Raw genomic sequence first — 72,089 nt, forward strand, 5'->3', positions numbered from 1 at the left:
TTCAGTTGCTTGGGGACAAGCAACAATTTAAGATTGGTGTTGTGATGAGCGGATAATTTATACGCTTTTTGGCATTGTTTTTACATAGTTTTTAGTATGTTTTAATTAGTTTTTAGTATATTTTTATTAGTTTTTAAGCAAAATTCACATTTCTGGACTTTACTATGAGTTTGTGTGTTTTTTTGTGATTTCAGGTATTTTCTAGCTGAAATAGAAGGACCTGAGCAAAAATCTGATTCAGAGGCTGACAAAGGACTGCTGATGTTATTAGATTCTGACCTCCCTGTACTCGAAATGGAATTTTTGGAGCTACATGAGTCCCAATGGCGCGCTCTCAATTGCGTTGGAAAGTAGACATCCAGGGCTTTTCAGCAATATATAATAGTCCATACTTTGTCCGAGTTTAGACGATGCAAACTGGCGTTTAACGCCAGCTTTCTGCCCTATTCTGGCGTTAAACGCCAGAAACAAGTTACAAACTGGCGTTCAACTCCAAGAAAGATTTCTACACGTGAAAGCTTCAATGCTCAGCCCAAGCACACACCAAGTCGGCCCGAAAGTGGATTTCTGCATCATTTACTTAATTCTGTAACCCTAGTAACTAGTTTAGTATAAATAGAACTTTTTACTATTGTACTAGGGGTCTTTTTCCCTATTTTCGAATTCATATGTCATTTGGGGAGGCTGGCCATTCGGCCATGCCTAGACCTTGTTCTTATGTATTTTCAACGGTGGAATTTCTACACACCATAGATTAAGGGTGTGGAGCTCTGCTGTTCCTCGAGTATTAATGCAATTACTACTGTTTTCTATTCAATTCATGCTTATTCTTATTCTAAGATATCCATTTGCACTTCAACCTTATGAATGTGATGATCCATGACACTCATCACCATTCTCACTTATGAACGTGTGCCTGACAAACACTTCCGTTCTACCTGCGAAAGCTAGAGTGTGTATCTCATGGATTCCTGGTCCACGACGCATGGTTGCCTCGCCTGACAACCGAGCCTTCCATTCCGTGAGATCAGAGTCTTCGTGGTATAAGCTAGAATCCATTGGCAGCATTCTTGAGATCCGAAAAGTCTAAACCTTGTCTGTGGTATTCCGAGTAGGATCCAGGATGGGATGACTGTGACGAGCTTCAAACTCGCGACTGTAAGGCGTGGTAACAGACGCAAAAGGATAGTAAATCCTATTCCCACACGATCGAGAACCAACAGCTGATTAGCCATGCAGGAAACCGTAGAGGACCTTTTTCACTGAGAGGATGGGAAGTAGTCATTGACAACGGTGACACTCTACATACAACTTGCCATAGAAAGGAGTATGAAGGATTGGATGAAGGCAGTAGAAAAGCAGAGATTCAAAAGGAATGAGGCATCTCCATACACTTATCTGAAATTCCCACCAATGAATTACATAAGTATCTCTATCTTTATTTTATGTTTCATTTATCTTTTAATTATCAAAACTCCATAACCCATTTGAATCTAACTGACTGAGATTTACAAGGTGACCATAGCTTGCTTCAAGCCGACAATCTCTGTGGGATCGACCATTACTCACGTAAGGTTTATTACTTGGACGACCCAGTGCACTTGCTGGTTAGTTGTGCGAAGTTGTGAAGAAGAGTGATATTACAATTGTGTGTACGAAGCTGTTGGCGCCATTGAGATCACAATTTTGTGCACCAAACTGCCAACCCGATACATCACCATGGAGATGTCGCCCTTCGGAATCATAATGGAAACCCCCGAGATATGGTGCTCAAAACACCGTCTAGGATTTTGTGCCTGCACACTCTAGTGATCTGAAGGGATGCGAGCAGGATACTCTTGCCACGGACCTCACATCTCAATGCAAGCAGGACGAACCACCGCCCTTATGCCGCCACCGCAGGCGGGATCCAACCACCGTCCCTGTCAGACCCATAGCGTCTCAACAATCTCAATTTAAAAATGTTACAGCAGTGGTTATTTCAAAAATTCATTATTTCAATATATCAATGATTCGTCATTGCAACTCTGGGTCCTCGACTAATCTCAACCACTGTCAATTCATAATTTCCATTCCGAACTCATTAGTTTGTCAGTTTCTTAATTAATATACTATTCTTCTTTTTCACTCCACCAAACCCATCTTCAGTACACCAGAAACTTAAGCCTCTATTCTCTAACTTTTCAAGGTAATACCAAATAATTCCACCTAAGACATTCTCTATGTTTTAACATCCAAAAACAAGCCAAAAAGTCTTAAATAGGTGTCACAGAAGTTTACAAGCTTGCTAGGAAGGCGAAATAGTTAAAAACAAGATTTTAGTTGAAAAACAGGGCATGTGTGTACGCACAGGGGTGTGCGTGCGCACGCCCAGGAGGATTTTAAAAATGATTGCGTACGCATAGAGGTGTGTGTATGCACAAGTGTAAAATTTTTCAATTCTGTTCGCTCGCACAAGGCGTGCAAACGCCCTCAACAAAATGCACCTTCTAACGTGTGCGCACAGCTTGCAAAACTTTGTTGGTTGTGTGTGCGCATAGGTCGTGCTAGTGCTCTCAACAGCAATTCTTCCCCTGTATATACGAGCGCACAGGTTCAAAAACTCACAGGGTTGTGCGTGCACACAAGGCTGTGTGTGCGCACACAAACCAGAAATCACAAATTCTGCAGCATGCACAGAATTCAGATTTTGATACTAAACTTTGAATGATCATAACTTTCTCTACAAAAATCCATTTCCTACAAACTTTATATCTATTTAAAGATTTTCAGTGAACTTTAATTTAAAGCAAATTTCAACAAATTTTGAAATCTGAGACTCAAGTTATGATCCGTCAAAGTTCACCAAAAATCCATTTTTACCAAAATTTCACAAGTTTCTCAATTTCCTAATTTGACAACCAAAACCATATCAACTCCATCCCACATCAGATTTTTACCATTTGTATCATAATCCACTACTCATATCATATAATTATCAACTCCCAATTATCCATAATTTCACACTAAACCCCTTCTCATCCAATAAACTCATCAACAACACTATATCACTATCAATCTTCAACATCAACCTCGTTCATTCTCAATATCAATAATCAACATTATTTGACAACATCAATAATATTATTCATCCAAATTCATCATACATCATACATCAACAATATTATTTAACAACATCAACCACATCAATTCATAATACATCATCAACCAACCAAATTTAACAACTATATCAATCCAAACCTATCCTATGGGTCACTAGTCTAAGTGTCCAGAAATATTATATATTACATAGAAAAAACCAAAACCATACCTTGACCGATTTTTAATATGCCAAAAACCCAAAATTGAACTTCAACAAGCTTCAATTCACCAACAAGCTACCAACTCAATTCCAAAGGCTCCCAAATGTCCAAAGCAATTCCAACAAACTCCAATATTCAAACTAACATCATACATTTCATATAAATCAAGACCTAACACTCATAATTAATCAATTTACAAGGATTCTTAAGAAACCTTACCTTATTCACTGAAATTTGGGATAGAACCCAACATTTTCTTACTAATGATTAGCACCTAAATAACCAAAACACAAATTTTTCTCAAGGCCAACACCCACCAAACTTGAAATTCTTAGGGCAGCAGGAAGAAAGGAAAAATTCAAAATCTTACCTACACAAGTGGAATAGAATTAACAGGCTCGGTAAGAGCTTCGCGTAGCTGCTGACGGCACGTGAATTAGAGCACCGTAACTCGAGATATGGCGGATCGAAGTGAAATGTTAATAGTGTTTCTTCTCTCTTCTCCCGCTCTTCCTTTCAGCTGGTGTGTGTGAGAGTTTGGTGATGAATGAGCTAAATGAAGCTCATTTAAGTGTATTTATATGTTGGGCTTAGGCTCAATTTGGGCCCGGTCCAATTCGTTAGCGTTTTTAGTCCGTTTGGCCCAACTTTGGGCCAGACCTTTAAAATTAATGCCCGGTTTTCAATTTCTAATATTTTCCTGAGGTTTTCTACTGTTTTTAATTATTCTTGCATGGTACCGGACAGACTTAAACCGATTTGGCCGGTTTGGTTGCCGGTTCGCGATTTTACTCGGGTTTTTTGTAGAAAATACACTTTCCGACTCAAAAAAATCTACTGAGTCCAAAAATCATATTTATATTTTCTAATTCTCATCCTAAATTTTCGGAACCTAATTTGGGCAATATTAATTATTTAATTAAACGGTTAATTAGTCGCGGTTCTTACATTCTCCCCACCAAATAAAAAATTTTACCCTCAAAATTTAGTGATTACCTAAAAATAGTTCGAAATAATCCTTTTACATCTCGGATTCCAATTTTCAAGTATGTTCTTCCACTCCTGCTCGCTTCCATGCTATTTAGGTGATTTGCAGTAAACTAATATAAGTGCGAATATTTTGGAGTAGGTGCCGAAAGAAGGTTTAGTTTAAAATTTCATTCCTTTCTATACCTAGAGATTGCAAGATTTGTGCCAATGAGACTAAACTATTGTAGTTGGACCTCACTTGTGTTTCGTTTCTTTCTATACCTAAAAATCAGTTAAGTTTTGATTAACATGAAAATGAAAGTTAGAACCCTTTGATTGGACAATGGTATAGATTTTCTATGAAATCGAGATATTGGCATTCTAATCAAGTTGACTCATTGACCGTTCCCCAACTTAAACTATTACTGAACCAAATTCAAGGGGGCACTTGTCAGTTGTCATTTGTCAAATAGCAATTCCCAGTTAATGAATGCTCAATTATATGATGGATCAAGGCATTAATTTCTTTGATTATATTAATGGAGGATCCATATTTAAAGTTTGGGCGAATATATAATTAAACATTAGACTTTTTCAAATTTTCTTTACAGTAACACTATATGACTAAGTTATTTTGATAAACAATTCTAACTAAGTTAGTTCAGTAATTTAAAAATTAATAATAAAAAAATTTAATTGAAAAAAAAAAAGAAAGAGACCTAAGAAGGAAAAACTTTAAATAAACTTAATTATAAAAATAACTTACTTATTTAGTATTTTTGTTTTTAAGTGGGGTTGAATGCAATAATAATCCCAAAATAAAAAAAAAACTTAAACCATTGGAAAAATTAGCAAATAAAGATTTATGGAAAATGCTATCTTGAACATTATTGTACTTGTTTTATAACCATTTTATACAATGATATATTCTTGTATAAAATAACTAATTTTGTTTTTTAAAAAACAAAAATTGCCAGTTTTTTAAAATTGTAAACAAAATAGCTTCAAAATAAAATCAGTTTTAAATTTATTTAACTATATAAAAAGATGAAATTATATTAGCACTTTTTTTAAAACAAAAAAAGGGCCGAGGTTTATTAATTGAAAGTATATTTTATATATAATACAAATATATGTATATTTAGTGAAAGAATATTCAAATTTTCTAAAGTTTTAACTAGTTAACATTTAATTGAAATATAATACAAATATATGTCTATTTAGTTTATTAATTGAAAGTATATTTTATATATGTAGTTGCACCACAAATACGGCTGAACATGAATCAAGACAGTTTGAACTTGTTAACCATTTGATAAATTGAATTCATGAACTTGTGAGTTGAATTTGAGTGCAAATTTAAACTCATCAGATGTGTTGGGGTTAAGTTCGGGTAAATTCAACTTATTTGTTTCTTTTTCTCAGTTTTCAATTATGATAAAATAATTATAATATCCATGTTTGTTAAATATACGATGATGCAACGTCGTTAAATTTTGCCATATCTAAATTATAATATTTTTATTTATTTTAGATTAAATTATTTTGTTAGTCCTATAGTTTTATAGTTTTTTCGAATTTGTGATTACACTTTAAAAGTTTATATTGGAGCCTTACACTGGTTAAATAAATTTCTCTGAACCAAATTTTTCATTTTTTGTTTCTCATTGGCAAAATATTTTTACAATTGTGCTTAGTTTGACTATCAGCAGCAAAGCATCATGATCACTTAACAAGATGGGGCTTCTTCTTCTCATTCGTAGACCCCCAGATAAATAAATATATATATATATATATATATATATATATATATATATATATATATATATATAATCAAGAAAAAAGAAATATATATATATATATAATTTGGAATTGTATTTGCGAGACTCCATTGTAGAATTCCAGACCTAATCATCAATCGAGAAGCGATGGGAACGACGAAAACCGTAAATACCTAAGATTCATTTGACGGGAGGGATGGCGGAACGAACTAAGAACCAATTCATTTTTTTGAAGAGTCGCAGGATAACCCTAGATTTTTAATCCTCCCTTTTTCTTTATTTCAATTTCTAATACATAATTTTATATAGGACTATCAAAAAATAGTTATTTTGTTAACCACTTGGATTTTCTGCCGAATTCTTAATTCAAATTTGTTTAAGGAAGGGTTAAGTTCATGATATTTACAAATTAATTAGGGATAACAAGTAAAAGCATTTATCTGTATAAGAGTGATGACAAAGAGAGAATAAAAGGGAAAAGAAAGTGCTATACTGTAATGTGAAAATGAATACCGTATTGAATGAATTACTGATACAACTATGTCTATATATATAGCACTGACTCAACTTATATCTACCAATAATAGGGACAGTTATAACTAACTTCCTAATAGAATATAACTACTCTTTGTTATCTTTACATTCTCCCATAAACTCAGGAAGTCATTAATGCCAATCTTTGTCCTTAAACTTCTCAAAGAGTATAGTTGACAGTGGTTTAGTCAATATGTTTACAATCTATTCTATTGTGGGGACATGACTTACAGCCACCAGGCCTTTTATCAACCGGTCATGAACAAAATATAGATTCAACTCAAAATGCTTAATGCCATTATGTAAAATTGGGTTATAAGCCAAGAGAGCTGCTGACATGTCACAAAAAACAGTTGGTGCAGTAAGACACGGCTAGTGGAGTTCAACTAGCAAACTTTGGGATTTGAATCCTCTAAATTTTGAATTTCACTTTTCTCACCATTTATTTCATAGGTAGGACCAAGAGAAAGTGTGAGAAAGAAATCATTCAAGGATGAGAGATCTCACTTTATCTTCTAAAGTGAAAATTCAAAATTTAGATGATCCAAATTTCAAACTTTGAATCCAAATGAGCTAGAAAATACTGCTACAAGTGCTCTAAGCTTTACCTCACTGCGACTAACTGTGGTTTGTTTGCTGCATTTCCATAAAACTAGATTGGGACCATAATAGACGCAATAACCTGAAATGGACTTCCTATCATCCAAGTCAACTGCACAATCAGAATCTAAAAATACAGTTAAGCGTAAATCGATAGATTTAAGAAATTGGGGAGTTAAATCAGCAGAAGCAACAAGATATCTTAAGACCCTTTTCACTGTCATACAGTGTTCTTAATATGGATTAGCCATATATTGGCTAATCTTGTCCACTGAAAACGAAATATCCAAGCGAGTAATTGTTGCATGTTGCAATTTCCCCAGAATAGAACGAAATAACGTAGAATCTTCAAAGGGAGTACATGCCTCTGCTGTTAGTCTAGATGAGCTTATCATAGGAGTGCTCATAGGTTTAGAGTCATTCATACCAGCTTTTACCAATGAATCTTTTATATATTTAGTTTGATTTAGAGATGTGAGACTTCAATACCAAGAATCCAATCCCCTAATTCCTTGAGTAAAAATGTAGAATGCAGCTGCTTAAGAACATATGTAATTTCTATTTCATTATTTCCAGTAACACATGTCATCAACATAAATCAATAAGTAATAGAATTTGTAGTAAACCTAGCAAATAGAGAAGAATCAGAATTGGTACAATTAAAACCAACATACCAAGCATGCGGAGCTTGTCTAAGCCCATATATAGCTTTATTCAATTTGCAAACTAGATGGGGGTTAGCATGAGTAAATCCTAGAGGTTGGGTCATATACAGTCTCACGCAGTATGTCATTTGAAAAAGCATTATGAAAATCATATTGTTTAATCATAACCCTTAGAAAATGCTAAGATGAGAATCAACCGGATGGTTACTAGCTTGATTACAAGGGAAAATACCTGATCAAAGTCAACTCCTGCAGTTAGAGTAAAACAAGTCTAGCCTTGTGTCTAATAACCTCCCCTTTAGAATTCTTTTGGCAGCAAAATTCCAATAAGAGTTTGAGGCTGAGTGCCAGAGGAAGGAGGAGAACAAGAGACAGTATTATCAGACTCAGGACTAGGAGAGGGAGTTTGAGAACCAGGATGAGATATAGAAGTAGCAGGATCAATAGATGAAGGAGCAAAGAGCAGAGATAGTAGATATAACATCAGAGAAAGCGGCAGAATTAGTAGACTCAGAATTCACATTCTTGTCAATGAGAATAGAAGGGAAAGGAAAGTGTTATACTGTAATGTGAATTCTGTATTGAATGAATTACTGATACAACTATGGAAATGGATCCTCTCCATTTTTTTGTCACTGGAGAGAATAAAGGGTAATCTCCCACCTTTAATTCTACAAGTGGGACCAGAAACAAATAAGAGAGAATGCAATGAAGGGTGAGATCTTCCACTGGATACCATCCAGTTTTTTTTTCCACTAGAGAGGATCCACTCCCTACAACTATGTCTATATATATCACTGACTCAATTACTTATGTCTACCGATAATAGGGACAGTTATAACTAACTTCCTAATAGAATATAACTACTCTTTATTATCTTTACAATCTGATTTAACTCAATCAGATATTGACCGAGTTTCTTTACCTAAATCTTCTTTCACAATTCATGAAACTTACTGCAACGAATTTAACATGCCAAAAAACAAGTGTATATAGGACAACAGCACTCACAAGATCTCATTGCCATCACGACATGGTGACAGAGGAAACCCCATTATCTGTGTCACGGAAAGATAGCTCAATTATAGATCCAAAGGAAAACATATCAACTCATACAGTAGATCACAAGAATATGATTAGAGCAAACAATCAGATGAATATTAAATTCCAAAAATTTCAAACGACAGATATATGGATCAAACTATTAAACTAATAGCAAATAATAAACTAGTTACTCAATTTTAACAAGCCAAACTTCATGTGGAACTTCTTCTGATTACAGTCCAGCATTTCACTCAAGCTACAATCTAGATTCTGCTGCTTTAAAAGTTTGTGCCGCAACTCTAACCTTCTCTTCAGGCCATGACGAAAGAAGCAGGGATAATCAACGACTTCATCCACTTGTCTCCCCATCACGTCCACTAAAAATCCAATCCTGGGCTCTAAAGAGTTCTGTATGCTCTTGATCAGAATAGGAGGAAAACCAACAACCAAAGCAGCTATTTGTTTGTCTTGAAATCCGCATTTCTTTAAGAAATCATAATTGGGCATCAAAACCTTTTTCGCATCTCTACTTAAGATTGCTGGGAAGTTCACAGCCACCGCCTGAAGATCTAACTCACTCAAGCCTATTGACCTCAGAAACTCTGAAGTTGGTCGGAGTCTCTTATCAACACTATAACCCATTATAAACGGGTCCTTGACTATGACTTTTCCAATCATTCCATCTTTATTTAGACCAAGGCTAGCAAGGAAGTCCACAATCTCCTTCAGCTTTGTTTCGATGCTGTAGCTGATAAGCCGAGGATTGAGCAGTATCACCTTCCCTAGTTGCTTCTCGGGTATGCCTAACGCCTGAAAGAAGGCCAAAAGGGGACAAAGTTTCTCTTCGACACTGTGTGAGAGTATGTGAGGGAACTTGGCTATGGCAGAGGTGACTTCATGGGGCTTTGTTCCTAATGTCCTGAGACACTCAACCATGGGGACAATCTTCTCATTGAGGCCGAGAGCGAGGATCTTGGGGCATTTCGAAACAACAGAGGGAATCTTTCTTTCTTGAATTCCAATGCTTCTCAAGTATTCCCAATTCTCATTTGCTCTCTCTTTGTTAACACTCTCAAGGCGTTTGCACCTTCTGAAAATTCCTTGTATGCTATTATCATCAAGCCCTCTATCCTTGAAAAACCACATCATGCTACTCCCATTGTGGGTGCTGCTGGTTTCCATGTTATTCTTGAAAAAGTAAAAGAAAGACATTTTTTATTTTGTTGGGCAGACATGGCTTAACAACTAAGATAACAGAGGCTAACAAGTAACAATAATATTGCTTTGAGAAGTAATGATACACACATCAACAAATTTGAGAGACTCATTATCAATCACAATTCATAGGGAACTAAGAATAATTTTACAAGAAATTTTGAAAGAAAAAACAGTGGTGTTCTTTTTAATATGTCTGCTTTCATATGCAATTGGAGTCCATTGTGCATCAGAATTCGCAAATAGTAATGAAAATTTTAATAACAAAAGTTATTCAAAAAGAAAAAATGAGGAGGTTATCTCTTACTTGCGGTTGTGGTGTGAGGTGGGAGAAGAGAAAAAAAATTGGGTCAATGGAGAAACAGGAAGTGATAATCTCAGAAATTGAGTTAAGCTAAGCTATGCTATGCTTCGCCTCATTGTGAGAGAGTGAGTGTGGCTAAAAGGAAGAAACAACCTCTTCCAATGTGATGATGATGGGATTACAACTTTTCACACACTCAAGTACAATGCTACCCTCTCAACACTAATATCAAGGAAGGAAATTTCTTTGGTGAAGAGTAGAATTGGGTGAAGAGTGAAGATTTTGACTAAATTTAGAATGAATATGTGCATTGCACATGACAAATTTTTATTGATGAACTTTTTCTGTTCTAAAAAGCAATCTTTACCCTTCACTAAAATTTCACTCTTTACCTTAGCATTACCCTTAAAGGAATGAGGCCGTTCTCCTTATTCTCTATGATTTTCTTTCAACAAAAACTTTTTATAGGTTTCCGAACAAAACAAACAAAACATAAATGAAATAATTTTGGAGGAAAGCATGACTTTAAAGGACTCTATTCAAAATAAGAAGTGTTTATTTTTATTGAGTTAACTCCAGAGAATGGTCTTAAATTCACGTGATAACGATTTCCCTGAAACTACAATGTGAACTATGATATTTATTATGTTGTCGAAATGAGATTATTGAGAGTTAAATTCGCCAATTGCCACAACTGAAAAGCATGAAATTAATTCTGCCCTTTGCATGACTGCATCTTCAAATTCTCACAAATATAATATCTGAGAATAGTGGAGATTTACATGCAATTATTTTTATGTGAAGTTAATAATTCAGACCTATTAGATTATTTAACAAGTTTAACTAAATTATCATTTGACAATCCTCAACTATCAACTTCATACGAAGACATCTGCATGTGACTTTTCACTTCTGATAATATTACTTTTACTACTCTAAGGAATTTGAAATTAGGTATTCTAAGTACTAAGAAGTTTGAAAATCTACTTCTAGTTCCACTATTTAAATTAGTGCATAAAATTTTCAGTCAGTTTACCGTTTAATAATAGTTAGTTCAGTTTTTTAAGTGATAACAAGCTTAAAATAGTTAAATTATATGTATCTCTTCCTACTACTTTCAATCACGCTAGAGGCAGTTACCACTAAAATAGCCCTCCAATCTCCTCACCTCATCTTCAGGAACTACATACTGAGAAAAAAAGCTACAAAAAAAAAATAAAATAAAAAAAATAAATCTGGCAATGCCTTCCTCCAATTCCAGTTATCAATCACACTAGACCTACGTCAGAGTCAAGCTCATGAATCATTACCATCTATCTATGTAAACTTTAACATCATTAACAGTTTCCAGGTATTTTGTATATTATATCAACTACTATAAATTCATCCTTTCTTAGTTTTTTCCTTATCATAACCACCACTCCATTGAATGCATATCACTTACTTATATTGAAGAGAGCATTTCGGTGGAGAGATCCGACCCGCGGCGACAGAGTATAAAGGCAGTGACGGAGACTGGGCGAGCAGAGAGCAGAGCAGCAACGAAGGTGAGAGGTGACTTGCGGCGAAATCAGAGAAGCGGCGTAGGCACAGAAAACTACAAGAGAGCACAGGCAGAGATGGGGACGAGTTCAGAGGTTGCAGCGACGGTGGAGAGAGATTACAGAGCAACAGCGACCGTGGAGAGAGAACACATTGCAGCAGCCGCAGCGAGGAGAGGGTGACGGTGGAGAAAGAAGCATTTGGTTTAGGTCGGTTTGTTGAACATGTGGTAGTGGACTAGTGGTAGTGGAAGTGGCATCAGCATAGCACAGTGAGAGTGAGAAGGGACTCAAGGGAGTAACTGAGTTAGGGGTTTGGACTTTGGAGTGTTTCAAGAAACTAGATAAGGAACTATATCCAGTTCACGGTTACCCTTGTTTTTTAGGCGGAACTAAATTCTAAATCGGTAAATCCTAAAAATCATAGGTTACATTCCAATAAAGATAATTAAAAGGGTAAAAAACTCAAATAAGCATATTATCCAAATAAGCCAAAATGAAAATTTTTTCAGCATTCAATCAAAGATCATTTTAATATAATTTGAACTACTATTTTAAGTAATTCGAATCAACTAACTTCGAATTAAGAGCATATAAATTTGCATCGATTTAAATTAGTAGGAGAAAACGAGTTAAACATAATTCGATATATGTCGATTCGAATTAGTAAGAAAAATAAATCAAACCTTCAAGTCTTTTTCTTATAGTTGCTAACATGGATAGCCCAACGCTGTATCCCTGTCCCATATACTGATATACCTTCCATTAATTTGAATAATAAAACTTATTTTGAACAAAATAATAATAATAATAATAATAATAATAATAATAATAATAATAATAATAACGAGATTTCTTTAAAATATTAATGAACTATCAATTCGAATTCCATACAATACACTTTTATCCAATTTTAATAGCTCATAAATATTTTTTAATAAATTTTTTTAATAAATTTATTTAAATTATACTTCAAAAAATATTTTATTCTATGCAAAACAATTTTAAAAAAATGGTTTAAAAAATGTTACAAGTACTATAAAAATTTGTAATGTTCTAATGACTTAGGTACTCAAATTTTAAATAAAGTACTCTACATAGTCATTAATAATTTAGAAATTAAAGAAAATATTTTATTCCATACAAAACAATTAAAAATATATTTCATTTATTTTTCCACACATATTTCCTGTCATTATGTTGCCATTGGAGAAGGGGAGCCTCGGAGCAGTGGATGAGTTGTCTCCACGTGACCTCAAGGTCACGGGTTCAAGCCGTGGAAACAGCCACTGATATAATTATCAGGTTAGGCTGCGTACATTACAACCTTGGTTGCGGCCCTTTCCCGGACCCTGCGTTAAACGCGGGACGCTTGTGCACCGGGTTGCCCTTTTTTTTTTTTATGTTGCCATTGGAATCCTCGTATATTTCTAATTTCTCAACCTAACCTTCACAAATTCTAACACAATCTTCATATAATTTTACTTAAGATATGTGTTTCATTTTTTGTGATTTGTATAAGTGAGTCAATATATATAAATGGGTAATAAACGTATCAGTACAAGTTTTATTATTGACTAATGATAACTCTATTTATATTAATATAGAGAGTAAATCAAATAAATATTTAAATTATTGGTCTCTAAAATTTGAAAAAAAATATTATTCATCGTTATAAATATGTTTATTATATTTTTTTATTTTTAAAAGCTGTTTTACCAAACACATTTATAGTACTTGTGCTTATTAAAAAATATTTATGAACTATTAAAAATAGACAAAAATGTATTGTATGAAATTCAAATTGATAACTCATTAATATTTTAAAGAAATCTCATTATTATTATTATTATTATTATTATTATTATTATTATTATTATTATTATTATTATTATTATTATTTTGTTCAAAATAAGTTTTATTATTCAAAGTAAGTTTTATTAAATAAATTTTAATTCCTAACATTCTAAGCAAACTCTTAATGTACTGATTATATTCTTATAAAGTTATTGTTGGTACTAAAGAATACTACTAATTTATTTAGATTGATTTTTTGTTCAATATACTTTTCATAAATGTTTAAAAAAATTGAGTCGTCCCTCTTGATCTAATTTTTACTTTTTTTTTTGTTAGTTAATGAATTAGACAATTTCCAATTCTAAATTATACACTTACACATCCACTTATATACACTAACCTAACCACCAACCACATTTGCGTGACTTTAGTCTGAGACAAATACATTTGCCACTAAATCACATGACTCAATTTCCAATTCTAAATTATACACTTACACATCCACTTATATACACTAACCTAACCACCAAATACATTTGCCACTAAATCACATGACTCAACCGATCTAATTTTAACTTTTCGAATACCGTCTTTTTATTTGGTTTCATGAAAAAGGAAGGAAAAACCTTCCACATATAATAGAAAGAAATATGACGATCATAATTTTTTTTGACAAATATCTCTATTTGATTAAAAGAAAATCATGAAGTTGTCCTTTTATAATTATAGAATAAAAAATTAATGAAACACATTTTATTATCGAACTTATCTATGTATCACTATAAATTTAGATTTCTTTATCATAAAGTCTAGAATATTTTTATAAAAATTTTAAAAAAAATTATTGTTATCAATTTAATTAAAAGGATAATTCATATTATTAAACCAAACTTTCATTTAATATTATACAAATTACTTAAAATAATAATATTACATAAATCACCTAGAACAAATTTTTATATAAATCAAAATAGATAAGCTAGATTTATGTTTGTATAGATGTGTATCTAATAAATCTAACGAGACTTTTAGAATGATGTGAATGCAACATTACCTAATAAATCTAATTGGACTATTTCGATTTATGCATCCAACTGATGTGTAGTAAATCTACGCCCACTGTTTCGATTTATTTTAAATCATGCACATGGTTCGGCTAGTAATTCAAAACAAGTTGTTTTGATTTATTAAACAATGAGCTAAACCACATAAATCATGTATTTACCCAAGCCACTACGATATTATAAATTTTTATACTACTTCTAACATCTTTTAAGTCATATTTTTAAATTGTTTTATATGAAACAATTTTTTTGTGGTATAATTTAAATAAATTTATTAAAAAAATTTGTTAAAAATTATATTTATTCAAATTTCCAATACAATACTCTTCTACATAATTAATAATTTAAAAATTAAAATAATTAATTTATTTATGCGAAGTAATTAAAAAAGATTAAATTTAAATATAAATATTTATGCATGTACTCAAATTTTAAATAAAATACTCTATGTAATTAATAATAATTTAAAATTAAAAAAATTATTTTATTCCATACATTAAAAAAATAAACTAACAAAATATTTAATTATGAGACTTATTCAAAATTAATATTTATTTATTAAATTAAATATAACATATAAAATAACATATTTTAATAAAAATAAAAATAAAAAATATTGAAAATACTTAAAAAATTAAAATATGTTATTTTATATGTTATATTTAATTTAATAAATAAATATTAATTTTAAATAAATCTCATAATTAAATATTTTGTTACTTATTTTTTTAAAATGCATGAAATAAAATAATTTTTTTAATTTTTAAATTATTATTGATTAGGTAGAGTATTTTATTTAAAAATTGAGTATATGTATAAATATTTACATTTAAATTTAATCTTTTCTTTAATTACTTCGCATGAAATAAAATAATTGTTTTAATTTCTAAATTATTAACTATGTAGAAGAGTATTGTAATTGAAATTTTAATAAATATATTTTTTAACAAGTTTTTTTAATAAATTTATTTAAGTTATATTACAAAAAAAATTTATCTATGCAAAATAATTTTAAAAAAATAATTTAAAAGATGTTAGGAATATTATAAAAATTTGTAATATCCTAATAGTTTAAGTAAATACATGATTTATATTGTTTAGCTCCTGAATAAATCAAAAGAACATGATTTAAAATAAATCGAAAGAGTGAGTGTAGATCTATTACACATACGGTTATACATAAATGGAAACTGTCTTTTTAGATTTATTAGATAACGTTGCATTCACATATAAATCGAAACTGCCTTCTTAGATTTATTAGGTGCACATGTAATTTGAACATAGCTGTTTTAATTTAAGTATAAACGTAAATCTAGCCTATCTATTTTGATTTATATAAAAATTTGTTCTGACCGATTCATATAACATTATTTATTTTGGGTGATTTGTGTAATATTGGATAGAGTTTAGTTTAATAACGTGAATTACCCTAATTAAAATGAAAAATAAAATTCATCACTTGATAATTAATTACTTATAAGAACTTTAAAAAAACTAATTATTTGAGAATTAGAGTTTATTTGGACACCATTAAATTAATAAAAAATATTTTTATCTTTTAGTATATTTAATAAATTTTTAATAATAAAAAATAAAATACTAAAAAAATAAAAAACATATTTTTTTGCAAAACTATCGTTTACATTTTTTAATATTTTTTACATAATAAATAAATAAATAAAAATATACTTTTATATCTTATTTTATTTAAATATAATTGATAAATAATAAAATTTTTTTACATAAAATATTTAAATATAAAATCACTTTTATTTTTATAATTTTTTTAAAAATCATTAAAAAAATCTTTGCTGTATCAAATGGAGCATTAGAAGTAGGGCTGGCAATGAGTAGGGTAGGGTAGGGTTTGGACCCTACTCTAACTCTATCCGCGTTTTGAAAATTTCATTAAAACTCTATCCTACACTACCCGCGGGTTGAGAATCTCTCAACCCTAACCATACTCGCACCCTAAAATTCTAAACCCTACCCTACCCTACCCTACTTGCAGAAATATCAAATTTTTTCAAAGTAAATATACAATTCAATTATTTCGAATTTTATACGTATTAATAACATAAAAAATAAAAAGCTAATGCTTTAAATTACTTAATTAACTAACTAGTTTTGTGCTTGTTCACTTATTATAAGTTATTACATAAGAGAGATTGTGGGTTCAACTCTCACTTCCTTCACTATATAGAGAGAATTTTATAAAATATCCTATCCGAACATATTGGACCGGGTTAAGTACCCGGTATGAATTGCCGGCGCTATTTAGAAGAGGATTTAGTCAATTAGGGATTTAGACATTGAGAATTAGGTTAGGTATATATTTTTTTTAGCTTTAAAAAAAAAAGTGGATGTTCATCGGCTAATCCTCTCTGTTCTCGTAAGATCTCTCTCTCTTTTACTTGTGCTCTCGCCGGATCCACCGCAAGGTTGCGTGTCGCCGAGTCTCCTCCGCTGGTCGTCCCTCGCGTCCTCGTCGCCAGCGGTCTTGCACCCTCTGCCTCGTATTCTGCTCGTCCGCCATCACTGCACCCAACGCCTGGTGTGCTCTACTGCTCGCGTCTTGCCTCTCTTCCTGCAGCTGTGCTTCCTGGCGCTGAGGCTGAAGCTAGGGTTCTCCCTCTCGAATTGGTGGAGAAAGACCTATTATGGTTGCCGGTTAAATCCCTGATTCGGTTCAGATGCTCAGACTTTGAAATTACTGGCGTGGAACCTAGCCAACTCCTCACCCTTTTGCATCAGTCCAAGCCCACTTCCCATGGCCAAGCTGATAAATTTTACTTATTCTCCTATCAGTGATTTCCATGAGTCAAGTGTTGCAGCAGACTCTCTGGTACATTCATCCAGTATTGATGACTTCATTGCCTATCTTGATGGTGCATTAGCTGCAATTTCGCCAGATGCGTCATCCGATAAAGAAGATGAAAATCAAGATGAATTGGAAAGTGTCAGAATAAAAAGGCGCAAGTTTGAAAGTGACGAGGAAACTGAGTCGTCTACTTCAGAAGGAATCGTGAAACAGAATTTAGAAGAATCTGTAGAAGAAGATGTGTGTACACATCCTGGTTCATTCGGAGACATGTGTATACGTTGTGGGCAAAAGTTGGATGGTGAATCTGGTGTGACATTTGGCTACATACACAAGGGTCTGAGACTTCATGATGAGGAGATCTCTAGATTGCGCAATTCAGATGCGAATAATTTGCGTAGTCGTAAAAAATTGTACCTGATGCTCGACGGATTGCGCAGCCACATAAGAAAATGGGAATCTCAGCCAAAATATTTGCTGTTGTTCATAAATCATAACTTTATTTCAGGATTACATTTGGACTGAGTTGAAGTTGTATATTCTTATTTACTTATTTTTTCTTTCAAGTTTTAAATTTTATAGTTCCTCAATAGTGGTTCTCAAAGGAGACATTGCTGTGCTGCTGCAAATTCAATTCATGCACATAGATTAAGTTTTTCTTTTTGTGCCTAAGATAATTTATTGCTTGCGTCATTATATCTAATGCTTTGAACTTCAAAATTTTCAGGTGTAAATGAAATGGAAAGTGTGTAACATAATAAATCAAATACATCTATTTTAGCCAAGAGGAACCACTGGAAACAATAGGAAAGGAAGATAACAAAGGTATGTCTAGAAGATCTATGAGTTTCATTGGCTTGTCAATTCTTCATATTGATTGTGGCTCCAATATGTTTTATTAATAAACTTCATTTTTGTTGTAATGTAGTTATTCAAGGTTTTTTAATCTTTCTTGTTTAGGCACTTTTTGAGAATTACCTGGATGTGACTTGATTATTTACTCAATTTAATGTTCTTGGTATATTGTATGGTGACTTTTGAAGATTTAAATGAGATAGATATTTAATTTTTATGTTTATTATTTGTGTATGTTGTAAAACATATAGTTTGTGAGTTCTATCATTTGTTTTGGTATTATAATCATAAATATAAAAAAATTAAATAAATATATCCGGGCTAACTTTTTAATTATATACATTGTTTCTTTCATTGAAGAGCATAAGATATGCTTGTGAATGGTTGCCATAGTAAATAAGTGTGGCCTTTCTTTTTTAATATAGTTAAGATTGCAGTATGGAAAGTGCTTCCTTTTGATAACTCATAAGGCATCGCTTTAAAACTTGTATATAGAAAATAGTCTTTGAACAAGTAAAGTGCAGCCTTTGATAATAAGCCCCAACTATATAGGCAACCTCGGTTAAGCGTTTCCTAATCCTTAGTCACTTTGAGCTACACTCAAGGATAACTAAAGGGTAGCTAAACGGTAAATCTGTGTAGCATTCCTAATCCTAAATTTTCTCCTCTTTTCTTGGTAAAGTATACTTTTTAATTTGAGTCAGTTTTGTATTTAATGTTTTTGATAAGTTTAAGTTCTACCCTACCATCAAATTTTCGACCGTCAATATGTAGTCAACATTTTTTCCAACCTTGACACTTCGTCTTCTTCGTTCTCTGTAATGCGCTGTGAAACTCATAGGAGCTCCTTGTACCATTCTGGAAATCTCTGCGAACTTGTGAGATTTGGCAATAGTGAAGAAACCACAAGCACAGAACTTTATTGTTCACACAGAGGTTAGTCATGGAACCCATTGCGACCAATGTATTTTGTTCTGCTTCTTTATTTTTGGTTGTTGATTTTCCCTGTATTTTGGCAGCCATTGTGTTAGTAAACTGTTGTGGTTAATATGCACATGCAGTTTAGGAGTTAGGATTTGCTGTTAGGTTTTTTTTTTTTAGTTTGCTATAAAGTTAGTTTTGTTGATGGGTGAGAGTTTGGTTGGTTTTGGGTTATGGTTAATGTTGTAATGTAAGGGTTTCACAGTGTCTACTTGGCATCGTTTTCTATAAATGACCTATTTTATAAAGTTAGTCTGAATTTGTTTGAAATTTCTTTGCAAATGGATGACCATATAACCATAGTATTTCACCATAGAGGTAGCTTTGTTACCAAAGAGGATGGTTCTGTAGTCTATGCTAGAGACAACACTGATGAGTTGGTTGGGTTAGATGAAGACACAATGGATGTGTTTTCAGTTAGGGACTACTACAAAGTGTTAGGATATATGATAATATTGTGGAGTGTTGGTGGTTGGCTCCTGGAAGACCTCTGAAGACTAGGCTGAGAGCTCTTTCGCAAGATTCTGAGTTGCTAGAGATGTGTTCATGCAAAGAATAACCAAGGGATTGTACACGTCTACTTTGAACGTGGAGTGTCCTAACCAGAATTTGATAAGGAGTGTCCAGACTTGTGTGAGATTTCCTCCAATTCCATTCCCACCCAAACCCAGCTGACAATGAGAAGGATCAACATATCTCTAAGCCAACCATATGTAACCCACCCAAGAAGGCCTCACCAAGTTAGAAGAATCCCATAAAACCAAACACAATCACCCTCCACACCACCAGAAAACCCACTGTTGGTTCAACACCAACAGCCTCCATCTCTAAGGCAGCCACAAAACCAAATGGTGAGACTACTTCAACCACCAAACCCCCATCCAATGCATCAACTAAGTCCCCAACAAAGTCCACAACTACCAATCATGCCAAACCCAACTCATCTAACAGAACTACTTCAGTAAAGCCTAACTCATCTAAGCCCACTAATCCAAAACCCACCACTGCCAAGCCTCACTCACCTAAGCCCACCAATCCAAAACCCACTACAGCCAAGCCCAAGTCATCTAAACCCACCACTACTAAGACCGGTACATCCAAGCCCAACTTATGGCTGAGGCATGTGGTTCAGTGGCAAAAGTATTTGCCTCAATCCAAAGCCACACAAGTTCGAAACCTAGCAGTGGTTGGTGGCTAGGTTAGTGTGTGTGAGTGGGTGTGTGAGTGTGTAACCTAGGATTGGGGTTGTCCAATCCATCGACCAAAAAAAAAAAAAAAGCGAACTCAATCAAAACCAAAGTCATCTAAGGCCACTAGTACAAAAGTCACACCAAATTCTAACAAGCCAAAAACTGCCATTCACCCTGTGACCACATCAGCTAGTAGATCAACACCTAAAGTTCAACAAGGTGAGCCTAGTAGTGATGATGACAGCAGCAGTAGCAGTGATTCATATAAGAGTGCTGAAGACTCTCTCTATAAGCCAGGGGTTATTGACAGCTCAAGTGAAGATGATATTGACAGTGGAGGAGGATTTGAAGTGAGGAAGAAGAATCATAAGTTGAAACATGCACTTGGGTTTGCTTGGAGCAAGGGAAAATAAATAATGCTATTGGAAGAAGAGATACTTGGGGATAAATCCTCTCTGCAGTTGGCCAGGATGCCAACAACCATGTCTACATCATTGCTTGGACCATAGTAGAAGTGGAGAACAAAGAGAACTAGAGGTGGTTTTTGGAGCTGCTACTTGATGATCTTGGCGACCATCATCAGCATGGGTGATGCATAATGTTAGACATGCAGAAGGTAACAAACTGCATTTTTTTTTTCATTTCTCGAGCTTGCTGAAGGTTTTAACTGAGTTCATTAATAATAAATGAGGGGTCTATTTAAGTTCGTTAACATAAATTGAGGGGTCTATTTGATGCACGATGGTAACAGTTTGAATGATGCAGGGGCTGATACCAACAGTACTAGAAGTAATTCTAGGGGTCTACCACGGTTCTGTGTCTGGCACCTGTGGAGGAACTTTAAGAAGCAAGGGAAAGAGTTGGAACTTAGGGACCTTTTGTGGGGTGTGCTAGAGAAATCACAAGGCATGGTTTTGAGCAGAAAATGGTCAGGATTCGAAGGCGAATTGAAGAAGATTGGGCTTATGTATAAATCACATTTAGGGTACATTTTGGTGATTATGTTTAAAGTGTTTAAGTTTGGATTTGATTAGGTGGTTCTATTTTAAAGGGTTTCAGTATTTTGTGTAATGATGATACTATATAGACATCAAGGTTGGTGAATGTTACAAGTGCTACTATGACATTATTATCGTTATGGAAATGAAACTTGCATATTAGCTATTATAATTTATCTTCAATCAGATGTTATTTTTATTTGCAGTTTGATAATTATACATTGCAGAAAATGATCATAGTCAACCTATCAAATGCATTCATGTCAATTTGATTTCTACAATTAACAACAATTATACCATTTCCCCACAACTAAGCAATATCCAATCCACACAACCACAATAAGAACACAAACAAACCTAAAACATAGTTCCATATTTTTAAAATCCTAACGCCAGCTTCCAAATCCCTAATTCTCTAGCTTAAAGTTCATCTTCCAATGGTCCATTACTCTTGCAGTTTGCCAACAATAACTTCATCCTTGTCATTTGCCTACACGAAAAAATTGCACCATCTCTTTCCCGCCAGAAGAAAAAAAAAATAATTTAAAATGCAATTCATAAGGAATTTTACTAAACTCACAGAATTCAATAACTCATATTGTAGTTTGAGCAAAAAAAAAAAAAAAAAAAAAAACGTTTAGGATTGACTTATGTACCAGACCAATAGAGAACAGGAGCATCTCACATTCACACCATTGAGAAAGCTTCCCGGATCTACTATGATTGGTGGTCCTCGCCCACGTTCCATGTGAATGTGACCTAGCAAAGCTAGAAGAACCTTAACTGCTCCCAATCATCAGTGGCAATGTGGAGTCCACCTTGTCAGGTAAATGCGCCAGATAAGCATTTTGCTAACGGAAATCATCGCAGGAACAACTGGAATAAAAAATATAAAATATAAAAAATATAATTTTTTAATAATTAAAATATAAGTGTACAATGCCAATGAGTTATATCTCAAATAATATAGTTTTTCATACACATCTAAGAGGTCGTGAATTCGAATCTCCTTATCTTTGGTTATATATATATATAAAAGAGTACAATTTGATATTTTATTTCGACTAAAAAGATGGTTTAAATAATATTTTTCTTTCCCATCTTCCTGATTAAATAGGATGTGGCAAATATATACTACACTTTTTAGAATTTTTTAAAATAAGAGTACTCTAAAATTTTCTATTCTTCAAATAGGTGGAAAAGCAATAAAATCTTCAAGTTCAACCACATTATACAAATTAAATTTTATAAATAACATAATTAATAATTTTACAATTATAATTAATTTTTTGGTGTTCATAATAAAATAGATGAGACTATCATAACATAAAAATTGGTTATTTTAATAATTAATTATTTTAATAAAAATGTATAAAACACATAAATGCATAACAAAATACTTTTTGTTGAAAATTTACTATATAAAATTTAAAAAGGTGACTAACAACTCTTGAAAATGAAGAGCAGAAAATAAAAATATAAAAGATACAAATTTTCAATACATTTCTCTTTTATTTTATTCAGATTAAGAAGCAAAGATACTTTACACTTGTTAGAAATTCTCTAATTTTCCACAGTTATAAGCTGTACTTATAAGTTATAACCCACTCTAGAAACCTCTATTCCTCAAATACGTGTGAAACCAATAAAACCCTGAACCTCAGTTTATCCCCAATAATCAATGGCAGCTGCAGCACCGCCACCACCACCAACTCCCGCTCCTGAACCAGCCATGGGTCCGCCGGAAGATTCTCCAGTGGGTCACCCAATGTTCGCTCGAATCCGGTTGGCCACCCCGTCGGATGTTCCCCACATCCACAAGATGATCCATCAGATGGCCGTGTTTGAGCGTCTTACCCATCTCTGTTCTGCTACCGAGAATTCTCTCTCCTCTACACTCTTCTCTCCCACCACCAAACCCTTCCACTCATTCACGATATTTCTGCTGGAAGTCTCCCCCAATCCCTTCACCGACTCCGTCATAACTGATCCTTCCTTCACGCCTGTTGTTAAGGTCGTACACTTGGACCTCCCAATTGACGACCCCGAAAAGGAGACTTTCACAACAAACGCTGTCAATGACGTTTCGGTCGCCGGATTTGTTCTATTCTTCCCCAACTATTCTACTTTCTTGGCAAAACCTGGGTTTTATATTGAGGACCTATTCGTCAGGGATTGTTTTAGGAGGAAAGGGTTTGGAAAAATGTTGCTTTCAACCGTCGCAAAACAGGCGGTAAAGATGGGCTATGGGAGGGTGGAATGGGTTGTGCTAGATTGGAATGTTAATGCCATCAAATTTTATGAGGAAATGGGTGCCAAGATCTTGCACGAGTGGAGGGTTTGCAGGTTAACTGGTGATGCCCTTGAGGCTTATGGTATTGCTGATTAATAATATTTGTATTTCTTTGACACTTTCTTTCTCTTTTCGCAATTTCTTATGACTTATGTTTGCTTGATTCTGAACCTAGTAAGAAGTCTAATGCTGTTTCAAGTGTTTTTTATATGTGCAATGGTAGTTCTCACTTTATCCATGTTTTAGAGTTTGCTCTTTTCTTCCTACAATTAACCAATGCCATTTCTTCCTTTCTGCCATTAATTACTGTGTAGCATGTCATAGATATAGCATTTTTTCATTCAATAGATATAGCATGTACTTAAAATAAATGGTACTTCTATTTTTTCATTTTCGCAATATTTAATTTTCATTTTCTTGCTATTGACTATCTTGATTTTATATCTGTACCCGCATTCATTCTAATATCTAAGATGATAGGAACCATAGGCAAAATCATAGGTTATTTGTTTCATCCTCTGCACACACATTGCTATGTTTATATCCCGGATTAGTCACTCACAAGATTTACTCGTGTATGTGTGCATAGTCATATTCTACCACTTTACTCATGAACCTTCCACAGTTCCACCCATAGAAGAATTCATCCAAATTACTCAAATTCTTCAGATTCTTCAAATTCTTCAGAGACTTATCATTGTGCTCGATCTTCTTGAGAGAATTTTTTTTTTTTTTTGAATTGTTCTCACATTGATATGACTAACTAGCCCATTCGCCTTAGGTACGCCATGCCTTGATGGACTGATCATACCAAGACTAAGTGTGGGTTTGGTTTAGTTGTTGTAAACTCGAGTTGTGTTAAATTTGATTATACTAGAATTGATTTTAATTGAAACTAAGTTTGTTTCGACGTGATTTATGTTTGGATACTTTGATTCAAAAGTAATTGTAATTGATAAAATATTATTTGGATAACAATGACCAAAATTACTTAGATGTGAAATTATCAAAAGAATAAAGATTAGATTAAATTTTTAATATTATTATTTTAATAATTTTTATGTTACAGAATTTTAAATTAGAATATATTATTATATAAAATATTATTTTAAATATTATATGCATATTATAATAAATTACACATAATATTAAATATATATACACATAATTGATAATGTCTAAGTTATAAATTATAATAATAAAAGAGAAACAAGTTTATAAAATTAAATAAAAATAACAATAAAGTGTATAAAATGAGGATGAAGGAAAGAGGGAAGAAGGATAATTGAAAAATAAAATGAAAATGATCTTGCATATAAAAAAGATAAGGCATGAAGATGAAAAAGGGTAGATAAAAAATAAAATAAAATAAAAATAATTGTGTATGTAAAAAAAAGAAGAAAGTGAAGAAGGACAGTACGATAAGAATTGAATAAATTTTATAATCAATTCTCAACTATAAGAATTGAAAATAAAAGTTACAAAATATTACATTAAGTAATACGTACATTTGAGGGTAAACATCATAATGAAAAAGAAAAAAAAAGGTTATCCATTAACAATTGATCAATACACTACAATTTTTTATATTTTATCAATTTTAACATGCCCACACGTATATTTATATACCTAAATCAGTATAATTTGTATATATATTCGCATTATATAAAGTCTTCACACACAAATTAATAAAAAATATAAATATATGAATCAATATAATTTACACTAATATAAAATTTTTAAACATATAGATTAACACTTTATTTAAATGGAAGATGGAAAATGAGAAAACAAAAATGAAAAGAAAGAAAATAAAAGAAAAAAATGAAAAGAAAAGTTGATTTTTTTATGTTGTTTGAATGAAGAGAAAATGAATGGAAAAAAAATAGGAGAAATTTTTTTTGTTTAGATAAAAAAAAAAGTAAGAAGAGAGAAGATCATAATCAAGTGAAATTATATTAATACTCTTTCTTATATTATATATAAATTATAATATACTAATGTATTTAAATTATTTTTCTAATAAATAAAAATATCCCAATTATATTTTAGAATTTTAACGTGTTATCTTTATTAATAATAATATTTTTTTGAATTTATTTTTTTGAATTTATTCTTTTCTATTATCTTTTAATGTCATAAATAAATATATATATTATTCTTTTTAAAAATATATAAATAAATAATCTCCTAAAAGAATAATAAAAACTAATCATACTTTACATCATTAATCTCCTTAAGCATATTTAAAAAAAAAAGTTTCACTAAATTGTATTTACAAAATAAAATATTATCAAAAGTGGGTAGCATTTCTTTCTTACTACATGCAACAAAAAATCATATACAATTTTTATAAACATGTAACAAAATGCCAAAAAAGTAACGACGACCAGAACTCCTAAAAAGTACTATTTTATCACCACACAACACTTTTCAAAAGGGTAATTCTTCATGGTTAGAGTCATCGCCTACTTCCAAAAAATCAATTCTACATAGCTTGAACCATCTGTACCCATCTACTTCAAAAAAATAAAGTTTTTCCGAGTTAAAGAACACATGATCGATTTCTAATTGTACTAAGCAGTGTACTTGTTGTTTCCAAATATTTTCAAGTATTATGATTCCTTCACGAGCATATACAACAAAGACAAATTAATTCAAAGATCAGAGTTGATCATGATAATCTATTTTATCGATGTCTTTCTATTTAAACAACCAATCAACCTCAAAGTATATATACATAAAGTGATTTCCAACCATGGTTAACATAAATAAAACAAAAAATGATATTTTCTTTAAATACACGAAGATATACCCATAGTATACGATACTCAGAAACACATAATCAATTAATGAAAGCAATAACCTTAACTTAACCAGAAATTAAGTGCGTATAAAAGTTATACCTGTAATGGTGAATATTTTCTGAAAGTACCATATCTCCTAAGCAAACACCAGCAGCTGTCATGAAATGAAAAAGAGCATCCAATCGCATTTCAGGTGGTATCCCAAAAATTTAGCGTTTTTTCTGCTCATTTTCACATAAACACTGATAACACTGCATCCGAGCTGAACCGATCAGACCCAATTCAGTCAACATATCCCATACATTTGATTCGCTATAAAGGTAAGGCCTACTTTATTGCATAATAGCCAACCCTTTTTCAGCAAGTACAACTTGTCTTTCAATTAACGAGACTTGTTTTTCGGCAACCGAAACTTGCCTCTCAGCCATAGAAGCTTGTCTCTCAATTTAACCTGCCTTTGAGCCACGTCATGTAGCTTGCTAGACAGATAACTACCCTCTTTGACAGCATCGGCCATGGTAGTAATTCCCAAAGCAACTTTCTCATATTGTGCCTCCAAAAAATCATTCATAGGAGACTTACGCTTTGTTCCTCGTGACGTTGAAGTCCCATCTAATTGATTTGGCTGACTATGGGGAGAACTTGGTGAATCTAAATTAGCAAAAAATGTTGGGGTATCATATCCCATATTAACATCTATGTCAAAAAATTCAATGTTTTTAAACGAGTCATTCAAATCAATGAGATCTCTATCAAGTTGTTGAATTCTTTCTTGTGAAGTAGCAGCCCCTTTACCGGTAGCTCTATCAGCTCCGAACAACTCCTTCAAAGTATTATAATGCTTAATTTGTATTTTCTTCCATTTTTCTGCATGTGGTTTCTCCTGCATAAAGAAATGTTAAGATTATTTTTTGACTAACTTGGTCATTCGTATAAGTAATAAAAAAGTATAAGATACCTTAATAAAGTCTTGTCATACTTCTTCTTCAGCTTCAAACTTTCTAGTAACAGGATTCCATGCAAATCCACTTAAGTGATGAAATAAGTCATGCCTCAGCAAAATGATCTTGCAATGTCTTCATTCTATTCTTAATGTGGTTTTTTGTTATGTGTGGACCTATTGCTATGCTCAAAGTCTTCACAACATTGGCATATGCTTAAGTTGTTGGTGCAGAATTTAAATCACAAACTAACCAGCAAGTGCAATAGTCGTACCAAGTAGTACCTCAAGTGAATGAGGGTCGATCTCACAAGGATTGATGGACTAAGTAACAATGATTACGTGAATTACTTAGTTAGACTAACAGAAAATGATGTTTAGAGAGTTCAAAAGCATTAACAGTAAATTCAGAATATCAGAAAGCAAGCAGTAAATTGGTTGTGAAATATATAGGGAGAAACAGTTAAGCCTTCAGAGTTATCTATTTTCCAGATTGACTTTTCTTACTAACTATTTTAATCATTGTTACGGATCCGGCCCACGGATCCATGACCCGAGATTGATCCCAAACCCGGTTGCCCGGGTCCAACCCGCCTCGCTCTCCTAAAAAGGCCCAAAAGCCGCCCTCTAGAATTCCTAACCGACTTTCGAATTCAAACGTCTCCCTTATCTTAGCCAGATAAGATAAGATAAGATAGCTACCATCACCTATAAATAGAGGACCCAGGTCCCCTCATGTATTCATTCATTCCTCACACCTTATACCTTTAAGATCCATTCTGACTTGAGCGTCGGAGTGTCTTTGCAGGTACCTTCCCCCTCATCACTCCAGTCAAGCAATCCGGCATCCGCCTCGACCCGCAAGTTCCCGATCCATCCCTCAACCCGTACCGGAGACATCCAGTACAATCATGCAAGATTCAATTTATGGCAAACTATATGTGACTAAACCCTAATTTCTTAGACCTTTTTAGTCTCTTCTAACCTTCATCAACCGCCAATTCCTTGGTCACTTAATTCCAATTAGAGGGTGAAGTTCAATTCTAGTTTATATGCCATAGAAACTCTAATTACCCAAATATAAGAGGATTATATGTCACGTATCCCGTTAAGTTTAGATAATTAGAAATTTAGGAGAATTTGTTTTCAAGATATTGTTCAAGTAAAGAGCTTTTCCAAATTATACAAGAACTCAATTAGAACAAGGGTCAAACTCCCGTTCCACCCAAATTCATAAAATAAAGAACGAAAACAATTCTTGAAATAGAAATCGGTACATGAATTAAAATAGAAAAATAATAGTATCAATCCATATAATAGACAGAGCTCTTAACCTTAACAGTGGAGGTTTAGTTGCTTATGGTTCAGAGAGAAAACTAAGATTCTGTAAAACTGTAAATTGCGGAATGAGGTAGAAGAGAAGAGAAGAGCCCGAAGGGCTGATTCTTTTCCCTTTTATATCTAATTCTAATTAATGTAAAATATATTTTCTAAAAACTAAATAATATATTTTTCTAATTTAAATAATTAAAAGTTTTAATCAAATAAGAAACTTGATTCGCAGAGCTTTGGAATGAATTGGGGACCACTCCTTCTCTTAAGGTTGGCTTAACCCAAGTTCAGGGTGGAGTGATGCGTGCAGCTTCCCTTGGCCATGTTAGCGCCGAACTTGGAAAAACCAAGTTTGGCGTGGAGGAGGTAGAATCAAATCTCCTTGGGACTTCTTCATTGGCACCAAACTTGAAGTGGTTCAAGTTCGGTGTGGAGGTCACGCACCATTCTCTATGGACTTCCTATGCTGGCGCCGAACTTGGAAAGAACCAAGTTCAGCGTGTAGTTGGCAGTAAGCTTTCCTTGGTGACTTTTGATCCAACGCCAAACATAGAGGAGGTCAAGTTCGGCGTGAACTTCACGCATGCATTCCTTAGGCTTTCTTATTGTGACACCAAACTTGGGGAGTCCATGTTTGGCTTCAAGCCTTGATTCTACTGTAGCTTCGCCTCTTCTTAAAATCTTCGTCAAATTTGTCCAAAATACTACCTAAAATAAATAGAATTGCACACAACTCAAAGTAGCATTCATAGTGGCTAAAAAATATATTAAATCTTGATTAAGCTTAGAAATTTAAGTGAAAATTCACTAGGAAAAGATAGATAAGATGCTCACGCATCACAACACCAAACTTGAATTGTTGATTGTCCTCAAGCAACCAAAATTAGTACACGATTAAGAGATGAATTTGCATGAGAAGTGAGAGTTCAGTTGTGCTCATGTCTATTCTTAAAGTGGGGTTTATTCATTGTAATTCTGAATAGTTTTGGCATTTCACTCTTTGAATCAGAGGAATGTCACTATCATTCGGAATTAGAATCCGGATCATATTATGAATTTTTTGATCTTTATATTCCAATTTAATCCTTGAACACAACAGATATCTTTTAATTCTCAAGCAATTGGTGCTTTGCACCTTGAGTTGAACCGTGAATTTAAATGTCTCGTTTCAAGCTTCACTTGACACAAAAACACCACAAACACTTAACTGTGGAATTCTCTTTAAGTTCTGATTTTTCTTTCAGTTACTCCCAGACAGTGGTGCTCAAAGCCTTTGGCATACTCTGCTGAATGCATTTGATCTCGACTCTAAATATTCTATCTCAAAGATTGCTTGACACAAGAATACCACAAGCATATGACTAGGGAAACAACTCTTTAAGCTTTTAATCATGTCAGATCTCCCTAGTCATTGATGCTCAAAGCCTTGGACTTTGCTCTTATTCTTCTTTTGTTGTTTCTTTTGCTTCAAGGATTAAGTTTTTGTTGACCTCAGAGAATGCATAATAGTTCTCTAAATTCCTATCCCTCATACATCAACATCCCTTGATTCAAATTCAAATATGCATTGTTTATGTCATTCAATCAGAATCACAAATATACCACCACATTTAAGTAACCAGACTAATCTTAAATATAAGCTCAATTTATCATGCATTACATCTTTTTCTTTTTTTATTTTGATTTCAAGCTTCGTGAGGAATACATGAGACACTCTTTCAGCATAAAACTCAAATAACAAAATAAACAGAAAATTAAACTAGAGCCTAGGAATTGAAATAACAACTGATCATGCAATAATAAAAATAGCAAAAAACAGGAACCTAATCATAAAAATCACAAAATAATAAGAAAAATGAAAAGGAGCTGAGCCACCTCAATCTCCCCGATGGGGATCTCTCTCCTCAGGTTGAGTTCCGTAAGGTCTTCTCAGGCGGCTATAATCTTGTCTCAGCTGAGAGATCTCCTGCCGCTAAAGGTTCTGATAAGCTCTCATCTCATCAAGAGTAGTACAGAGATGTATCCAACAGTTGTCCTGTATCGCTCTCATCTCCTTTACGGATGCAGTGTACTGCTGCCAGCAGGTGTCATTTGTCACCCTCATCTACTCCATAGAGGACGCAAGCTGCTGCCAATACTCTTGAGGAGGAAAATATTGCCCCTGAGGCGGCGGCTGCTCTTCATTAGCTCCTTCTTCAGCCTGTTTTGTCAGGAGCCTCTGGCGTTCCCTGACCAGCTCCATAGTCTTCTTTGTGATGGGCTTCTTGACTGGGATAGGGAAGTCATTCTCTATCTTCACCCTAGCAGCCTTACAGAAGCAAAAGATGAGATGTGGGAAGCCCAATCTAGTATTCTCTTTGGTGTTGGTGACGATTTGGTAAATCTACTGTGCAATAACGTTTGCCACCTCTACTAGCTCTCCCAACAGAATAAAGTGAATCATGATGGCTCGGTCCACAGTACACTCAGACCGGTTGCTTGTAGGCATGATGGACCAGCGAATGAAATGATGCCGCCTCATAGCCAAAGGTGTCAGGTCACCGACTCTGATATTGCCTGGCTTCCCCTCTACTCCCTTTTTCCACTGGGTATTCGGAATGCATATGTCAGCGACCACTTGCTCCAATCGCTGATCTCTGTTCACCCTCTCGCAGTAGGAGTGAAGTGAGGGCATAGTCTGTGGTATCTGGAAGGTCTGTCTAATGGTCTCTGGGCTGAAATCAATGATTTTTCCCCGTACATAGCTTCTATGGTTCCTTTCATTGAGTTCAGACACATCCTTGTAAGTAATCCGCAGGTTCCTGTAAAATTTTTGAACCATTAACTGTCCCACTTCTGTATGTGGATTGCACAGAACCTTCCATCCTCTTCTCTGAATCTCATACTAAATTCCTGGATATTCATCTGGTTGAAGATTGAACCACACTTCTGGGAGAATCGGTGTCTTGCTAGTGATCTCATAGAAATGCTCCTCATGTAGTTTAGACCAGAAGCGCCTTGAGTCATGAGAACCGGTGGCCAGTTCCTTTCCTTTTCTCTTCTTGGAGGCTAGGGTGGTCTTAGGTGCCATAGAAATAAACCAAATAAAATAGAAGAGTGGCAACACAAAGCTTAAAATGGTTGCTCATCCTCGAGCAAAATAAAGAAATACAAAGGGGAGGAAGAAAGAAGAGCAGAAATTTAAACCGCAGAAAATAAAAACCAATGCTAAAAATATTTTTATTCTATTTTTTGGAAATAAAAACAATAACAGAAGAAGAAAAAGAAGATGGGGAATAGAGGGGGGCATGGTTGAAAGTGGAGGGTATATGGAAGATAAGGGGCTATGAAGGAAGGAAAGGTACGGTTGAGGGGTTCGAGTTTTGGGAGATAGGAAGCTGCTGTGGTTAAAGAGGGATGGGATGGGTGTATTATATTTGCTCTCTGTGTTAAAGTGGGAATAAGTGTATAGGAGTGGGTTAGTGGTTGCTAGGTGAGGGAGAAATTATTGTGGAGTGTGGTGGAAGTGGGAATGAGTATGGCTTTTATATAGGAGGGGGGTGTCACATTCTTTTAATGTGGGTAGGTGGGTGTGTTCACGGGGTATTGGGGGGGGGAGGGGTTAAAGGCGTGGTCAGGGGGGTCAGAGGTATTGGAAAAAGGCTGAGTTATGGGGAAGGCAAGGAGGGAAGATTGTAGGTATGTTAGGAAAAGGCTGATGTATGGAATATATGGGAAGGAATGAAAAAGTGGAGGGAATCAGGGAAGGGGTTTGACTGATGTGGGGACCAAGAATCAGGGGATGTGGTGAGGATTCACGTGATTGTGTGTGGAATTGGCAAATAATAAGGATTTGGCGCCGAACTTGGAGAGATGGACGTTCGGCGCCGTGACTCACGTGTTGGGTATTTACTCTCCATGTTGAACTTGGTGCAACCCAAGTTCGGCATGGGTTCCCCCCTTTTTTCTTTTTACGCTGAAGGCCAAGGGAGCCAAGTTTGGCGTCCCCCTGGCAGTGGCAATTTGCTCTTTCCTTCGTAGCCCCCCCGCTAAACTTGCAACAGATCAAGTTCGGCGCCAGAAGCTTATCAAATTTGCACCTTCCTTATGTCGTTCTCCATGCTGTACTTGGGGTTTTCCAAGTTTGGCGTGGGTCTTCTAGTGTCCAACTCGCCTTTTGTATGCATCATTCACGCCAAACTTGAAATGCTCAAGTTCGGCGCAACCTCTTGACCCAATAACATTCTATCCAGAATATCCATCTAGAAAATAATAAAAAGCCTGACCAGCTAACCTCTCAAGCATCTGATCAATGAAAGGCATGGAAAAATGATCATTTCTTGTAGCAGTGTTGAGCCTCCGATAGTCTATACGCATTCTCCATCCTATGACGATTCTTGTAGGAATAAGCTCATTCTTTTCATTCTTGATCACTATCATCCCTCCTTTCTTGGAAACTACCTGCACAGGACTTACCCAAGGGCTATCAGAAATAGGGTATATAATGCCAGCTTCCCATAATTTTATTACCTCTTTTTGGACAACCTCTTTCATAGTTGGATTGAGTCTCTTCTGTGGTTGCACAACCGGTTTAGCATCATCTTCAAGAAGGATCTTGTGCGCCGTGACTCACGCATTGGGTATTTTCTCTCCACGCTGAACTTGGTGCAACCCAAGTTCGGCATGGGTTCCTCCTTTTTTTTTGACGCTGAACGCCAGGGGAGCCAAGTTTGGCGTCCCCTTGGAAGTGGCAATTTGCTCTTTTCTTCGTAGCCCCCACGCTGAACTTGCAACAGATCAAGTTCGGCGCCAGAAGCTTATCAAATTTGCACCTTCCTTACGTCGTTCTCCGTACTGTACTTGGGGTTTTCCAAGTTCGGCGTGGGTCTTCTAGTGTCCAACTCGCCTTTTCTATGCATCATTCATGCCAAACTTGAAATGCTCAAGTTCGGCGCCACCTTTTGACCCAATAACATTCTATCCAGAATATCCATCTAGAAAACAATAAAAAGCATGACCAGCTAACCTCTCAAGCATTTGATCAATGAAAGGCAGGGAAAAATGATCATTCCTTGTAGTAGTGTTGAGCCTCCGGTAGTCTATACACATTCTCCATCCTGTGATGGTTCTTGTAGGAATAAGCTTATTCTTTTCATTCTTGATCACTATCATCCCTCCTTTCTTGGGAACTACCTGCACAGGACTTACCTAAGGGCTGTCAAAAATAAGGTATATAATGCTGGCTTCTCATAATTTCATTACCTCTTTTTGGACCACCTCTTTCATAGTTAGATTGAGTCTTTTCTATAGTTGCACAACCGGTTTAGCATCATCTTTAAAAAGGATCTTGTGTGTCGTGACACACGCGTTGGGTATTTGCTCTCCACGCTGAACTTAGTGCAACCCAAGTTCGGCATGGGTTCCCCCTTTTTTTATGCTGAACGCCAGGGGAGCCAAGTTTGGCGTCCCCCTGGCAGTGGCAATTTGCTCTTTTCTTCGTAGCCCCCACGCTGAACTTGCAACAGATCAAGTTCGGCGCCAGAAGCTTATCAAATTTGCACCTTTCTTACGTCATTCTCCATGCTATACTTGGGGTTTTCCAAGTTCGGCGTGGCTCTTCTAGTGTCTAACTCGCCTTTTGTACGCATCATTCACGCCAAACTTGAAATGCTCAAGTTCGGTGCCACATATTGACCCAATAACATTCTATCCAGAATATCCATCTAGAAAACAATAAAAAGCATGACCAGCTAACCTCTCAAGCATCTAAGCAATGAAAGGTATGGAAAAATGATCATTTCTTGTAGCAGTGTTGAACCTTCGGTAGTCTATACACATTCTCCATCATGTGACGGTTCTTGTAGGAATAAGCCTATTCTTTTTATTCTTGATCACTATCATCCCTCCTTTCTTGGGAACTACCTGCACAGGACTTACCCAATGGCTGTTAGAAATAGGTTATATAATGCCGGCTTCCCATAGTTTCATTACCTCTTTTTGGACCACCTCCATAGTTGGATTGAGTCTCCTCTGTGGTTGCACAACCAGTTTAGCATCATCTTCAAGAAGGATCTTGTGCATACACTTGGTTGGACTAATCCCCTTTAAATCACCAATGGTCCACCCCAAGAGCTATTTTATGGCTCCTGAGCATTGAAATAAGTGCCTCTTCCTCTTCAGGCTTCAGAGAAGAGCTAATAATCACTGGATATGAATCAATTTCACCCAAGAACACATATTTCAGAGAAGGAGGCAAAGGTTTGAGCTCAAACTTATGGGCTTCCTCCTCCCTCTTAGGCATGTTCATGACTACTTTCTGGGGTGGTGAATCATCAATTTCAACTAGTTCATACTTAGAAATAGGTTCCAAAACATCATCAAGTACTTCAGCTTCCAATACCTCTTGAACAAGTGGTTCAGCAACATCAATTCTCATACACCCTTCAGAATCATTAGGGTGCTTGAGAGCTTCTAAAACATTAAGGACCACTTGTTTTTCATTGACCCTTAGGGTTAATTCACCCTTTTGCACATCAATCAGAGCTCTACCTGTAGCTAAAAAAGGTCTACCAAGAATAATAGAGGAATTTACATCCTCTTCCATGTCTAATATAACAAAGTTAGCAGGAAAAATAAATGGTCCTACTTTCACAAGTAAATTCTCAACAACATCCACAGGCAATTTAATAGAAAGATCAGCAAGTTAAAGAGAAATACGAGTGGGTTTTACCTCCTCAATTTGAAGCTTTTTCATTACTGAAAGTGGCATGATGTTGATACTAGCTCCAAGATCACATAAAGCTCTCTGAATGGTGACATCTCTAATGGTGCAAGGAATTACAAAGCTCCCTGGATACTGTATTTTCTTAGGAAGGTTATATTGAATAATAGCACTGCATTTCTTGGTTAACACCAATGTTTCTTGTTCCTTCCAATTTCTCTTGTTAGTCAACAATTATTTCATAAATTTAGCATAAAGAGGCATTTGCTCAAGAGCCTCTGCAAAAGGAATGTTGATCTGTAGCTTCTTGAAAACTTCTAAAAATTTAGAAAATTGATTGTCTTTGGAAGCCTTCTGAAGCCTCTGAGGATATGGCATTTTTGGCTTGTATTCAGGAGCCTTTGGCAAGGTAGGATAAGTGTCAAGAGAGTCTGGGAATGGGTTATCTGCACGCTTTGGAGGGGCATGCTCTACTTCTTCCTTCTTCTCTTCTGGAGCTTCTTTTTCAACTAGCTTCTCATTGACCTTGGTCTCAGAACCAGCTACTTTACCGCTTTTCAATTGAATAGCCTTGTAATCTTCTGTTGGATTCACCACTGTATCACCAGGAAATGTACTTGAAGACCTCTCAGGCATTTGTTTGCTCAATTGGTCCATTTGCACCTCCAAGTTTCTAATGGAAGCTCTGGTTTCCTGCATAAAACTATTCATCATTGTCTCCCAGTTAGAATTTTGTTGGGACTGAGCATTTGCCTGTTGAGGTGGTTGTTGTTGATGAGACTGAAATTAGCGGTTATTATGATTATTCTGTTGGAAACCGCCCTGAGAATTATTATTGAAATTCTAGGATCTCTGAGGTTGGTCTCTCCACCCAAAATTTGGGTGATTTCTCCACCCCTGATTGTAAGTCTTAGAGTATGGATTGTTATTGGGGTTTCTAGGACCACTTCCCATGTAATTGACCTATTCAGAAGAAGATTGAGCATAATCATAATTCTCATTTTGCATAAAGTTACCTGTCATGTCATAAGGGACCTCTTGGGGTGGATTTTGGATGTTGACAGCTGAAACTTGCATTCCACTCAACTGTTGAGTAATTAGATTTATTTGCTGAGATATAAGCTTGTTCTGAGCAAGAAGAGCATTAACAACTTCCACTTCCAAAATGCCTCTCTTCTGAGGGGTTTCAGAGTTCACAGGATTCCTGTTAGAAGCATATAAAAATTGGTTGTTAGCAACCAATCCAATAAGCTCAGTAGTCTCCTCTGGCGTCTTCTTCATGTGTAATGAACCTCATGCAGAATGATCTAAACTCATCTTGGACATTTTGCCTAAGCCCTCATAAAAGATATCCAGCTGAGTCCATCTAGAGAACATGTCTGGAGGGCATTGTCTGGTCAGTAGCTTGAATCTCTCCCAAGCTTCATAAAGGTTCTCACCTTCTTTCTACCTGAAAGTCTGAACTTCCACCCTTAGCTTAGTCAGCTTTTGTGGCGGAAAAAATTTGGTCAGAAATCCAGTGACCACCTTGTCCCAAGTATCCAGACTTTTCTTGGGTTAAGAATCTAACTATAGCTTTGCTCTATCCCTCACAGCAAATGGGAAGAGCATGAGTTTATACACCTCAGGATTCACTCCATTGGTCTTCACAGTATCACAAATTTGCAGAAAATCAGAGATAAATTGATTTGGATCTTCATGAGGAAGTCCATGATACTGACAATTTTGTTGCACAAGTGTAACAAGCTGAGGCTTCAGTTCAAAATTGTTTGTAGCTATAGGAGGCACCACAATACTTTTTCCATAAAGATCTGTATTGGGAGTAGTGTATGAGCCAAGCACTCTTCTGGGTTCTTCATTCCCAACTGGATTTGCCACATTGGCATTAGTAGCATGATTATTATGATCCATGTTGGACTTTGCAGCTTTGTAAAGTCTTGCTTATTGTAAACGCCGCTTAAAAGTCCTTTCAGACTTAGGATCAAAGTCTAACAGAGGTTCTTTGTCCCTGTTTCTGCTCATAAACAGATAGAAGACAAAAAAATGATGGAATTCTCTAGAATGTAGAGAATTCCCAATGAGGTAACCTGTGTAAAAGAAATAAAAATAAAAATACTAAATAACTAGGCAGTAAAATTCGAAAATTATAAGTAGAAATAAGACAGAAAAAATTGAATTTATCAAGAAAATCAACGGGAAAAATTAAAATAAAAAAACTAGGGGACACCAAACTTAATTTCAGAAATTACGGAAAAATATTAGTATTAATTTTCAAAAATATTAAAGCAAAAATTAAATAAAATTAAAACTAAAACACCTAATCTAAGCAATCAAACAACTAATAGTTGTTAATCATAATCAATCCCCAGCAACCGTGCCAAAAATTTGGTGCAGAATTTAAACCACAAACTAACCGGCAAGTGCACCGGGTCGTACCAAGTAGTACCTCAAGTGAATGAGGGTCGATCCCACGAGGATTGATGGACTAAGCAACAATGGTTACATGAATTACTTAGTTAGACTAACAGAAAATGATGTTTAGAGAGTTCAAAAGCATTAATAGTAAATTCAGAATATCAGAAAGCAAGTAGTAAATTGGTTGTAAAATATATATGGAGAAACAGTTAAGGCTTTAGAGTTATCTATTTTCTGGATTCACTTTTCTTACTAACTATTTTAATCATGCAAGATTAAATTCATGGAAAATTATATGTGACTAAACCTTAATTCCTTAGACCTTTTTAGTCTCCTCTAACCTTCATCAACTGCCATTTCCTTGGTCACTTAATTCCAATTAGAAGGTGAAGTTCAATTCTAATTTATATGCCACAGAAACCCTAATTACCCAAATATAAGAGGATTATATGTCACGTATCCCGTTAAGTCCAGATAATTAGAAATTTAGAAAAATTTGTTTTCAAGCTGTTGTTTAAGTAAAGAGCTTTTCCAAATTATACAAGAACTCAATTAGAACAAGGGTCATACTTTCGTTCCACCCAAATTCATAAAATAAAGAACGAAAACAATTCTTGAAATAGAAATCAGTACATGAATTAAAATAGAAAAATAATAGTATCAATCTATACAATAGATAGCGCTCCTAACCTTAATAGTGGAGGTTTAGTTGCTCATGATTCAGAGAGAAAACTAGGATTCTGTAAAACTGTAAATTACGGAATGAGGTAGAAGAGAAGAGAAGAGCCCGAAGGGCTAATTCTTTTCCCTTTTACATCTAATCCTAATTAATGTAAAATATATTTCCTAAAAACTCAATAACATCTTTTCCTAATTTAAATAATTAAAAGCTATAATCAAATAAGAAACTTGATTCGCAAAGCTTTGGAATGAATTGGGGACTATTCCTTCTCTTAAGGTTGGCGCCGAACTTGAAGTTCTTCAAGTTCGGCGTGGAGGAGGCAGTGGCTTCTCTTTTGCTTTCTTTTGAGCCCATGCTGAACTTGGATTAACCCAAATTTAGCATGGAGTGATGCGTGCAGCTTCCCTTGGAATTTTCATGTTGGCGCCGAACTTGGAAAGAACCAAGTTCGGTGTGGAGGAGGCAGAATCAAATCTCCTTGGGACTTCTTCATTGGCGCCAAACTTGAAGTGATTCAAGTTCAGCGTGGAGGTCACGCAGTATTCTCTATGGACTTCCTATGCTGGCGCCGAACTTGGAAAGAACCAAGTTCAGTGTGGAGTTGGCAGTAAGCTCTCCTTGGTGATCCCACGCCAAACATAGAGGAGGTCAAGTTCCGCGTGAACTTCACACTTGCATTCCTTAGGCTTTCTTATTGTGACGCCAAACTTGGGGAGTCCAAGTTTGGCTTCAAGCCTTGATTCTGCTGTAGCTTCAGCTCTTCTTAAAATCTCCGTCAAATTCGTCCAAAATGCTACCTGAAATAAATAGATTTGCATACAACTCAAAGTAGCATTCATAGTGGCTAAAAAATATATTAAATCTTGATTAAACTTAGCAATTCAAGTGCAAATTCACTAGGAAAAGATAGATAAGATGCTCACGCATCAGTTCTCCACAAGCCATCGTGTCTATTACCTTTTAATGCTTCTTCTGCTAATGCATTCAGCAGAACTTCATCCATCTCATCAGACCATCTTAAGTTGTCTTTAGAAGGTTGATTAGCTCCTATTGTTTTATTTCCTTTATTTGGCATTATTTAACTTGTAAAAAAATCCCTAAAAAAATCTAATTAAACAATTCTGACTGGAAAATATATATATATATATATATATATATATATATATATATATATATATACATATTCATATATATGAAACATATCATCACTCATAAAGTTTGATACACATTCCACATTTCAACTGCAATATTATCTCGTAGCATTGCTGCATTTCTATATTCCTTATCACATTGTTGATTTGATTGTGATCTATCTATGTTGCGTTCTTATAGTAATTCTCGGTCAACCACATCAATTATAGATTGATCAACATCGACACCCGTCAAAAAGTTATGCAATATACAACATGCCAAAAAAATGTCTCTCATAGTTTCAAATAAATAATAAGGTTTAGTGTCGCCAGCTATAACTGGGAATCTTTTCTTTAGAACTCCGAAACATCTTTCGATGACATTTCTTGATGAAGAATGGCGATTGTTGAATAGTTCTTTTGGATTTTGGGGCTCATGTATTGAATACTCTTTTAGGTGATACTGAACACCTCTATATGGTGTAAGTATCCCAGGCTTTAGCATAAATCTAATATCGCCTAGATAACATTTTCCTAGAACAGTTGCATACATAAATTAAAGTATAACATACTGTGTCTATGAATTTGAATTTATGTAGACAATTTTATAAATTACACTATCACACTCCTTCGGGGATTCAAAGTGGATATTCTCTACTTAGAGCATCTTTTAAAATTCTCGAATTAGAGGCAGTTCCTTCCCAACCAGACAACACATAAGTGAATTTCATATCAAACTCGCAGGCAGCTAACACATTTTGTGTGGGGTGATCTTTTCTTTCGTGAAAACGAGGGGCTTCCATCCTTGGTTCCTTCACATGACTATGAGTACCATCTATGGCTCCAATACAGTCCTTTTTTAGAAAGTATATTGACATATTAATATAACAGTTTTATCATTATTTCGTTGATAATTACATAAAATTCACTAAGTAAATCAAAAGATTTAGTACCTTGAAAAATGGATAGAATCGACTACTATGAAGTATTTCATAAGGAACATCCTCACCAGACGGTTGCTTGAAGAAGTCTCCCTCTAACGATAGAATAGCATGTAGGACGATGTGAAAGTAGCGACTAATTGTCTCCCTGAGCGGTGAAAGAAGAAAGACATGGTTCTAGTTTTCACATTGTGTTATAATATGTAGGAATTTAGCTACTTGATCTTCAACCGTAGATCGAGTTGAATCCTTTACTCTACCAATTTCTCTTAACTTTTGACACAATAGTTGAAATGCTTCAGGCCTCATACGTATGACATCTCGACATTTGTCAACTTCAAGAACTATATCATTAACTGAGTACGCCTGTTTTCTCTTTCCAAGTTTTCGTCATTAATTTGCCTAGGCCTATATTGTGATAATAATTCCAAATTACATAATGCATGCACCGTAACACATGAAAGAGATGTGACATAAATATGTTGTCTCTTTTCTAACTCTTCCCTGACACGAGTTAAGATTTGTATTCGTTTAGGTTGATATACGACAGTAGAAGTGACTTGACGTACTTGAATTTCTAAGTCATGTATGACGTTCGTTCTATCTTCTAAATTATTATTCCAAGGGTTACCTAAAACTGGAGGTCGATCTCGGACGAGATCTGTTGATGGTGGTCGGAGCTGTTGTGTCTGACTTGTTGGATCTTGGTGAAGCTGCTGATCCTTGATCACTGGAGGGAGGTGGTACCTGAAAGAGACTCCGATGCCTAAGTTAGCATGTGCTTTAAGCATGTTTTTAGTAGGATTAGAGTATGAGTTATACCTAGGTGCTCCAGTGTATTTATAGTAGTGTGGAGTGACTTTTGAGATAAGTTAGTTATCTTAACTTATCTTTGAGCAAAACCATCTTATCTTTTTAGGCCAGCCGCCTTTGGAGTGGGCTGTGCCTCTCTGCCTGGGCCTACTTTGGGCCTTTGGCTGAGCTCTTTAAAGGAGAGGTCGGTGGTCGTCCAACCTTAAGAGGTCGGACGTTCTTGTATGTAGTCAGCTCGGGTCGCATAGCTCGACCCGTGGTATGAACAGTGCCCCTACTTGGGCTCGATCTTACCCTTAAGGTCGTGTCCTTTTAGACTTCAACCCTTTGAGGAAGTCAAGTTCGAGCATCTTGCTTTTGAGTCGATCTCTTGTTGAGACTCCTAGAATGCGAAGCGTTTTTCTTCTTTTTCCTTTTTAATTGCAACGTGCGTTTTGCTATGCCTTGGAAACGTTCGAGGGTTTTAAAGGCCCATTGATAAACCACTATTTTACGGTTTATCTTCTACTCAATTGAGTGGATTTTATCAATCTTTCATACACTTGTTCATACAAAATGCATGGTTTTACGTTTTCCTTCCTGATCTTGTGCTATGATTGAAAACATGCTTCTTTGGCCTTAAATTTACTAACTTTAATTATTACCATTCAATGCCGTGATATGTGTGTTAAATGATTTTAGGGATTACAGGGCAGGAATGGCTTGGAGGATTCAAAGGAAGCATGCAAAAGTGGAAGGAATACAAGAAATTGAAGGAATTGTTGAGCTGTCCAGCCTGACCTCTTCGCACTAAATCAGACATAACTTGAGCTACAGAAATCCAAATGAGACAGTTTTAGTTGCGTTGGAAAGCTAACATCTGGGGCTTCGAAATGATATATAATTTGCCATAGTGGCAATGCAGCTATGCGACGCGCATGCGTCATTTCACGCGCATGCGGCATTTCACGCGCACGCGTGGATATGCGGAAATTCAGTGTATTAGAATTTGCCCCCAGCGATTTCTAGGATGTTTTGACGTAGTTTTCGATCCATAAAACACAGATTGGAGGCTGCATAGTGGAGGAATCATAGAGACACTTCTCATTCACACAATTTTAGGTTTTAGATGCAATTTTGAGAGAGAGGCTCTCTCCTCTCTCTAGGTTTTAGGATTTAGGTTTTCTTCTCCCAATCTCTTCTCAATTCCAGGTTCAATGTTCCTTTAATTTAGTTTCCCTTCTACTTTTGCTTATTCTAGTACTTTAGTTTGTCTTCTTCTCATGTTAGATCTGATTTTTCTTATTAATGCAAATTGAGTATTTCATATTTATTGATTCTTCTATTATTTGTTATTAATTGATGTTGCAATTGGTTTTTTGGATTCAATATTCCTTGTTAGTTTTCTATGTTTTTAAGTTGTACTTTCCAGGTGTTTGATAAAATGCTTGGGAGAGTTTTAAGTTAGGTTTTCTCTTCTTGGCTTTGGTTGAGTAATTGGTGACACTTGAGTTATCAAACTCCTTTGTTGATTGACAATTGAAAGTTGCTAATTGATTTGGATTCCACTAAAGCTAGTCTTTCCTTAGAAGTTGACTAGGACTTGAGGAATCAAGTTGATTGGTCCACTTGACTTTCCTTCATAATTAGAGGGTTAACTAAGTGGGAGCAATGAATAATTCTCATCACAATTGAGATGGATACGTTCTTGTAATTGAAAGTTGTTGGTGATCTCTCTAGTCACTAACGCTAATCCTTTCCAAGGGAGAGGATTATGACTCGTGAATAGAAGTTAGCTCAACTACTTGACTTTCCCTTATTCGGTAAGAGCTAACTAAGTAGAAACAACAACCTATTACTATTAATCTTGGGAAATCCAATTCTCATTCCTTGCCAAGAGCTTTTATTATTATTAATTCGTTTCCTTGCAACTTACTTTTTCTTGTTCTCTTATTCACAAAACCCCACAATATACCTTTGCATAACCAATAATGAGAACACTTCCCTGCGATTCTTTGAGAGACGACCCGAGGTTTAAATACTTTGGTTATCAATTTTATTAGGGGTTTGTTACTTGTGACAACCAAAATTTTGTACGAAAGGATTCTTGTTGGTTTAGAAACTATACTTGCAACGAGAACTTAATTTGTGAAAATTCTAGACCACACAAGAGTTCAGTTCTCACATCCACCCCTACCTCCAAGGGATGACATCCTTCGTGATCTTCTTCAAGGGCAAGAGAAGATGGAAGTACTGTGCTAAAATTCGCGGCCACCTTGGAATAGGTAATAAATCTATTAGCCTCACAATGTTTGGATACTCATGAAACTCCCATGGCTACATGTAGAGAATCTAATGAAGAACATAGCATGAAGGAGAGATTAGGAACTCCAGTGAAAAATGAGGAATATGGTTTTGTACTAGAACAACTGGAAGAAGCAGTAACTATTGAAGAGGAAGAAGTTGTTGAAGATTTAGGAAATGCAAAACCTCCATGGGAAGGTCAAGTCATAGAGCCTCCTTCCAAGACGTTTGAAATTGATGTTGAGGAGGGTGTACAACCTTCAAGGCATATCATGGTTGAAGACTTTGAAGAGGTTGATTAAGAGATAGAGATTAAAGAAGAAGAAGCACAACCTCCCATGCCCTTAGTGAGCAATGCAGAAGAGATTGAATTAGAAGAAAGCTACCAAGAGGAAGAGGTTGAAATTGAAGAAGCTCGCAAATAGGTGGAAGTTATCAAGAAAGAACACACGGGAGTGGAGCCTGAAATCACCTTGCCAAAGTTGCTGAAGACCCCTCCCCCTAAGTTGCCATCATCCTTCACAACATTCAAGTGGGTAAAATTCATATCCCTTAGCTTTCTCATTCCACTTGAATATGGTATACTTGAGACAGATGGTCAACTTAAAGCTCTTTGTGTCGTTAAGAGTAAGAGGAAGATGGTTAGTGCTTGGAGTTGTCAGGCAAGGTTCAATATGGTTGTATGCTCCAAGTTGAAGTGCAAGAATTGGTGTAGAGCTCGATTGAATGGGGCTAGGAAGTTGTTTGGACGCTTAAGTGAGAATTCAGATTGCTTGTTACCCGATTGGAACAATGATGGTCAATACGAAGACGGGTGCAAAAGCAAGGTTTGGGACCCCGAAATTTATTCTCGCAATCAACACTCTTGGGTCTTTGTCACTTGCTTCAACTTGCTTGAAGACTTTATGTGTCTAATTTGGGACCCCGGAGGTTACTGTAAGTACAAACATTGGTGGAGATTCCTGGACGAGTTCAAGCACAAGCCACCATGACAGGGAACTCATCCAATGTCCAACTTAAGGACAATAAATAAAAGTGCTAGGTGGGAGACAATCCACCATGATATGACCTTCCAATTTTACTATTCGTACTTTGCTATCTCCATCAGTGTTAAGTCCTGCAAACATGCATTCATTCTGCATCATCTGCGTTCAAAAAAAATTTGAGAAAATTGGACAGAACGTTGCATGCGAGCTGTGTAGGAAGCGTGCTTTATGCACAAGCAACACCACGCGTACGTGTAACGCACGCGTACACGTCATTTGCAATCTTGGCAACCCATGCGTACGTGTCAATGACGCACACGCGTGGCACTAAAAATTGACGTAAAAAGGTGTACTTCTGAAAGTTGTGGTAGCATGGTGCTGGTACTGTGCTAGAAGCACAAAACCAGTCACGCGTACGCGTCACTGACACGTGCACGTCATTTTCAATTCTTCATCACTCACGCGTGCGCGTGCCTGACGCGCACGTGTCGTATGCATTTTTGGCCCACAACGTAGAAGCACAGTGAGTTGTGCGTGCGCGAGGCTGACCTCGTGGGATTCGCACAACCAATAGCACGTGTACGCGTGCTAGACGCTTACGCGTCACCTTCCCCTCTCTGCGACCCACGCGTACGCGTGGAGTACGCGCGCGCATCATATGCGCAACACCACCAGTTCCTTGCACTGCTAATATCTCATATTTTCTTTCCCAAATCCTAATTTCTTTCTTCCTCCTCCTTCTTTTCTTTTCTTTTCTAAACTTCTATATTCTCCATTCTTTTTCTTCTTCTTTCTTTACTCTTTTATCATTCTTTCCTCCCCCTTTCTCACTTTCTTCTCCTCCCTTCTCATTCCTATTCTCTCTCATTCTCTTTTACATATTGCATTTGTATACTTTCTTTTATTGCATTTTAATTTCGTTCATGTTTTTTTATCATCTTTTCTAGTTTCTTATTCTATCATTGGTGTTAAATGTTCTTATTCAACTTGTATATTTCTTGCATTATTTTCGGTGCTCCTTGACTTATTTGCTATTTAGTTGACATGCCCTGTGCTTCTATTATTTTCTCACTTACATGTTGTAGCTACCATGAAGTTGAGAACCTTATTAATTGGCCCTAGCCCACATATATTTTATTTCTTTTCATATCTTTGCTTGTGGGTTCTTTCCATTCCTTTTTCTCTTCTTTCAGGATGGCCACTAAGAGGGAAAAGGAAAAGTTTCTAACTGGAGCAATAAATAGAACTGCCACACAATCTTTGGAGAAAAAGCATCAATTGGAACCACCCGTCCACTTGCACATCTTTGCATGCACCGAGGATGGTGCAATCTTTTAAGTATAAGGAGGTCGATACTGACTTCCGGTGGTTAGTACTTTCTGACTCAACACCAATGTTTAATTTTCTTTGTTAAATTAGTTATTGAATTTGTATGTTTGATTGCATGTTTGTTTGATTTTGTGCATATTTTACCACTACTTGGTAAAAGTAATGATTTTCTTTACAAGAAACTATTCTATAGCATTTTACTAATTTGAATTAAAATTTTTTGTTAAACTTGTTTGAAGAAATTTATTTTTGGAACATGGTTTTAGAGCTCGAACACACAAAACCAGTGAGATTTTGAGCCTACTTGATTGGTTGTATTTTATCAACCAATATTTTATTTTTGGTGTGTTGTTCTCTCTAAAATTGTGATCTTTGTCTTGCTTGATTCTATATTTCCATTGTTTGATGTATGCATGAACTTATGTGATTGAGGCCTTGTTTCATTTAGCTCACATACCCATATGAACTTATCCTTTCGTTATCCTTTGCAAACCAACTTGAGCCTATTTTATCCCATTTGTTCTTTATTTTAGCACATCATTAACTCTGAGTGAAAAAATAATAATGTCCTTAATTTGAATCCTTGGTTAGCTTAGACTAGTGAGAGTGCTCATGAATTAAGTGTGGGAAAATTAGGTTTGGAAACATTTGGTTTGAGAATTGAGTATGTTAGAATTTTTTGAAAATGTGAAAGAATGTTGAGAATATGTTCATGCATTCAATATCTTAATCATATTCCTTGACAAAAGCAAAAGAAAAAAATATTTTGAGAAAAAAAAAGAAAAAGAATAAATAATAAAAAGGGGACAAAATGGCCCAAGTTAAGTAATAATATCAATGCATATGAGTTGTACTTAAATTTGGGATGCATGAATGTGTGGTAAACATAATTAATGGGCAGTTAGATTTTGCATTGTAATTATATGGATTGTCTTAAGTTAGATGGGAAGTTTAGGTTAATTAAGGATTCGAATTTTAGCCCACTTAACCAAATACAATCCTACCTTGACCCTAACCCCATTACAACTCTTAAAAGACCTCTTGATATGTGTATTTGTGCATTAACTATATGATGATTGGTAGAAGAAGAGCAAGTCTTAGAAAGCAAGATTAGTAGAGAATTGAGAGAATCGAACCTTAAACACCTGAGCGATTAGAGTGAATACACTTCCAGTGAGAGTTCGATGCTCGATTCCTTTTTCCCGACTTTCATGAGCTTTCTTCTTACAAGTTCACTTGTACTTTATTTTATGATTTGAATTAGTGAAATCCAGTTGATGTCTGTTCTTGGAAGACTTATTTACTTTTGACCAAGTAGGTAGAATAATTTTTGCATGTAGTTGCATTTAATAAGTCTTACCATTCCTCTTCACTCTTTTACTACTCTTGAGCTTAGCATGAGGACATGCTAATGTCTAAGTGTGGGGAGGTTGATAAACCGCTATTTTACGGTTTATCTTGTGCTCAATTGAGTGAATTTTTATCAATCTTTCATACACTTGTTCATACAAAATGCATGGTTTTACGTTTTCCTTCCTGATCTTGTGCTATGATTGAAAACATGCTTCTTTGGCCTTAAAATTTACTAACTTTAATTTTTCTTTACTACCATTCGATGCCGTGATATGTGCGTTAAGTGATTTTAGGGATTACAGGGCAGGAATGGCTTAGAGGATGGAAAGGAAGCATGCAAAAGTGGAAGGAATACAAGAAATTGAAGGAATTGTTGAGCTGTCCAGGCTGACCTATTCGCATTAAATCAGATATAACTTGAGCTACAGAGATCCAAATAAAACAGTTCTAGTTGCGTTGGAAAGCTAACATTCGTGGCTTCGAAATGATATATAATTTGTCATAGTGGCAATACAGCTAGGCGACGCACACACGTCATTTCACGCGCACACGTGGATCTGCGGAAATTCAGCATATTAGAATTCGCCCCCAGCAATTTCTGGGCAGTTTTGACCCAGTTTTCGACCCAGAAAACACAGATTAGAGGCTGCGGAGTGGAGGAATCATAAAGACACTTCTCATTCACACAATTTTAGCGTCTCTCTAGGTTTTAGGATTTAGGATTTCTTCTCCCAATCTCTTCTCAATTCCAGGTTCAATGTTCCTTTAATTTAGTTTCCCTTCTACTTTTGCTTATTGTAGTACTTTAGTTTGTCTTCTTCTCATGTTAGATCTGATTTCTCTTATTAATGCAAATTGAGTATTTCATATTTATTAATTCTTCTATTATTTGTTATTAATTGATGTTGCAATTGGTTCTTTGGATTCAATATTCCTTGTTAGTTTTCTATGTTTTTAAGTTGTACTTTCCAAGTGTTTGATAAAATGCTTGGGAGAGTTTTAAGTTAGGTTTTCTCTTCTTGGCTTTGGTTGAGTAATTGGTGACACTTGAGTTATCAAACTCCTTTGTTGATTGACAATTGAAAGTTGCTAATTGATTTGGATTCCACTAAAGCTAGTCTTTCCTTAGGAGTTGACTAGGACTTGAGGAATCAAGTTGATTGGTCCGCTTGACTTTCCTTCATAATTAGAGGGTTAACTAAGTGGGAGCAATGAATAATTCTCATCACAATTGAGAAGGATACGTTCTTGTAATTGGAAGTTGTTGGCGATCTCTCTAGTCACTAACACTAATCCTTCCCAAGGGAGAGGATTATGACTCGTGAATAGAAGTTAGCTCAACTACTTGACTTTCCCTTATTCGGTAAGAGCTAACTAAGTAGAAACAACAACCTATTACTACTAATCTTGGGAAATCCAATTCTCATTCCTTGCCAAGAGCTTTTATTATTATTAATTCATTTCCTTGCAACCTACTTTTTCTTGTTCTCTTATTCACAAAACCCCACAATATACCTTTGCATAACCAATAATAAGAACACTTCCCTGCAATTTCTTGAGAGACTACCCGAGGTTTAAATACTTCGGTTATCAATTTTATTAGGGGTTTGTTACTTGTGACAACCAATTAAAAGGAAAAGAAAAATAAAAAAGAAAAAGAAGGGAAAGAAAAGATTTAGATTTGGAGAAGAAAAGATAAGATAGTTGGCGGTGATTTGGATAAGCTGTGCGGCGCAGGTGACGCGGATGCGTGGAGCACGCGTTCGCGCGGTTGGCATGATTTGTAAGTGACGCGGACGCGTGGCGACGTGTTCGCGTGATGGGGTTTGTGCTTCCAGCACCATTCCAGCCCCACTCCATCACAACTTGCTGCCAAACACCCGTTTACGTCGATTTTATAGGGCCACACGTTTACATGGGTGACGCAGACGCGTGGGAGGTATTTTTCCCACATGACGCGGACGCGTCAGCGACGCGGTCGCGTGGGTCAAATTGTGCCAGAGACACGCCTCCAGCCACACTTTCGCGTGACTCTTTGTTCAATCTTATTTTCTCAACGCACATTTGACGCGGATGCGTCAGCAACGCTGTCGCGTCGTGTGCGCTTTTTTTAATGCAGTATGCAGAATGCAATGCTAATATGAATGTTATGCATGATTCTAGGTTCAATCAAAACTCAAAAATAAACAAAATAGACTAGAATTTAAACTGAAAAAGGGACGATCATACCATGGTGAGTTGTCTCCCACCTAGCACTTTTAGTTAAAGTCCTTAAGTTGGACATTTGGTGAGCTCTCTGTTATGGTGGCTTATGCTTGTACTGATCCAGGAATCCCCACCAATGTTTGTACTTCCAATAGCCTCCGGGATCCCAAGCTAGGCGCAGAAAGCCTTCAAGCAAGTTAAAGCAAGTGACAAGGCCCCACGAGTGTTGATTGTTGGAATGAATTCCGAGGTCCCAAACCTTGCTTTTGCACCCGTCTTTGTTTAGATCATCATGATTCCATCCGAGTTGCACGCAATTGAAATTCTCACTACAACTTCTAAACAACTTCCAAGACCCATTCAATTGAGCTTCACACCAAACCTTGCATTTCAACTTGGAGCATACAACCATGTTGAACCTTGCTGGACAACTCCAACCACTAACCATCTTCTTCTTGCTCTTAATGCCACAAAGAGCTCTAAGTTGACCATCCGTCTCTAGAAGCCCATATTCAAGTGGGAAAGCAAAGGTTAAGGAAGAGAATTTTACCCACTTAAATGTTGTATTGGACGGTAATGGCTTTGGGAGAGGTGTTTCTAAGGATCTTGCAAGCTCCACTCCCTTATGCTCTTCTTTGACAACTTTCACCTCTTTCCAATCTTCTTCAATATCAACCTCTTCCTCTTGGTAGATTTCTTCCAATTCAATCTCTTCTTCATTGTTCACTAAGGTTATGAGAGGTTATGCTTCTTCTTCTTTCATCTCCATGTCAAGTCGAATGGGAGAGGATTCAAATGTAGATAAGAATTCATCAATAATCGATTCCATCTCTTGATCACCCCTTTCAAAGTCTTAAATCATGAGATGCCTTGGAGGTTGTTCACCCTCCTCAACATCAATTTCAAACGTCTGGGAAGGAGGCTCTATAACTTGACTTTCCCATGGAGGTTTAACATCTTCTAAGTCTTCAATCACTTCTTCCTCTTCAATGGCAGGCATAGCGTCTTCCAATTGTTCCAATACAAAATCGTGTTGCTCACTGTCCATCAGAGTTTCTAACTTCTCCTTCATGCCACGTTCTTCAGTAGATTCTCCACATGAAGCCATGGGGGTTCCTTGAATGTCCGAACGTCAGAAAGGTAATCGATTTATTTCTTGATCCAGTTGTTTAAGTATAAAATCTTACTCCTCCTTGATGGTTTCTTTTCTATGAGAACTCCCTTCAACTACTCCTTCATCTGTAAAGGTCTCTTCTACCTTCTGGTGGACGAAATTGTGATCCTCTTTGTATTTGCATGAGATTTAAAAATTAGCTCTATTGGAATTTATGATCACAACTTCATTCAACTTAACCAGCAAGTGTACTGGGTCATCCAAGTAATACCTTACGTGAGTAAGGGTCGATCCCACAGAGATTGTTGGTATGAAGCAAGCTATGGTCACATTGTAAATCTCAGTTAAGTGGATTCATAGGGTCAAATGTAATTGGATTAGATAATTTAAAAGATAAATAAAATAAAAAGAGATGGAAATACTTATGTAAATCAATAGTGGGAATTTCAGATAGGTGTGTGGAGATGCTAGAATCCTTTCGAATCTCTACTTTCTTATTGCTTTCATCCAATCCTTCTTACTCCTTTCCATGGCAAGCTGTATGTAGGGCATCACCATTATCAATGGCTACTTTTAATCCTCTCGGGAAAATGGTCCTATGCGCTGTCACTGCACGGCTAATCGTCTAGAGGCATCACCCTTGACAATGGCTACATCCCATCCTCTCAGTGAAAATGGTCCAAATGCTCTGTCACAGCACGGCTAATCATCTGTCAGTTCTCAATCAGGTTGGAGTAGAATCCATTGATTCTTTTGCGTTTGTCATCACGCCCAGCCTTCAGGAGTTTGAAGCTCGTCACAGTCATTCAATACCGGAATCTTACTCGGAATACCATAGACAAGGTTAGACTTTCCAGATTCCCGGAATCCTACTCGGAATACCACAGACAAGGTTAGACTTTTCGGATCCCCATGAATGCTGCCATCTATCTAGCTTATACCACGAAGATTCTGTTGGGGAATCTAAGAGATATACGCCCGGCCTAAAGTAGAACGGAAGTGGTTGTCAATCACGCGCGTTCATAGGTGAGAATGATGATGAGTGTCACGGATCATCACATTCATCAAAGTGTTGTGCAACGTATATCTTGGAATAAGAATAAAAGAGAATTGAATAGAAAGTAATAATAATTGTACTGAAACTTGAGGTACAGCAGAGCTCCACACCCTTAATCTATGGTGTGCAGAAACTCCACCGTTGAAAATACATAAGTGAAAGGTTCAGGCATGGCCGAATGGCCAGCCCCCTGAATGATCAAAAGACCGAATGGCCAAAAGATGACTAATACACTAGTAAAAAGTCTTATTTATACTAAACTAGCTACTAGGGTTTACATGAGTAAGTAATTGATGCATAAATCCACTTCCGGGGCCCACTTGGTGTATGTTTGGGCTGAGCTTGATCTATCCACGAGCTGAGGCTTTTCTTGGAGTTGAACGCCAAGTTATAACGTATTTTGGGCGTTCAACTCCGGGTTGTGACGTGTTTCTGGCGTTTAACTCCAGACAGCAGCATGTACTTGGCGTTGAGCGCCACTTTACGTCGTCAATTCCCTAATAAAGTATGAACTATTATATATTGCTGGAAAGTTCTGGATGTCTACTTTCCATCGCCGTTAAGAGCGCGCCATTTGAAGTTCTGTAGCTCCAGAAAATCCATTTTGAGTGCAGGGAGGTCAGATTCCAACAGCATCAGCAGTCCTTTGTCAGCCTCCTATCAGAGTTTTGCTCAAGTCCCTCAATTTCAGCCAGAAATTACCTGAAATCACAGAAAAACAAACAAACTCATAGTAAAGTCCAGAAATGTGAATTTAACATAAAAACTAATGAAAACATCCCTGAAAGTAGCTTAAACTTACTAAAAACTACCTAAAAACAATGCCAAAAAGCGTATAAATTATCCGCTCATCACAACACCAAACTTAAATTGTTGCTTGTCCCCAAGCAACTGAAAATCAATTAGGATAAAAAGAAGAGAATATACTATAAATCTCAAAATATCAATGAATATTAATTATAATTAGATGAGCGGGACTTTTAGCTTTTTGCTTCTGAACAGTTTTGGCATCTCATTTTTTCCTTTGAAGTTTAGAATGATTGGCTTCTCTAGGAACTTAGAATTTCGGATAGTGTTATTGACTTTCCTAGTTAAGTATGTTGATTCTTGAACACAGCTACTTATGAGTCTTGGCCGTGGCCCCAAGCATTTTGTTTTCCAGTATTACCACCGGATACATAAATGCCACAGACACATGACTGTGTGAACCTTTTCAGATTGTGACTCAGCTTTGCTAGAGTCCCCAGTTAGAGGTGTCCAGAGCTCTTAAGCACACTCTTTTTGCTTTGGATCACGACTTTAACCACTCAGTCTCAAGCTTTTCACTTGGACCTTCATGACACAAGCACATGGTTAGGGACAGCTTGATTTAGCCGCTTAGGCCTGGATTTTATTTCCTTGGGCCCTCCTATCTATTGATGCTCAAAGTCTTGGATCCTTTTTACCCTTGCCTTTTGGTTTTAAGGGCTATTGGCTTTTTCTGCTTGCTTTTTCTTTTTCTTTCTATTTTTTCGCCATATTTTTTTTCGCAAGCCTTTGCTTTTTCACTGCTTTTTCTTGCTTCAAGAATCAATTTTATGATTTTTCAGATCATCAATAACATTTCTCTTTGTTCATCATTCTTTTAAGAGCCAACAATTTTAACATTCATAAACAACAAGATAAAAAATATGCACTGTTCAAGCATTCATTCAGAAGACAAAAAGTATTGTCACCACATCAATATAATTAAATTAAATTCAAGGACAATTTCGAAATTCATGTACTTCTTGTTCTTTTGAATTAAAAACATTTTTCTTTTAAGAGAGGTGAAGGATTAATGTATTTTATTCATAGCTTTAAGACATGGTTACTAACTACTAATGATCATAAAGTAGAGACACAAAACATAGATAAACATAACATAAAAACCGAAAAACAGAAAGAAATAAGAACAAGGAATGAGTCCACCTTAGTGGCGTCTTCTTCTTGAAGGTCCAACAATGTCCTTAAGCTCTTCTATGTCCCTTCCTTGCCTTTGTTTCTCCTCCCTCATTGCTCTTTGATCTTCTCTTATTTCATGGAGAATGATGGAGTGCTCATGATGTTCCACCCTTAATTGTTCCACGTTGTGGCTCAAATCTTCTAAGGAAGTGTTGAGTTGTTCCCAATAGTTATTGGGAGGAAAGTGCATCCCTTGAGGCATCTTAGGGATTTTTTGATGATGAGCTTCCTCATGCATCTCTTGAGAACCGTGAAGGGTCTCTCTTGCTTGCTCCATCCTCTTCTTGGTGATGGGCTTATCCTCTTCAATGGGGATGTCTCCTTCTATGATAACTCCAGCTGAGTAACATAGATGGCGAATAAGGTGAGGAAAAGCTAGCCTTGCCATGGTGGAGGGCTTTTCGGCTATTTTGTAGATTTCATTGGAGATGACCTCATGAACTTCTACTTCCTCTCCAATCATGATGCTATGGATCATGATGGCCCGATCCACAGTAACTTTAGATTGGTTGCTAGTGGGAATGATGGAGCGTTGAATGAACTCCAACCATCCTCTAGCCACAGGCTTGAGGTCCAGTCTTCTCAGTTGAACTGGCTTGCCTTTGGAGTCTCTTTTCCATTGAGCTTCTTCCACACATATGTCCATAAGGACTTGGTTCAACCTTTGATTAAAGTTGACCCTTCTAGTGTAGGGGCGTGCATCTTCTTGCATCATGGGCAAGTGGAGCGCCAATCTCACATTCTCCGGACTAAAATCTAAGTATTTCCCCCGAACCATTGTGAGATAATTCTTTGGACTCGGTTTCATACTTTGATCATGGTTCCTAGTGATCCATGCATTGGCATAGAACTCTTGAACCATTAATATTCTGACTTGTTGCATGGGGTTGGTTAGGACTTCCCAACCTCTTCTTCGGATCTCATGTCGGATCTCCGGATACTCATTTTTCTTGAACTTGAAGGGGACCTCAGGTATCACCTTCTTCTTTGCCACAACATCATAGAAGTGGTCTTAATAGCTTTTGGAGATGAATCTTTCCATCTCCCATGACTCAGAGGTGGAAGCTTTTGTCTTCCTTTTTCCTTTTCTAGAGGATTCTCCGGCCTTAGGTGCCATTGATGGTAATGGAAAACAAAAGATTATGCTTTGACCACACCAAACTTAAAATATTGCTCGTCCTCGAGCAATAGAAGAAAGAAGAGAAGGAGAAGAAGAAGAAAATGGAGGAGAGTGATGGGAGATGGATTCGGCCAAGGTATAGTAGAGGGGGTAGTGTTATGTGAAAATGGGGTGGAATGAAGGGGTTTATATAGGGAGAGGGGAGAGGGTAGGTTCGGCCATTTAGGGTGGGATTGGGTGGGAAAATGTTTTTGAATTTGGAAGGTAATTGGGGTTTATGGGGAAGAGTGGATGGATGTGAGTGGTGAATAGGTGATTGGGAAGTGTGACATGGGGAGGAGTAAAATAGGATTAGGAGGTAAGGTGGGAATATAGTAGGTGGGGATCCTGTGGGGTCCACAGATCCTGAGGTGATCCTGTGGGGTCCACAAATCCTGAGGTGTCAAGGAATTCCATCCCTGCACCAAATTGGCATGTAAAATGCCTTTGCACACCATTCTGGCGTTTAAACACCGAGTGGTGCACATTCTGGGCGTTCAACGCCCACATGTAACATGTTTCTGGCGTTGAACGCCAGTTTCATGCTTGTTGCTGGCGTTCAGCGCCAGCTTTTCCTCTAGGCACATTTCTGGCGTTCAAACGCTAGAATGTTGCTTGTTTCTGGTGTTCAGCGCCAGATTCATGCTTTGTTCTGGCGTTGAACGCCAGCCTGAGCTTCCTCCAGGGTGTGATTTTTCTTCTGCTGTTTTTGATTCTGTTTTTAATTTTTATATTTTTTTCATGACTCCACATGATCATGTACCTAATAAAACACAAAATAAAATAAAATAAAATAAAATAAAAATTAGATAAATAAAATTGGGTTGCCTCCCAACAAACGCTTCTTTAATGTCAATAGCTTGACATTGTGCTCTCATGGAGCCACAAAGGTGATCAGGTCAATGTTGTATAGTCCCAACACCAAACTTAGAGTTTGGATATGGGGTCTTAACACCAAACTTAGTGTTTGGTTGTGGCCTCCCAACACCAAACTTAAAGTTTGACTGTGGGGGCTCTTCTTGACTCTGAACTGAGAGAAGCTCTTCATGCTTACTCTCTTTTGTCACAGAAGGATGGCCATGTGCCTTAAACACAAGGTAGTCCCCATTCAATTGAAGGACTAATTCACCTCTGTTGACATCTATCACAGCTCCTGCTATGGCTAAGAAAGGTCTTCCAAGGATGATGCATTCATCCTCTTCCTTCCTAGTGTCTAAGACTATGAAATCAGCAGGGATGTAAAGGCCTTCAACCTTTTCTAACATGTCCTCTACTATTCCATAAGCTTGTCTCAATGACTTGTCTGCCAATTGTAATGAGAACAAGGCAGGTTGTACCTCAATGATCCCCAGCTTCTCCATTACAGAGAGTGGCATAAGATTTATCCCTGGCCCCAGATCACATAGAGCTTTTTCAAAGGTCAATGTGCCTATGGTACAAGGTATTACGAATTTGTCAGGATCTTGTTTCTTTTGAGGTAAAATTTGCTAAATCCAGGTATCTAGTTCACTAATGAGCAAGGGAGGTTCACTTTCCCAAGTCTCATTACCACACAACTTGGCATTCAGCTTCATGATAGCTCCTAAATATTGAGCAACTTGATCTCCAGTCATATCTTCATCCTCTTCAGAGGAAGAATAGTCTTCAGAGCTCATGAATGGCAGAAGGAGATTTAATGGAATCTCTATGGTCTCTATCTGAGCCTCAGATTCCTTTGGATCCTTACTAGGAAACTCCTTCTTGCTTGAGAGACGTCCCAGGAGGTCCTCCTCACTAGGATTTTCGTCCTCCTCCTCCCTTGTGCATTCAGCCATATTGATTAAATCAATGGCCTTGCACTCTCCTTTTGGATTCTCTTCTGTATTGCTTGGGAGAATACTAGGAGGAGTTTCAATGACTTTCTTACTCAGCTGGCCCACTTGTACCTCCAGATTTCTGATGGAGGATCTTGTTTCACTCATGAAACTGAAAGTGGCCTTTGACAGATCAGAGACTAAATTGGCTAAATTAGAAGTGTTTTGTTCATAATTCTCTATCTGTTGCTGAGAAGATGATGGAAAAGGCTTGCTATTGCTCAGCCTATTGCGTCCACCCTGATTAAAGCCTTGTTGAGGCTTTTGTTGATCCTTCCATGAGAAATTTGGATGATTTCTCCATGATGAATTATAGGTGTTTCCATAAGGTTCACCCATGTAATTTACCTCTGCTATTGCAGGGTTCTCAGGATCATAAGCTTCTTCAGAAGCTGCCTCTTTAGTATTGTTGGATGCATTTTGCCATCCATTCAGACTTTAAGAGATCATGTTAAGTTGTTGAGTCAACACTTTGTTCTGAGCCAATATGGCATTCAGAGCATCAATCTCAAGAACTCCTTTCTTCTGAGGTGTCTCATTATTCACGGAATTCCTCTCAGAAGTGTACATGAATTGGTTATTTGCAACCATGTCAATTAGTTCTTGAGCTTCTGCAGGTGTTTTTTTTAGGTGAATGGATCCACCTGCAGAATGGTCCAATGACATTTTTTGAAAATTCAGATAGACCATAATAGAATATATCTAATATGGTCCATTCTGAAAACATGTCAGATGGGCACCTTTTGGTCAACTGCTTGTATCTTTCCCAAGCTTCATAGAGGGATTCACCATCTTTTTGTTTGAAGGTCTGAACATCCACTCTAAACTTGCTCAGCTTTTGAGGAGGAAAGAATTTATCCAAGAAAGCCGTGACCAGCTTATCCCATGAGTCCAGGCTATCCTTAGGTTGTGAATCCAACCATATTCTAGCTCTGTCTCTTATTGCAAAAGGGAAAAGCACGAGTCTGTAGACTTCAGGATCTACTCCATTCGTCTTTACAGTCTCACAAATCTGTAAGAACTCAGTTAAAAACTGATAAGGATCTTCAAATGAAAGTCCATAAAACTTGCAGTTTTGTTGCATTAAGGCAACTAATTGAGGCTTAAGCTCAAAATTATTGGCTCCAATGGCAGGAATGGAGATGCTTCTTCTATCAAATTTGGACGTGGGCTTGGTAAAGTCACCAAGCATCCTTCTTGCATTATCATTATTGGGTTCGGCTGCCATCTCCTTCTCTTGTTCGAAATTTTCTGAAAGGTTACTTCTGGATTGTTGTAATTTAGATTCTCTTAGTTTTCTCTTCAAAGTCCTTTTAGGTTCAGGATCAATTTCAACAAGAGTGCCTTTTTCCTTGTTCCTGCTCATATGAAATAGAAGAAAACAAGAAAAGAAAGAGGAGTCCTCTATGTCACAGTATAGAGATTCCTTTATGTTAGTAGAAAAAGAAGGGGATAGAAGAAAGAAAAGTGAAGAATCCAAACACAAGGAATAGATTGGGTTCGGATTTTTAGATGAGGAGAGGTGAAGAGAAGTGTTAGTAAATAGATAATTAAATAGAATAAGAAAAGAGATAGAGAATTTCGAAAATAATTTTGAAAAAGTGGTTGGTGATTTTCGAAAATTAAAGATAAGATATGATTAAAATTAAAATTTAAAACAATTAAAAAGAATTTTTGAAAAAGAGAGAGGTATTTCGAAAATTAGAAAGGGATAGGTAGTTAGTTGGTTTTGAAAAAGATAAGAAACAAACAAAAAGTCAAATAGTTAGTTAAAACAAAAATATTAAAACTAAATTTGAAAAGATAAGATAAGAAGTTAGATAAGATATTTTGAAATCAAATTTTGAAAAAGATAAAATTTTGAAAAAGATAAGATTTTTAAGAAGAAGGCATTTTGAAAAAGATTTAATTTTTTTTTTAAATGACTTAACTAACAAGAAACTACAAGATAAGATTCTAGGATTTAAAGATTGAACCTTTCTTAACAAGAAAGTAACAAACTTCAAATTTTTGAACCAATCACATTAATTGTTAGCATATTTTCGAAAATATGATATAAAAATGCGGAAAAGGATTTTGAAAATAGTTTGAAAAAGAATTTAAAAAGATAAGATTTTTAAAATTGAAATTTTGACTTAACTTGTAAGAAACAACTAATTTTAAAAAATTTTTGACCAAGTCAACCCAAAATTTCGAAAATTTGGAGAGAAAAAAGGAAAAGATATATTTTTGATTTTTTGAAATTTTAATGAGGAGAGAGAAAAACACAAAAATGACCCAAAACATGAAAGTTTTGGATCAAAACACAAGATGCATGCAAGAACACTATGAATGTCAAGATGAACACCAAGAACACTTTGAAGATCATGATGAACATCAAGAACATATTTTTGAAAAATTTTTGATGCAAAGAAAGCATGCAAGACACCAAACTTAGAAATTTTTAATGCTTGGAAAATATGAATGCAAAGATGCACATGAAAAACAACAAAAGACACAAAATAAGAAATCATCAAGATCAAACAAGAAGACTTACCAAGAACAACTTGAAGATCATGCAGAACACCATGAATGCATGAATTTTTCGAAAAATGCAAGAACAATATGAATATGCAATTGACACCAAACTTAAAAATTGACTCAAGACTCAAACAAGAAACACAAAATATTTTTGATTTTTATGATTTTCTAATTTTTTTTGTATTTTTATTAATTTTTTCGAAAATAAAGTTTGTAAAAACGAAAAAGAAAAGAAAAAATTTGAATAAGATTTTTGAAAAAATTTTGAAAAGAAAATTACCTAATCTGAGCAACAAGATGAACCGTCAGTTGTCCATACTCGAACAATCCCCGGCAACGGCGCCAAAAACTTGGTGGACGAAATTGTGATCCTCTTTGTATTTGCATGAGATTTAAAAATTGGCTCTATTGGAATTTATGATCACAACTTCATTCAACTTAACCAGCAAGTGTACTGGGTCATCCAAGTAATACCTTACGTGAGTAAGGGTCGATCCCACAGAGATTGTTGGTATGAAGCAAGCTATGGTCACATTGTAAATCTCAGTTAAGTGGATTCATAGGGTCAAATGTAATTGGATTAGATAATTTAAAAGATAAATAAAATAAAAAGAGATAGAAATACTTATGTAAATCAATAGTGGGAATTTCAGATAGGTGTGTGGAGATGCTAGAATCCTTTCGAATCTCTACTTTCTTATTGCTTTCATCCAATCCTTCTTACTCCTTTCCATGGCAAGCTGTATGTAGGGCATCACCATTATCAATGGCTACTTTTAATCCTCTCGGGAAAATGGTCCTATGCGCTGTCACTGCACCGCTAATCGTCTGGAGGCATCACCCTTGACAATGGCTACATCCTATCCTCTCAGTGAAAATGGTCCAAATGCTCTGTCACAGCACGGCTAATCATCTGTCGGTTCTCAATCAGGTTGGAGTAGAATCCATTGATTCTTTTGCGTTTGTCATCACGCCCAGCCTTCAGGAGTTTGAAGCTCGTCACAGTCATTCAATACCGGAATCTTACTCGGAATACCATAGACAAGGTTAGACTTTCCAGATTCCCGGAATCCTACTCGGAATACCACAGACAAGGTTAGACTTTTCGGATCCCCATGAATGCTGCCATCTATCTAGCTTATACCACGAAGATTTTGTTGGGGAATCTAAGAGATATGCGCCCGGCCTAAAGTAGAACGGAAGTGGTTGTCAATCACGCGCATTCATAGGTGAGAATGATGATGAGTGTCACGGATCATCACATTCATCAAAGTGTTGTGCAACGTATATCTTGGAATAAGAATAAAAAAGAATTGAATAGAAAGTAATAATAATTGTACTGAAACTTGAGGTACAGCAGAGCTCCACACCCTTAATCTATGGTGTGCAGAAACTCCACCGTTGAAAATACATAAGTGAAAGGTTCAGGCATGGCCGAATGGCCAGCCCCCTGAATGATCAAAAGACCGAATGGCCAAAAGATGACTAATACACTAGTAAAAAGTCTTATTTATACTAAACTAGCTACTAGGGTTTACATGAGTAAGTAATTGATGCATAAATCCACTTCCGGGGCCCACCTGGTGTATGTTTGGGCTGAGCTTGATCTATCCACGAGCTGAGGCTTCTCTTGGAGTTGAACGCCAAGTTATAACGTGTTTTGGGCGTTCAACTCCGGGTTGTGACGTGTTTCTGGCGTTTAACTCCAGACAGCAGCATGTACTTGGCGTTGAGCGCCACTTTACGTCGTCAATTTCCGAATAAAGTATGGACTATTATATATTGTTGGAAAGCTCTGGATGTCTACTTTCCATCGCCGTTGAGAGCGCGCCATTTGAAGTTTTGTAGCTCCAGAAAATCCATTTTGAGTGCAGGGAGGTCAGATTCCAACAGCATCAGCAGTCCTTTGTCAGCCTCCTATCAGAGTTTTGCTCAAGTCCCTCAATTTCAGCCAGAAATTACCTGAAATCACAGAAAAACAAAAAAACTCATAGTAAAGTCCAGAAATGTGAATTTAACATAAAAACTAATGAAAACATCCCTGAAAGTAGCTTAAACTTACTAAAAACTACCTAAAAACAATGCCAAAAAGCGTATAAATTATCCGCTCATCACCTTCACCTTTAGTGCCTCCTCTAGCTCCTTATGAAGTATGGATTCGCAAAGATGATCCCTTCTCTCTTGTTCCATGTCAATAGCAGCATTGGGATCATGTTGCTCTTGGATTGATGGATGTGGGTGCTCTTCCATGGATGGTGGTGATGGGATGGAGAGATCATTCTGTGGTTGAGATGAAAGTGCACCGGAGCTTGAGGGTTGAACATTGGAGGTGGAGGGTTGGTCCATGCGGGATATAAGATTTTGGAGTGTAGAGGTGAGACCAATGAGAGAGGTAACTGTGCTCTCCATGGAGGTTTGGGGTGGATAGGAGGGTTCATTTTTTTGGAAAACAGGTTCATAATACAGAGGTGGTTCTTTTTAATGAGAATATGGAGATGGTGAATATTGAGGTGGTGGTTCTGGGTATGGTTCATATGGTAGTTGGTGTGGTGGATAAGGATTAGGGTCATATGGAGGTGAGTGGTGGTAAGGGGCTTGTGTGTATGGTGGTCCAAGGTTATGTTGAGGAGGGGATTCAGATGCATATGGTGGTGGTTGCTGATAATAAAAAAAGTAATCACCATAGCCACTGCCTTGATATGCATCACAGAATAGTTGTTGATAGTCCATTGGAGGTGGTTGTTGCCATGAGGGTTGATCAAGTCCTTGTGGCTCCTCCCATCTTTGATTGTTCCAACCTTGATGCCTGTTCTCATTGTAATCTCCTCTTCCTGCAACATAGTTGTAACTAGACTCATAGTCAAAGGGGTGAGAATTCAAAGTAGTAGGAGAAAATAGAAACAAAAATTAACAAAAAGAAAATATTTTGAAAAAAGATATGATTTTTGAAAAAGATAGGATAAGATTTTGAAAAAGATATGATTTTTTTGGAAAAAAAGATAAAATTCAATTTTTGAAATTTAAAACTAAGATAAGATAAGATAAAAATTTTAAAATAAAAATCTGAAATATTTTCTTTGTAAAAATATTTACAATAACCAATAATAAGGCACACGTTTGCAATTCCCTGGCAACGGCGCCATTTTGAAGAACGAAACTCTCGCACGATCTAGAACTTTCACAAATAAATTCCCGTTGTAAGTATAGCTTCTAGACCGACAAGAATTCCTTTCTTACAAACGTTTGGTTGTCACAAGTAACAAACCCAATAAAAATAATTAACCGAAGTATTCGAATCTCGGGTCGTCTTCTCAAGGAATTACAGGGTATGAGAACTAGAAAAGGTATGTTTTTGGGATTTTTTTAATGTAGAAGATAAAAAGCAAGAATAGTAAACGGCAAAAGGAATAAACTAATAACTAGAAAAGCTCTTGGCAGGGTATGAGAACTCGAAATCCTATCCTAGTTATCATTATCAGGTGTGATGAGAATTGTTTATTGCTCCCACTTAGTCAACCTCTAACTATGAAGGTAAGTCAAGTGGATAAATCAATGTGAATCCTCAAGTCCTAGTCTTTCCCTTGGAAAGGCTAGAGTTAGTGGAATCCAAATTAATCAGCAATTGCCAATTTCAACCACTGCTGAGTTTGATAACTGATAAACCACTATTTTATGGTTTATCTTGTGCTTAATTGAGAGGATTTTATCAATCTTTCATACATTTATTCATATGATTTGCATGTTTTACAATTCTTTCCCAGAATTTGTTTTATGATTGAAAACATTCTTCTTTGGCTTTTATTTTCTTTTATTTAATCATCTCTTGTTACCATTAGATGCCTTGATATGTGTGTTAAGTGATTTCAGGGATTACAGGGCAAGAATGGCTTAGAGGATGAAAAGGAAGCATGCAAAAGTGGAAGGAATACAAGAAGTTGAAGAAACTGCAAAGCTGTCAGCCTGACCCTCTCGCACTAAAACGACCATAACTTGAGCTACAGAGGTCCAAATAATGCGGTTCTACTTGCGTTGGAAAGCTAACATCCGGGGCTTCGATTTAATATATAATTTACCATAGTAGCCATATAGATAGGCAACGCGAACGCGTCATCCACGCGGATGCGTCGCATCTGCGAAAATCAGCGTGGCAGAATTCGCAAACAGCGAATTCTGGGCTATTTCCGGCCCAGTTTCAAGCCCAGAAAACACGGATTAAAGGCTGCAAAGTGGAGGAATGAAGGAGACTTCAGATGAGGCTTTGATAATTCACAATTTTAGTTTTAGATGTAGTTTTTAGAGAGAGGGGCTCTCTCCTCTCTCTTAGGATTTAGAAATTAGGATTTTTTGAAATTAGGATTTATTTCAACTCTTCATCAGGTTCAATAATTTATGTTTCCCTTCTACTTTTATTTACTCTGATGCTCTCATTTGTATTTGATTTATGTTGCCCAATTGGCTTATGAATTTTTCATGTTAGGATTATACATTATTGAGATGTTTTCAGATTTATGATTTTAATTCAGCTTTTTACATTCTTGGCTTTGGTTAAGAAATTAGTAACTCTTGAGTTATCAAACTCAACATGATCGATAACCGCTATCTTTGCCAATTAGCTTGAACTTCTATGATCCCAATCTTTTTCTAGGAATTAACTAGGATTTGAAGATCAATCTAATTAGCCACTTGACCTTCCTTTGCACCAGCAGAGGTTAACTAAGTGGAATTAAGATTCAATTTTCATCATCATTGATAAGGATAACTAGGATAGGACTTCCAATTTCTCATACCTTGCCAAGAGTTTATTTTACAGTCAATTATTTATTTTACTTGTCATTCATCATAATTGTTCCTCATTCTTAAAACCCCTAATTTACAAACTCATAACCAATAATAAGAACATACCTCCCTGCAATTCCTTGAGAAGACGACCTGAGGTTTAAATACTTTGGTTATCAATTTATTTAGGGGTTTGTTACTTGTGAAAACCAAAACATTTGTAAGAAAGGTTGATTGTTTGGTTTAGTAACTATACTTACAACGAGAGTTTACTATACTTTCTAAACCATCAATCTTCAGTTCTTCAAAATGGCGCCGTTGCCGGGGAATTGCAAACGTGTGCCTTATTATTGGTTATTGTAAATATTTTTCAAAAAAGAAAAAAATATTTTTCTTTTACTTGTTTATTTGTTTTCTCTCTTCCCTCTTATTTCTGATATCTATTATGTATTCTCACCCCTCTCGCTTTGAGTTTGGTTCTAATTTTGTTGCAAGGAATGGAAGCTATAACAGGACTATGCATCAAGGTCTAAGCAATCAAAGATGGATGGAGCCACAAGGATCCGATCAACCCTTTAGGCAACAACATCGTCCTAGATATCATGGACAGAGACCATTTTACAATGCATGCCCAACTGATAGATTTGGTGGACCGCCTTGTAACCACCAACAAGCCCCACCCTGTGCTCAGAGACCATCCTCTCGACATAATTTTGAACACCACACTCACAAGCTTCTTTTTACCATTCGCCACCATATGATCCTTATCCGCCCCAACGCCAATCCAATTACTCCCAAGAACCACCACTCCCTTATGCACCATGTCCATATCCGTCAAGCCAAGAATCACAGGTTCGCTTTGAGGAATCAGTAAACCAGTTCAAGGCAACCCTTCATCAATTGGAGCAAGCAATAAATCAATTATCTTCCAGACGTTCAGATAATCAACAGACTCCCATGGCTTCATGTGGAGAATCTAATGAAGAACGCAGCACGAAGAAGACACTAGAGACTCCAGTGGATAGCATAGAGCATAACTTCGTATTGGAACAAGTAGAGGATGCTGTCATTGTAGAAGAAGAAGAGTTGGTTGAAGATTTAGGAGATGCTGAACCTCATAGGGAATACAGAGTCATGGAAGACCCCGTCAAAGATGTTATAACTGACGCTAAAGAAGATGTTGCACAGCCTCCAATGCAGATATCTTATGAAGAACTGGACGGAGTAACTCAAGACGCATGTTTCCTTGATGATGATAGTCACCAGTCAAGTCCTCCTAGTGATGAACTTGCACCCGCAAGTGAATTCTTTGAGACAGAAGAATCTTCCCCAAGTAAATACGAAGATGATACAGAGGTCGACTTTTCTCAACCTCCTAATTATGACTCAAGTGATGAGGAAGATATGGAAGACTTTGACCAGGACATGGCTGGAATGGAAAAGGTTTGCAAGGAAGTGGAGGAATTCACTGAAGACCACAAGGGAGTAGAGCTTGCAAAACCACTAAAAACACTGATCCCAAGGCCACTACCAACCAACACAGACTTCAAGTGGGTAAAATCCTTGACTCTTATCTTTATTTTTCCACTTGAATACGGTTTACTTGAAACAGATGGCCAGCTTAGAGTTCTCTGCGGCTTTAAGAGTAAAAGGAAAATGACTCGCATTCAGAGATGGTATGCAAGATTTAATGAGGTTTCGCACTTCAATTTGAGGTGCAAGGATTGGTGTCAAGCTCAATTGAAAGGATCTCGAAAGCTGTTGGGTCATTGCAGTGAGAATTCAGACTGCTTGCCACCCGGATGGAACAATATTGCTCAACAAGAAGACGGGTGCAAAAGCAAAGTTTGGGACCCCGGAATTCATTCTGGCAATCAACACTCTTGGGGCCTTGTTACTTGCTTTAACTTACTTGAAGGCTTTCTGCACCTAGTTTAAGATCCCGGAGGCTACTGGCATTCCAAGCACTGGTGGAGATTCCTGGATCAGTACAAGCACAAGCCACCATAACAAGGAGCTCACCAGAATGTCCAACTTAAGGACTTTAACTAAAAGTGCTAGGTGGGAGACAACCCACCATGGTATGATCGTCCCTTTTTAGTTTTAATTCTAGTATGTTTTGTTTGTTTTTGAATTTTTACTGAACCTGGAATCATGCATAGCATTCATATTAAGCATTGCACTCTGCATACTGCATAATAATAATAAAAAAATTTTACGCATGCGACGCGGCAGCGTCGCTGACGCGTCCGCATCACCAGTGCGTTATGAAGAAAAGAAAGTTGAACAGAGAGTCACGCTGGAGCGTGGCTGGAGGTGTGCCAGTGGCACAAATCGACCCACGCGACCGCGTCGCCGACGCATCCGCGTCACATGGGAATAATGGCCTCCCACGCGACCGCGTGACCCACGCGGCCGCGTGCCCTGATTTTCGACGTAAAAAGGGTGCACAATAAATTATTGTGCGAGAGTGGTGCTGGATTGGTGCTGAACGCACAATTCTACCCACGCGGACGCATGGCTCACGCATCCGCGTCATTCCCTTCTAAAGCCCACTCACGCGATCGCATGCCCCACGCGATCGCGTCACCCCGAATTTGGCAAATAAAATAATTTGAACAGAGAGTTGTGCAGGCGCGAGGCTGCACTCGCGCCAGAAGCATAACATGTGTCACGCGACCGCGTGACCGACGCGACCGCATCGATTAACTTAAAGCGCAACTCACGCGACCGCATGCCCCACGCGTCCGCTTCGCTTGCGCCACACATCTTATCCTAATTTGCCAAATATCTTATCTTTTCTTCCCCAATCCTAATTTTTCCTCCCTCCTTTCTTACTCACTTCTTTCCCTTCTCATTCTTCTTATCTTTTATTTTATTTTACTTAATTTATTTGCATATTTCATTCATTGCATTTTAATTTAGTGCATATTTTTCTTTTCCTTTCTAAATTTATTATTTTTCCTTTGGTGTTGATTTTCTTATTTAACTGTTGCATCTTTTCTGGTGTCATTTTGATGCTTAGTGACTTGTTTTACAATGTTGGGTAATGTTAATTTTCTGTCAATGTCAATCTTTTATACCTGTATTCCTTTTGCATTGGTATGAACTTACATTGTCTTTCATTACCCACTCTCTTCCCCATTGTTGTACATTTTATCCCACTGGCATGCCATGGCTTCTATTATTTTCTCACGTACATGTTGAAGCTTCCATGTAAATGAGACCCTTATCATTTGGCGTTAACCTAACCATACTTCATTTATTTTCTTATCACTATTTCTGGGTTACTTTTCTTCCCTTTTTCTTTCAGGATGGCCACCCGGAGGGGAGCCGAAAGACGTTTACATGGGGAGACAAGACAAGTCCATCTGCACAATCTTTGGAGAGAAGCATCAGTTGGAACAACCCGTCCACCTGCACATCTTAGCATGCACCGATGACGGTGCAATCTTTAAGTGTGGGGAGGTCGATACCGATCTCCATGGGTTAGCTATTTTCTTCTTTTCAACACCATTGTTTTATTTTCTTTGTTTATTCATTATTGCATTTGCATATTTGATTGCATGTTTGTTTGATTTTATGCATTTAATTACTACTTGGTTGAAGTAATATTTTCTTTTTCAAGAAATTTTTATAGTATCTCACTAATTTAAATTGAAAAAATTGTGTTAAACTTGTTTGGAAGTTTTATTTGGAACATAGGTAAAAGCTAGAACACACAACCTGTAAGATTTGAGCTTAATTGTATGGTTACATTATTTAACCATAATATTTTATTCTTGTGTGTTTTCTTCTCTATGATTGCAATCTTTGCTTTATTCCATTCTATATGTCCATTATTTAGTATATTTACATGCTTGCATATGATTGAGGCCATTGTTTAATTCTAGCTTACCATTCCCAAATTAGCCTACTTTTACATCACCCTTGTTAGCCCCCTTGAGCCTTTAAATCCCCTCTTGTTTTATAACCACATTACTAGTCTTAAGCAGAAAAACAAAATAATAATCCCAAGTTGAATCCTTGGTTAGCTTAAGATAAATATTGTGCAAAATTTAAGTGTGGGGAATTTTATGGGAACATGGGATGATAGAAAAAAAAAAGTAGGGAATTAATTTGAATAAGTTATTTGAAAATTTGGGAAGCATGCTCATATGAAATCAAAATAATTAAATTACCATGTGCATTGAAAAAAAATTTAAGTAATTGAATAAGGGGATACAAAAAAAAAATAATAATAAAAAATATATATTAGCCCAAATAAAAAAATAAAAAAAATCAATGCACATGGGACAAAATTCAAAAATAAATTTGGTGCATGAGCATGTAATACAAAAGTGGAAAAATTTGGGTAGCTAGGTAAAGAACTTTGAAATTATAGAAGGTATGTATGTTAGGTGAGATCTTAGACTAATCAAGGATTCACTTTGTTAGCTCACTTAGCCTTATATATACATCCTCACCCTTGCCTTGGCCCCATTACAACCTTGAAAAGACCTCATGATGTTTGCATTAGTACATTAAATATTTGTTGATTGGTTAGATGAAGAACAAAGTTTAGAAAGCATGATTAGAGAAGAATAGAGTGATTGACCCTAGGCACTTGAGAGATTAGAGTGATATACACTACCAGTGAGGGTTCAATACTTGATTATATGTTCCCTGCTTTCATTAGCTATCTTCTTACAAGTTTACTTGCTTTTTATTCTGTGATTTGAATTAGTGAAATTTAATTCATATTTGTCTTGAAGAACTTATTTACTTTTAACCAAGTAGGTAGAAACATTTTGCATGTAGTTACATTCATATAGATAGGTTGCATTTCATACATTCTGTCATTCATCTTCACTCCTTTATAGCTTCTCTTGAGCTTAGCATGAGGACATGCTAATGTTTAAGTGTGGGGAGGTTGATAAACCACTATTTTATGGTTTATCTTGTGCTTAATTGAGTGGATTTTATCAATCTTTCATACATTTATTCATATGATTTGCATGTTTTACAATTCCTTCCCATAATTTGTTCTATGATTGAAAACATGCTTCTTTGGCTTTTATTTTCTTTTATTTAATCCTCTCTTATTATCATTAGATGCCTTGATATGTGTGTTAAGTGATTTCAGGGATTACAGGGCAATAATGGCTTAGAGGATGGAAAGGAAGCATGCAAAAGTGGAAGGAATACAAAAAGTTGAAGAAACTGCAAAGCTGTCAGCCTAACCCTCTCGCACTAAAATGACCATAACTTGAGCTACAGAGGTCCAAATGATGCGGTTCCACTTGCGTTGGAAAGATAACGTCCGAGGCTTCGATTTGATATATAATTTACCATAGTGGCCGTACAGATAGGCGACACAAACGCGTCATCCACGCGGATGCATCGCATCTGCAAAAATCAGCGTGGCAGATTTCGCAAACAGCGAATCCTGGGCTGTTTCTGGCCCAGTTTCAAGCCCAGAAAACACGGATTAAAGGCTGCAAAGTGGAGGAATGAAGAAAAACTAAGAGAAATCCTAATTCCTAAAACCTAAGAGAGAGGAGAGAACCTCTCTCTCTAAAAACTACATCTAAATTATGAAAAGTGAATTATGAGTCATCTCCCTTCATTCCTCCACTTTGCAGCCTTTAATCTGTGTTTTCTGGGCTTGAAACTGGGCCAGAAATAGTCCAGGATTCGTTGGTTGCGAAATCTGCCACGCTGATTTTTGTCACTGCGACGCATTCGCGTGGAGTACGCGTTCGCGTCACCTATCTGTACGGACACTATAGCAAATTATATATCAAATTGAAGCTCTGGACGTTAGTTTTCCAACGCAACTAGAACCGTCTCATTTGGACCTGTGTAGCTCAAGTTATGACTGTTTGAATGCGAAGAGGTCAGGTTGACAGCTTTGGCAATACCTTCAGTTTCTTGTATTCCTTCCACTTTTGCATTCTTCCTTTCCATCCTCTAAGCCATTCATGCCCTGTAATCTCTGAAAACACTTAACACACATATCACGACATATAATGGTAATAAGGGATGATTAATTTTAGCAAATTTAAAGTCCAAAGAAGCATGTTTTCAATCATAGCACAAAATTTGGAAGGAAAAAGTAAAACCATGCAAATAGTATGAATAAGTGGGTAAAGAGTTGATAAAAACCACTCAATTGAGCACAAGATAAACCATGAAATAGAGGTTTATCAAGAGCCTCCTCATCTTGACACGAAAAAGTTTCTGAGCGATCCTTCCCTTCTCCGTGATGAATTGGGTAGTGGCCGACTTCTTTTTAGCTTTTCCTTTTTATTTGTTAGCTCACCCTTTCCTCCCTTTGTTACTTGTTTTCTTGGTTTTGTTTTTTATAAATGGTGAAATCTATTGACTCCATGAAGGCTTTTCAAAGGGCGAAGAAAGCGATTGCTGCACAGAGCTTTGCAGCGAAGACTTCTGGAGAAGGATCCTCCCAAGTTCCTCCCAAGAAGCCGACTTCGGACACTTCTGGGCTCATTCCGACTCCTCAGGTTCGAACGGTTCCTTCTGACCCAGTTCGACCATCTTCCGATGCTGCCTCCTCTCCTACTGCTGCTGGTCCTCCTCCAAAAAGAAAAAAAATGTTGGTCCTTATGACTTGGATGCCCCGGATTTCGACACTGTGGGGTTTATTGATGAACAGATTGCTCCCTATGGCCAACTTCTAATGGATGATGTGTCCATCCTTCGTCACTTGTATTCTGATGGCCCATATGGGTGCAGCCTTGTTCCGTACTGTCCAGGGTTCCCCGGTCCATGCGACTAAGGCTTTTATAGAGGATGCTAAATCGGAATTTGATAGAATCAAGAGCTTGAAGGATGAGCTTAATGTGAAGGTGGAAAAATTGGAGTTGGATGTAGAAAGAGAGAAGTCCTGAACTACTACTGCTGAGGTTGCTGCGAACCTGGCCGAGGAGACGGCGAAAAAGGATAAAGAGAGTTATACTCGCACCTATGGCGAGCTGCTGGAGGCTAGGGAGAGGATTCAGTCTGCCCAGGCTGATTATGCTGAGCTTCAAGGTCACTTAATGGGTAATGTAACTGATGCTTTTGTGAATTTGAAGGCCCAAGTCCGGGTTCTTGCCCCTGAGCTCGACTTGACTCTCTTCAGTCTGGATAATGTAGTGGATGATGGTAAGATCGTGCCTACCCCGGACGATGAAGATGAGGGACCTCCCCCTGTGCCGCCAACCAAAGCTTCTGCCGCCACGACTTCTTCAACTCCTTCAGCCGAGGTTGACCATCCTGAGTCTGATCCTGATGTTCTAATTCTAAATCGTGAGGATGGGACTATGGATGCAACCCCTTTGAAGACCATTCCTCCTTCTTCGACCCAGGATGCTGCTACTGAGGAAACTTTGGACCCCTTATGATCTCTTGCATATTTGTATAGCCCGGTTTGTGGGCTTTTGAACTCTGGCTTTTTGTAACTTTTGATGTGGTAGACTCTCTTGATTTTAGTTGCTTCTATGGAAATTTATTTTAGAAAAATAGAAACACTTATAAACTCAGGAGTTGCCTCTTTGAGTAGCCTTTGAGTCTTTAATGTTTAATTATGCTGGACATGTTCTTCTGATATGTTGATCATACTCTTTGCAACCTTTGCAAATTTTTATAGAGAGTTGGTACTTTACTGTCCGACCTCTTTTTGATCATTTGTTTTCTGTTTGTGCGAGGTGATCCTTGGGGTTAACTTATCCGAAAACTTTTTAGTGTTCCCGTAGAACCTTTTTAGTTAGTCT

The 72,089-nt window shown here is 36.5% G+C and overlaps 3 protein-coding genes, 1 long non-coding RNA gene and 2 other non-coding genes across 7 annotated transcripts; 4 read left to right on the forward strand and 2 right to left on the reverse strand.

The window, feature by feature from the left end:
• Nucleotides 1–8,987: 8,987 nt before the first annotated feature.
• Nucleotides 8,988–12,362, reverse strand: LOC112715215 (transcription termination factor MTERF6, chloroplastic/mitochondrial). 2 transcript variants are annotated; one of them, XM_025766977.3, is made up of 2 exons: nt 11,859–12,362; nt 8,988–10,083 (listed from the first exon to the last, which is right to left on the reverse strand). In XM_025766977.3, exon 2 carries the CDS (start codon nt 10,075–10,077, stop codon nt 9,079–9,081), a length of 999 nt encoding a protein of 332 aa, XP_025622762.1. In that variant the 5' UTR covers nt 10,078–10,083; nt 11,859–12,362; the 3' UTR covers nt 8,988–9,078. The 2 variants fall into 2 exon arrangements, with proteins under 2 accessions (XP_025622762.1, XP_025622763.1); XM_025766978.3 differs by lacking the exon at nt 11,859–12,362 and adding an exon at nt 10,418–11,297.
• A 4,729-nt stretch (nt 12,363–17,091) lies between these two features.
• LOC140175816 (uncharacterized) lies at nt 17,092–21,844 on the forward strand. The gene is made up of 3 exons (XR_011866455.1): nt 17,092–18,462; nt 19,334–21,279; nt 21,429–21,844. It is a non-coding gene; the product is annotated as an uncharacterized lncRNA (long non-coding RNA).
• Nucleotides 21,845–23,206: 1,362 nt separating this feature from the next.
• On the forward strand, nt 23,207–24,192 carry LOC112715216 (GCN5-related N-acetyltransferase 8). The gene has a single exon (XM_025766980.3). The coding sequence runs from the start codon at nt 23,343–23,345 to the stop codon at nt 24,048–24,050; it is 708 nt and encodes a 235-aa protein (XP_025622765.1). The 5' UTR covers nt 23,207–23,342; the 3' UTR covers nt 24,051–24,192.
• Nucleotides 24,193–37,105: 12,913 nt separating this feature from the next.
• On the forward strand, nt 37,106–37,211 carry LOC112718457 (small nucleolar RNA R71). The gene has a single exon (XR_003160796.1). It is a non-coding gene; the product is annotated as a small nucleolar RNA R71 (small nucleolar RNA).
• A 2,945-nt stretch (nt 37,212–40,156) lies between these two features.
• LOC140175590 (uncharacterized) lies at nt 40,157–41,210 on the reverse strand. The gene is made up of 4 exons (XM_072204109.1): nt 41,121–41,210; nt 40,914–41,078; nt 40,667–40,814; nt 40,157–40,494 (listed from the first exon to the last, which is right to left on the reverse strand). The coding sequence occupies exons 1-4, from the start codon at nt 41,208–41,210 to the stop codon at nt 40,157–40,159; spliced, it is 741 nt and encodes a 246-aa protein (XP_072060210.1).
• Nucleotides 41,211–57,761: 16,551 nt separating this feature from the next.
• Nucleotides 57,762–57,865, forward strand: LOC112719102 (small nucleolar RNA R71). The gene has a single exon (XR_003161418.1). It is a non-coding gene; the product is annotated as a small nucleolar RNA R71 (small nucleolar RNA).
• The last annotated feature ends 14,224 nt before the right edge of the window (nt 57,866–72,089 follow it).

Source organism: Arachis hypogaea, chromosome 10 (assembly GCF_003086295.3).
Source record: "Arachis hypogaea cultivar Tifrunner chromosome 10, arahy.Tifrunner.gnm2.J5K5, whole genome shotgun sequence".
Lineage (NCBI taxonomy): Eukaryota > Viridiplantae > Streptophyta > Magnoliopsida > Fabales > Fabaceae > Arachis > Arachis hypogaea.

Coding starts and splice junctions, on each gene's coding strand:
- LOC140175590 (XM_072204109.1), bottom strand. CDS start 41,210: ATGAGGCCTGAAGCATTTCAACTATTGTGTCAAAAGTTAAGAGAAATT. Junction 41,079..41,120: donor GATCTACGGTTGAAGATCAA/GTAGCTAAATTC, acceptor TGTGAAAACTAG/AACCATGTCTTTCTTCTTTC. Junction 40,495..40,666: donor ATTCACTTATGTGTTGTCTG/GTTGGGAAGGAA, acceptor CAACTGTTCTAG/GAAAATGTTATCTAGGCGAT.
- LOC112715216 (XM_025766980.3), top strand. CDS start 23,343: ATGGCAGCTGCAGCACCGCCACCACCACCAACTCCCGCTCCTGAACCA.
- LOC112715215 (XM_025766977.3), bottom strand. CDS start 10,077: ATGGAAACCAGCAGCACCCACAATGGGAGTAGCATGATGTGGTTTTTC.